This window comes from Martes martes, assembly GCF_963455335.1.
Source record: "Martes martes genome assembly, chromosome: 17".
NCBI lineage: Eukaryota > Metazoa > Chordata > Mammalia > Carnivora > Mustelidae > Martes > Martes martes.
In genome coordinates this window covers 48,381,298-48,440,665 of record NC_137905.1, presented here as the reverse complement: position 1 = coordinate 48,440,665, position 59,368 = coordinate 48,381,298, and the positions used below count along the sequence as shown (strand labels likewise).

General features: G+C 55.3%; 2 protein-coding genes across 2 annotated transcripts; both read right to left on the bottom strand.

Annotated features, from left to right (window-relative positions):
* Positions 1-7,228: 7,228 nt before the first annotated feature.
* BCL3 (BCL3 transcription coactivator) lies at positions 7,229-16,954 on the bottom strand. Its single transcript, XM_080829607.1, has 9 exons — positions 16,610-16,954; positions 14,703-14,856; positions 10,041-10,149; positions 9,614-9,818; positions 9,433-9,521; positions 9,140-9,217; positions 8,337-8,504; positions 8,002-8,119; positions 7,229-7,846 (listed from the first exon to the last, which is right to left on the bottom strand). Exons 1-9 carry the CDS (start codon positions 16,863-16,865, stop codon positions 7,659-7,661), a joined length of 1,365 nt encoding a protein of 454 aa, XP_080685733.1. The 5' UTR covers positions 16,866-16,954; the 3' UTR covers positions 7,229-7,658.
* A 25,364-nt stretch (positions 16,955-42,318) lies between these two features.
* Positions 42,319-48,399, bottom strand: CEACAM16 (CEA cell adhesion molecule 16, tectorial membrane component; the record flags this gene model as incomplete). Its single annotated transcript, XM_080829529.1, has 5 exons — positions 42,319-42,653; positions 44,832-45,110; positions 46,086-46,361; positions 46,889-47,233; positions 48,363-48,399. 5 exons carry the CDS (start codon positions 48,397-48,399, stop codon positions 42,319-42,321), a joined length of 1,272 nt encoding a protein of 423 aa, XP_080685655.1.
* Between the last annotated feature and the right edge of the window lie 10,969 nt (positions 48,400-59,368).

Sequence of the window (59,368 nt, the reverse complement as noted above, 5' to 3'; positions counted from 1 at the left end):
AGCAGCATTGGGCTCCATGCTGGATGTGGACGCTACTTTAAAAAAAAAAAAAATTAAGGGGCACCTGGATGGCTCAGTGGGTTAAATAAAGCCTCTGCCTTCAGCTCAGGTCATGATCGCAGGGTCCTGGGATTGAGCCCTGCATTGGGCTCTCTGCTCCACAGGGAGCCTGCTTCCCTTCCTCTCTCTCTGCCTGCCTCTCTGCCTACTTGTGATCTCTGTCTGTCAAATAAATAAATAAAATCTTAAAAAAATTAAAACACCCAGACTCCCCTGTATGATCAGATTCATATAGTGTTTGGAATAGGCAAATCTATGCAGACAGAAAGTATGTTAAGGATTGCCTGAGCTGAAGGGGGTTGGGAAGAAGTAGAGAGTGGCTACCAAATGGGCATGGGGTTTGTTTTTAGGGTGAAGACATGGTTTTAAATTCATTTTAATGATGATTGCACAGCCCTTTGAATTTACTAAAACCATTGAATTGCACACTTCAAATAGTAGAATTGTATGGTGTATACATTGTATCTCAATAAAGCTGTTTTTATATTTTTATTTTATTTATTTAAAAATTTTTAAAGATTTTATTTATTTATTTGACAGAGAGACACAGAGAGAGGGAACACAAGCAGGGCGAGTGGGAGAGGGAGAAGCAGGCATCCCGCTGAGCAGGGAGTCCGATGTGGGGCTCGACCCAGGACGCTGCGATTATGACCTGCGCCAAAGGCACACGCTTAACAACTGAGCCACCCAGGAGCCCCTATATTTTTATTTTTTTAAATTTTGTAAAAAAAAATAAAGCCGTTCTTTAAAAAGTGGAGGTAAGACTCCCCACGATAGCCACAAGAGGGCGCTCCAAGTACAGACTCGCCTCCTTCGGGTACGAGCTTCTCAGACCACGCCCCCCAGGTCTGGCCACGCCTCTGGGCTCTGGCCACGCCTCTGGGCTCTGGCCACGCCCCAAGGTTCAGGCGGTGGCCTGCCCCTGGTCCCAGCCAGGCCTCTGAGTTTGGCCACATCCCTTAGCCACGCCCTAAGGCCCCGGTCCCGCCCCAAGGCCGCGTCTGCAGCAGCGAATTCACCCTCCCAATTCCCCAAACTCTGACCACAGATACCTGCACAGGCTTAGATACTGGTAGAAACACAGAGCCTTAACCCCCCCTTTCAAGCCTTGACTTTTTAATTCTCATTTTTTCTCTACGGAAATCATTTTAGGCTTACAGGAAAGTAGGGGCGCCTGGGAGACTCAGTCGTTAAGCGTCTGCCTTCGGCTCAGGTCATGATCCTAGCTAGGGTCCTGGAATCGAGCCCCTCATCTGGCTCCCTGCTCAGCAGGAAGCCTGCTTCTCCCTCTCCCACTCCCCCTGCTTGTGTTCCCTCTCTCGCTGTGTCTCTAGAGCTCTGTCAAATAAATAAATTTAAAAAAATAAAATAAACATGAAGATAAACTTATAGGAAAGTAGCAACGCTAGGACAAAGACTTCTCATGTGCCCTTCACCCGGATTCACCAGTGCAGCCTAGACTGGCTGCACCAGTTGTCCCCAAACTATCCTTCAGAGCAAAACCGTTTTTTCCAGTCCAGTGTCCAAACCAAGGTCATAAGCTGTATTCGGTTTCCTGTGTTCTGGATGCCTCCAATCTGGTACAACGCCTTGGGCTTTCTTTGTGTTCCATGAAGTCGAAAATTTTTTTTTTTAAAGATTTTATTTATCAGATAGAGATCACAACTAGGCAGACAGGCAGGCAGAGAGAGAGAGGAGGAAGCAGGCTCCCTGCTGAGCAGAGAGCCCAATGCGGGGCTTGATCCCAGGACCCTGAGATCATGACCCGAGCCGAAGGCAGAGGCTTTAACCCACTGAGCCACCCAGGCGCCCCAAGTCGACATTTTTTAACAGGCCAGGCCAGATCTTTTGTTCCCCTGGGTTTGAGTTTGTCTAATATTTCGTTTCTGGTGGCAGGAATATTCTAGAAGAGGTGCTGTGTCCGTGGGTGGGGGTGGGGGTGGGGGGTACAGACCCGGACGGCGTCTCAGAAGGCACAGGGTGTTGGTCATTCCATGACTGGTGATGGGTTCCATCCCTTGGTTACGGTGAATCCTGGAACCCTGGACTCATGAGGCTCGCTAAGTCAGTTTTTTACCCTCTCCAGGACTCAGTTTCCCTTTCTGTAAAGTGGATGTTTGGCTTCCATGAGGGTCTGCAAACATACCTAGCCAGCAGATGTGTTCAGGTTCCTGTGCATGCTCTTAAAATTTGTTTTTTGGGAATGGCACTGGCATTTAACATTGGGCAGACTTCTCGCATGCACCTGGAAGAGACGGTCTCTGACTGTCTGGATTTACCCACGGTGGTGATAACAAGTGAAACTTGCAGCAGGGGCTGGGGCCCCGAGAAATGCGTTTGAAATGTGACTTTGGCTTGAGAATGTTAGGACTGTCAGAGACAAGGAGAGCTGTCTTCATGGTAGTGGTTGAGGGATAGATGTGTGCTTCATTCTGTGAGATCTGGGGGGCTGGAGACCCTGCTTATGGACCCCCTCCCCATTTCTAAGAGTCTGTCCTTCTGCAGAGGATGGGGGGGATGGGTGTGTAAGAGGGATGGGTGTGTAAGGACACGCGCCCAGTCCCAAGGTCAGGAGGCTGAGAGGGGATTTCCAAGTGTGGAGAAGCCAGATTCTTTGTTTTAGAGAAGTGACTTACCAAGGTCAGGGCTGGGTTCAGCTCTTGAACCCAGGGATAGTTTCTCACACACAAAGACCCGCAGCCTGCACTCAAACGACGAGGAGATTCCCAACACACGCACTCCAGGCTGATAATGGGCCTTGTTACATCCTGAACAAGGATTAAATCCTTAACCCTTGTTAAATCCTCATCAGCTTGGGGCATCTGGGTGGCTCAGTCGGTTGGGTACCCAGCTCTTGATTTCAGCTCCGGTCATGCTCTCAGGGTCCTGAGACTAGCCCCTCGTCACACTCCCTGCTCAGTGGGGAATCTGCTTCTCCCTCTCCTTCCACTTGCGCTTTCTCTCTTAAAAAAAAAAAAAAAATCCTCAACTCATCCACCCTGAGAAGCCAGTGTTAATCCCATTTGCCAACAAGGAAGCTGAGGCTCAGGATGGTAAACTCATTTCACCCACGGTCACATAGCCATTTGGTAGCAGAGTCCCAGTGTGACAGATAATGCTTGTCCCTCAATTACCCTTCTCCCCTCTTCCTTTTTTTTTTTTTTAAGATTTTATTTATTTATTTGACAGACAGAGATCACAAGTAGGCAGAGAGGGGGCGCCTGGGTGGCTCAGTGGGTTGGGCCTCTGCCTTCGGCTCGGGTCGTGGTCCCGGGGTCCTGGGATCGAGCCCCGCATCGGGCTCTCTGCTCAGCGGGGAGCCTGCTTCTCCCTTCCTATCTGCCTGCCTCTCTGCCTACTTGTGATTTCTCTCTCTCTGTCAAATAAAAAAAAAAATTAAATAATTTTTAAAAAAAACAAAAACAAAAAAACACAAGTAGGCAGAGAGGCAGGCAGAGAGAGAGGAGAAAGCAGGCTCTCCACAGAGTGGAGAGCCCGATGCAGGGCTTGATCCCAGGACCCTGGGATCATGACCAGAGCCGAAGGCAGAGGCTTTAACCCACTGAGCCATCCAGGCGCCCCTCCCCTCTTCTTTTTAAACAGAGCCTCGGAATTTTAGTTGGGTATATGCTGCCCAGATAAAAATGACATTTCCTGGTCTCCCTTGGGATAGGTATGGCCATATGACTAAATTCTAGGCAAAAGAATGAGATATGTGTAACTTCTTGGTTGTGGTTTAAAGGGCAGGGACATACACCTGACTTTCTTTTTTCTTCTCAATGGTTGGACTGTGGATGTGATGGTGGGTGCTGGAGCAGCCATCTTGGACCATGGGGTACGTATGTTAGGTGAAGGCAGCCGAGCAGCAAAGTAGGAGTCTGTATTTCTGACATTCTCAAGATTTTAAAATCTTTAAAAAAAAAAATCCTTTGACAAACTGGCAGGGTGGACCCATTATTATGCCTTCCTTCCACAGATGAGGAAACAGGCTCAGGTCCGTGATGTTGCTGGAGGTCACACAGCCTAGAAATGGAAGGGCAGGACTCGAACTCAGGTCTGACTCCAGGGCCTATACTCTCAATGACACATGCACTTTTTATCCTTTCTGGTAGCAATGTGTGCATGAGCACATGCCTAGTGTGCACAGTTAAAATAATAGACGCACGACTTTCCTGCCTGGAAGAGGGCCCCATGATTATGAGCATGGGCTTTGGAGGCACAGACCTGGGCTTGGATGGGAAGTTTGCTCTCTCGGGCTCTCAGTTTTCTCATCTGGAATATGGGTGCCGTCAAGGGCAATAAATGACTATTAATATTTACACTCCTCTTTTTTTTTTAAGGTTGTATTTATTTATTTGACAGAGAGAGCAAGCGTGGGCAGGGGAGAGGGGCAGAGGGAGAGGGAGAAACAGCCTCCCACCTGAACAGGGAGCCTCATGTTTAGGGCACGATCCTAGGACCCCGGGATCATAACCCTTAACCGACTGAGCCACCCAGGTACCCCTACGTTTCTTTTTATACCCTCCAACAGTCACATACGGTGACACGGGACCAGATGCAGCCACAGAGAATCACGGATGCCATGACGTGGGGGGTATGGGCAAGGGTGGGGGTGTCCCATTCACTCGGCCATCACTTCTCAAGGGTCTGCTCTGTGCCAGGCGATGTGCTGGCTGCCGTGGTGGGGGGGGCAGAGGGAAGGAGGCCCAGCGCTGCCCTCCCAGAGCTCATGGCCTGCTGGAGAGACGGTCATCGTGCGTGGTCTTACACGGGTGGGGGGATTATCACAGGGGAAGTTCTCACACACAGCTGTTTGCATGGGGGGAGGCTCAACATTCACTCTCTGTAGGGGGTTGAATGGTGGGTCCCTCCCCCCATAAAAGTATGGCCCTATCCTAACCCCTGGAACTTGTGAACATGACCTTATTTGGGGAAGAAGGTGTTTGTAGGTGCAGTTAAGGGAAGGATCTCGAGATTAGATCATCTTGGATTATCTGGGTGGGCCCTAAATCCGCTAACATGTGTCCTTCCAGGAGATGGAAGAGGAGACACAGACACTCAGAGGAGAGGCCACAAGAAGACCGAGGCAGGGAGCCAAGGGAGGCGGTCACAGCCCCGCAGTGCGGGGGCCAGGAGCCGCTGGAAGGGGCGCGGGGCCTTTGGAGAGAGCACTGCCCTGCCGATCACGACCACTTGATTTCAGACCCCTGGCCTCTAGAACTACAAGAGGATAACTTTCCTTTGTTTTAAACCCCCTGGGTTGTGGCCATTTGTGACAGCAGACCTTAGGAAACCAATGGAACTTCTAAGGTCAGGCCCCGGGGGGGACGCTGTGGTCCAGAAGTGGGTTCAGAAACAGCGGCACGTGGTCACAAACACACCCCAAGACGTATAGCCAGCTAAGTCGGGGGGACCCAACATTGTCTCCCAGGAAGACATTAAGGCGACTGGCCCCAAAGATACAATGTGTCATGGAGTGGTGGCAGCAGACATGTCACAGTGGCCCAGACAGATGAAGAGCCAGAGGTTCAGTGAGGCCCCCATTAAAAAAAAAAAAGAAAGACAGTCGGCATCACTGAGAAGCACTCACCAATAGAATGGGACCACCGTTGCCGGCTTCTCCCACAGGACACCCTTTTCATCAAGGTTGGGGGCAGTGGGGACCAACGTGGGTTCGAGTCCTTCCTTGGGGTTTCCAGCTTGTCCTTGGTCTCCCCCACCATCCATTCATCTTCATTCCCCAATGCTCAGATTCCCGTAGCAAGTCTCTTACCCTATACCCACCTCCTAGTAATGTTGCTTCTCATATTGAAGCCTGGGGTGGGCTGAATAAAGGCTCTCAGCAATACTGATGTGCGAATCCCTGCAATCTATGAAGTGACTTTAAACAGCAAAAGGGCCTTTGCACATGATGAAATTAAGGCTCTTGAGATGAGGAGAGAAACTTGGATTCTTTGGGTGAGTCCAGTATAATCACAGGGTAATCCGGGTAGGAATGGAGTAGAGAGGCACCTGGGTGTTTCATGGGGTTGAGCATCTGATTCTTGAATTTGGCTCAGGTCACGATCCCAGGGTCGTGAGACTGAGCCCCGCATCTGGCTCTGTGCTCAGCACAGAGTCCCGCTTGAGATTCTCTCCCTCCCTCCGCCCCTCCTCCCATGCGCTCTCTCTGCCAAATCAATAAAATCTTTAAAAAACCGAAGAAGAGGGGCGCCTGGGTGGCTCAGTGGGTTAAAGCCTCTGCCTTCGGCTCAGGTCGTGACCCCAGGGTCCTGGGATCAAGCCCCGCATCGGGCTCTGCTTAGTGGGGAGCCTGCTTCCTCCTAGCTCTCTGCCTGCCTCTCTGCCTACTTGTGATCTGTGTCAAGTAAATAAATAAAATCTTAAAAAAAATAAAAAACTGAAGGAGAAATGCAGATGGAAGCAAGAGGTCCAAGTGATAGTAGGGACCATGAGACAAGGCAGGCAAGCACCTCTAGAGGCTGGAAAAGGAAAGGGGACAGATCGTCCCCTAGAGCTTCTGGAAGGACCAGCCCTGCTGACACCTTGACATTGGGCCAGTCAAACTGATTTTGGACTTATGACCTCTAGAACTATAAGGGAATCTATCAGTTGTTTTAAGCTGCTAAATGGGGTGCTTTGGGACAGGGGTGACAGGAGATGAAGGCAAACCCTGAGTGACCTAGAAGTGACACACCCACAGAGTCAAAACCCAAACCTCGTATGTCAGGGGGGCTCTGACATACAAAACGTGCCAAGCGAGGCAGTCGCATACCACTATCACAGGATGACCACAGGTTTCAACCCTGGGAACACTCACCCAACTGCTGAGCACAAGGTCACGTGACAACTGTGACACCACAGGGACCCACAAACCTCAGAAACACACACAGACACACACGCATGCAGACAGCCAGGGTCTCTATGGAATCCAAAAGGGTCCCCTGGAAAGATCTCACACTGTGTCATCCCCACAAATGATGGCACAGTGACATGACACAAGGAACACACTAGAAGTCCCAGAGTCACCCACACGTGTCACCCTCAGTGGGAGACTCACAAGGTCACTCCTGGAGGCAGCTGGAGAGGATGCCCAGCCCAGCTGTGTGCACACACAAACACACTTCCTCCAGGCCTCCCCATGAAAGAGGCCCAGCCCAGCCAGAGTATGGTACAAAAATAGTTTATTACAAAAGAAATCCAACCAAAATGCCTAATAATTTACATTGTTATCAGTGCCTGGCTACAGCCCATCTCCTCCACTCATCCATCTTGGTGGAGTGGGGGGGCGCAAGAGGAGTGACTATTCCCTGGTTCCAAACCAGCTCTGGGGGAGGAGAAGGAATCTGGGCGGAATTCCAGACAGGGGACTGGTGCCTGAGAATAACAGGGGTAAGAGTCCTGGGTGGGCCACAGGGCGGGAGAATATCTGCTCAGAAGAGGGGGCTTATGGGTAGATGCTTGTGCCTCTGTGCAAATCCTGGTCCTGGAGCCGGGGGGGAGGCAGAGTGAGGTCTTCACAGTTTCTAGGAGGGTTGGCCCCACGGGGCAGGGAGGCACCCCCCGCATGAGTCTGAGATCTGCCCCCCCCATCCCTCTCAGCTGCCTCCTGGAGCTGGGGAGGGGGGCATCGGCCGGCCAGGGGCTCGGAGGACCCCAGCGAAGGGCAGGAAGCCAGGCGGAGATGAGGGAGGAAGGAAGAAACTGGGGGGAGCCATGGGGAATCCAGGTGGATCCTTGGGGGGAGACTGGGAGGGTGACGAGGAGGGTGACGTAGAAAGGAGACCTGTGGGAAGAAGAGGGGGGTGGGAGTCATGAGCCACAGGACCCAGACCCACCGGGGCAGGCGCTCTGGGGGCCTGGGGGAGGAGCAGCTGGGGTCCTGGACGGCTCTGGGGGAGGAGGGGCTGGGCAGTTGGTGGCCGGGAGCTAGGTTCTCACCGTTAGAGCTGAGGAGGCTGCTGCTCTCAGGGGAGGTGGTGGCACTGCGCTCTGGCGAGGGCTCTGGCTGTGATGCCGGAGCAGGCCGGGTCGCCTTCCCCCTCAGGATGTCGATGACCTGCAGAAGGATGGAAAATGGGGGTCAGCACCAGGTTCCTCCAGCCCACACTGCTCTCGCTCTCTCCGTTCTCTTCGTGCACGGGGTCGGCTTTTGTCCCCGTGTCCGGCGTCAGAGCTCGCTGGGACCCACGGGCCGCCCCCTCCCCCGCGCGCACCGAGATGTCACATTCACGCGGGCCGGCCTCGGGCAAGGCCCCCCCAGAGCGCACACTCACCCGGCGGCTGCGCGCCACCATGAGCGGCGTGTCGTTGTGGCAGTTCTTGAGGCCGCTGTCGGCGCCGCTGCGGACCAGCGTGCGCACGAGCGGGAGGAGCCCGCGGCCGGACGCCGAGTGCAGCGCGGAGCTGCCCGAGTACATCTGAGCGTTCACGTTGGCGCCGTGCTGCGGGGCGGGAGGGACCGGTCAGGACCCCCACCGCCGGGCGGGACGCGCGGCGGATGGGGCGGGGCCAGAGGAGGGGCGGGGCCGGGGTGAGGTCCGAGCAAAGGGCGGGGGACCGAGGCTGGGGTCCCCGGACGGAGGCCAGGATCCGGGCAGGACTAGATCCGGGATGGGTGACAGAAGGACGAAAGCCAGAACCCAAGGTGGGCCGGAGCGGGACTGAGCAGGCAGGGGGATCAACCCGGGCTAGACACCGGCGGATCCGCCCGCGGTCCCGGCCCGCCGAGGTAGGGGCGGAGTCAGAGAAAGGAAAGGTCCAGAGTCTAGGCGGGGCGGAAGGAAAGCACGCGGAAAGGGCCAAAGCGGGAAGGCAGGGTGCGCGAGGCAGGCGTTGCGCCCGCCCGGCTCACTTTGGGGGCGGGGAAAGAAAGGGAGAAGGTCCCGGACAAGAGGGGGTGGGTGGTGAAGCACAGGGTTGACATAACGAGGCGTAGAAGCAAGGGACAGATCTGGAAGTGTAGCAAGAGCGGGAGCCAGAGCAGGAAAGCAGGGTCGGTGCCAGGGACAGGGGTGACTGCTGGGCCAATGCTGGAGGAAAGGGTGGGTGAGAGGCCAGGGGCAGGGGCTGTACCCACCTGCAGCAGCAGCTGCACCATACTAAGGCTGTTGTTTTCCACTGCGTGGATGAGCGGGGAGCGGCCGCTTTTAATGTCCTGCAGAAGGGAGGGAAGGTCTTTGAGCCTTTCTAAGCTCTGCCCAATCGGCCCGCCAATATCCCAGCTGCTTGGTCCAGCATCCCAATCGGGCCAGACACTGGAAGCCCCACCCCACCCACTAGCACGGGCTCTACGTAAGTCCCGCCCCCTTGGGGTCCCGCCCCGCCCCCCAGCTCCTCTCGGCCCCACCCCCTTGGCCCGGGCCTGCTCACCACCGCATCGATGTCCGCACCCCGCTCCAGCAAGAGCAGAACGGCTTCGGGGCACTCCATGTTCACGGCCACGTGCAGGGCGGTGAGCCCTGCGGTACAGGAAGACTCAGTTAACCTGGGTCTGGGGCTGGACCTCAAGTCTTGCCAGACAGCCCCACCCGGCGCCGGGGTATGTGCTCACCATCGTAATTGCGGGCCTCCAGATCCACGGTGCCCGGGGCCGCGCTGTCCAGCAGGGCCCGCAAGCAGGTCGGGCTTCGGTGCTCACACGCCAGGTGGGCCGCCGTCTGGCCATGGCGGTCCAGTGCCATTGGGCTGGCACCAGCCATCACTAGCAGCCGGACCACAGATGGCAATGTGGTGATCACAGCCAGGTGTAGTGGTGTCTGGGGGGCACAGAGACTGTGAGGGACCTGGGCCTTGCCCTGTGTCCCCGTCCTGACCGCCCCTCCCCCCCCCCCAGCTCCAGTTTTATTCAGGGGACCAGAAATCTGGAGTCAGTCCTCTGTCAGATTCAAGAGTCAGCACCCCACCACCCCGAGCTCCTAGGACTCAGGAATCCAGACCCTCAAGCCTCTCTTCCATCAGATCCAGGCCCCCAGGCTCACCTGCCGCAGGTTGTTGTAGATATCCAGCTCCCGGCCCCCATGCTGGAAGAGGCTGACCAGGCGGTGCACGGCTGCCAGATTGCCCTGGACCACGGCGATGTGGAGTGGCCTGGGGTGGGGAAATCACAGGCGTCAGGGGCCGGTCACCTCTCACCGCCACACACTTTGCTAAGTCCAACACGCGCCGGCTACTTTGGAGTGTATACAGAATCCAACCACTCTTCTGAAGGCTCACTCCCTTCATCCCCGTTCAGCCACCATCGCCCTCCCTCCTGGACTGTTCCCTCCTCACTGGCCTCCCTGCTGCCTCCCACCTCTGCCCCACTGTCTTGTCGCCCACCTAGCAGCCAGAGAGACCCTTCTGCAACCTCAATCTGGTCAAGTCCCCTCCCCTGCTCAGAACCCTCGGCATCAAGGCCGAACAAGCCCTCTGTGATCCTGCCTCCCCCTTTTCAATCCATTTGGACTTCTCCACCTGCTCCCTTCACCCTTCTCAGCGTCCCTGCTGTGCCTCAAACGGGACAAGCGCACTTGCTCGCCTCCTAGAGCCTTTGCGCTGGCTGTTCCTCTGCCTGGAAGAGTCACTCCCACCCCCACGACCGCGCCTGCCCCCGCCCCCTCCTCTGCACAACCTGCTCTCATTTGGGCCTCTGCACAAATGAAATGAAATGAAGTGGTGTGGCCACGGCTCACTCCCCTTCCCCCCCCCCTGCTTAATTTTCCTCCACATCATCACCTGACATTGTACAGTTTTACTTGTTTCCTGTCTGAATCTCCCCTTCTAGAATGTCAGCGCCACCCAGGGCTGGGCGTTTTGTCTGCTTGGGTCCCTGCGCGGTGCCTAGGAGCGCAGCTGGGGCTGGGTAGGTGCCCCACAAGCATGCCCTGAATGAACGAACCCATCACGGTGATCCCTGGCCATCCTTGAAGCTGGCGAGTGTACCCCCCCTTCTCTCCCTGCCCCTGCTGCTCATCTGTGACCTGAGTGCCACGTTCTCTCCAGCAGTTGGGATTGCAACGCTCAGCCTCCAGCCCCTGAGCATTCACTTATTTGGAGGGATTTTTGCCCAAAGGGGAGGTGGGATATACTGGGACGGGGGGGGGGTCACTGCTCTGGACACCTGGGGCTGCACGACCCAGATTCTCCCCCCTCTTTCCGGACTGAAGGACTCACTCCGCCAGCTTCTGGGAAGCTTGTCGGCTCTCAGCTCTCTCTGGGAATTACCCTCTGCTGAAAAGCACTGCTTGTCCGGGTCATGAGCGGGGGACAGCTGCCATCCCATGGCATCCAGCGGCTGGTCAGTGCTGGCACAAAGGGCCTAGCTTTTTGGCCCCATCTCTAAATGCCACTACAGCTGCTGCATTCCCTGGGGGGAGGGGGTCAGCTAAGGCCCTGCTGCGACCCCCAGCAGTCCGATTTCTGCCTAATCCTGCTTCCTCCCCACCAGCCTTGATCTGGAGAAGTTTCGCAATACACTCTGGGCTCCTGCCCACAGCTGCCAACCTGTAAGAGCCAGGGAAGTCTGTGATGACTGTGTGTGTGTCTGGGGGCGCGGGAAGGGGCACGTGAACACTGAGCTTACAGGGGTGACTGCATACACACGGGCTGCACAACATTCTCCTGCATAACGTCTCCATTTACTAGAGCAACGACTTTCTCATCCACCACTACCGCTTACTAACCAGAGTCTTGCTAGGTAAAGCAGGTGAACAGTGGTCCTCCCCACAGTGGAACGTGCTTCCAGAATTCGCACGGTAAACCAGCTCCCTAAGTGCTTTGGTGGCGGGGGAGAGATCCTGCCACAGCTTCAACACCCCCCCCCGGCCCCCACCCCACTCCCCCGGAGGCTTTGAGGGGGTTAAGCAGGCCTGGGTGCAGACTGGCCTGCAACCCTCCCTAGCTGTGGGAGCGCCAGAGCAAAGTCACGTGGCCCTCCGCTTTTCTCCCCCAGACGGCATCGCCCACCAAGGGCTCTGCGGGTGAAATGGGGAACCTGGAGATCCTGATCCGTGAAAGCCAAATTTAAAAGGAAAATGTTGGGGGAGGGGCCGGACCTGGGCCGGGGGAGGGGGTGAGGGTGGGGAGGGGCCCGGAGAACGGCTCCCTTCCCTCCCTCCATCTCCCAGGAAGCCCAGCCTGGGTCCCTCTTGGGGCGGGCGGGGTTAAGTGAGGGCAGAGAGAGCGAATGATTTCAGAGAAACCGTCCAGGCCTGAGTTCCCATAAACGCGCGGGCTGCAGGGGGTGGGGCGGGGCTGGAGGAAGTGGGGACGGGAGGGGCGGCCCAGCCCTCGGACTTCCAGTAACAGGTCTGCTGGGCGGGGCTCCGCTTCCTGCTCCCGGGGGAGGGAAGCCTCCCGCCGGGGATCTACCCCGGCCACCCCCGGCACCCCCACTTCCATCCTCGCGTGGGGTGGAGGAGGGAGGCCAGTCAGAGACCCAAGCTTCCCCGGGGGGGAAGAACCCCAAGTTTTCCAGCCTAGGGGCCCCTCTGGGACTCCACCCTTCAGGGCTCAGAATCCAGCTGGCTCCTTATCCCCCATATCCTGGCATCCACCCCTGAGATCTCTTAGGGTCCGGTTATACGGTGCCCCAACTCCTGGCGGATACCAACTTCCCCAGTCCCTGTGAGTTACAAACCCCCAAGCTGTTCTGTACCCTGTTCCTTAACTTCCCCAGGGGTCAAGGAATACAGTACCCGGACCTCTGCTCTCTGGGACTCGGAACACCTCCCCTCTCTCTTGGAGGGAGACCCAGATCTCCAGCTTCCCGGTGCGGTACCGAATACGGTACCCGGACCTCTTGAGGGTCCAGATGCCCCGAGATTCTTGCTCTCTTGAGTCCCTAGAAGTCCAGGCTCCCAACTAAGCTTTGCTGCTTTGGGGACCCAGACTTAGCCTGTCCCCCTCCCCCACTCCCAGGCTAGCCAGCTGTCCATTCCGGTAAAGTCTTGGCCCCAGCGGAAGGGGTTAAGGTTAGACTGAACGCCGGGAGGGGGAGGCTGCGAGTGAGTGACGGCTGCTGACGTGGGGGAGGCAGAGCAGCTGGGCTGCGGTCAAGTTCTGCGGGAAGGGATTTCCCCCAACAGGCAGCTGAGGCTGAAGTGTTTGCTTTGGAGGGAAGGAGGGGGGCGGAGAGAGGGGGAGAGGGGGAGAGAGGGGGAGGGCGGGTGGGGCGCAGGATTTGAGATTGGTGTGCCAAGGTCGCCTTCTGCGCCCCGCGTTCACAGGCTGCAAACAAATCATCCCCCGGATGATTTTTTTTTGCAGATACAAAATCTATTTCGCTGATGACCCCAGAGGTACCCAGAGTGGGAGGAACTAGTTTTATTCAGCCTTTTAGATAGCTCAGACACTTTCTCCTGCTTAGACTCACGGAATGGCCCAGAAGCACCTGGGGAGCTCTCTGAGAACAACCTCTCCCCCCCACCAATCCCCTGTATGGGGGACCTACTGTGTGCCCGGCCGTTCTACGTTCTCCGCGCCTGTACATCGTTGCACTGAATCCTAATTTTGATAGTTCGGGTATGAGCCCCGATTTCCAGAAAGGGGCGCTGAGGCTCCGGGATATGAAGTCACCAAGTTGGCCAGTGATGGAGGACCCCCCTCCGGCCCCCCACTTTCTGCAGCAGTGAGCTTGTCCTCTCCATCCCTACCAATTCCCAGATAGGTGCTTTATAGAAGCTATTCCTTGTCTGCCTCACACACTTTCACACGCTGATGGTTCTTGTTTTCACGGGGGGGGGGTACTCTGGCAGAGAGGGGCTAGAAAGCGGCCAGCTGGAATTCAAACCCGGGTGGATAAAATAATAACGGGCACGGTCAAGGGTGTCGAGCGCTTACTGTGTGTCAGGCACAGAGCAGACCCTTTCCCTGCAGGGGTTCTCAGCAGCCTCAAGGGCATGTTCTCCAAACTGCCGGCGATCTATGGCATTTGTGAAATCAGTTTACAGGGACGGTCAACTTAATTGACTGACCTCTATGACCATGAAACAGTGGAAGAGACTAGAAGAGAAAATACAGAGTAGATTCCATCTAGGAAGGTGACTCTTGTTCTGGGCAATTTTTATTTCAAGCTTCTATGTGTGGATGTGTCCTGGGTATAACGTAAAGTAATGATGACAACAGTATTAAGTAATACTTATTGAGCACTTATAACTCAGCAGGCTCAGTGCTAAGAGCTTAACATGCGTAATTCACGTAACAAATCAATTGCTTAAAGATCTTTTGCATGTCTGGATTTCTTTAAAAATAATTTTTGGGTATCACTGGGTATATTTTATTATTTTATTTTTTAAAAGCGATCCCTGTACCCAACGTGGAGCTTGAACTCACGACCCCGAGATCAAGAGCTTGTATGCTCTACCAACTGAGCCCGCCAGGCGCCCCTTTCAGGTCTGGATTCTGATAAACATTTTGAAGCCCCCTGCTTCAGAAACAGTCCTGGGTGGTAAGGGCTCTTAGAGTGCCCATTTTCCAAAAGAGGATACTGAGGCACAGAGTGGGGGAGGGGAGACCTCACTCCAAGTCACAGCCAGCAGTGCAGAGGGGACTCTAACTCAGGCTAAGGGAACTTGAAAGCCCAAGCTGAGTGTCCCTGTGTTGTGGTGGGTGAGGTGGGGGGAGGGCTGGCTCCCCCATTTATGGGGGGGTGCTTTACTCACGTGTCTCCATCCTCATCTGCACGGGTGGCCACGGCGATGTCAGCCGACAAGGGGTGTTCCATGGAGCATACCATGGGGTACAGGGGTGTAGGCAGGTTCAGGAGAGGAAAGAGTGAGCCCATAGTCGGGGTGGGGTATATGGGCAGTAAATGTCCTGGACAGAGAAAGGACATGGGTGAGGCCAAGCCCGCAGACCCCCAACCCACCCCTACATCCAGGCCTTCGCGCCGGCTGTGTCACCGGCCCCTTTTTTAGGTCCCGTTGTCATTTCATACTGGGCCCCAAATGTCCAAGACAGACTGGTCTTCCACATCCTTCTGGGCTCAGGTGGCTTCCCCACTTCACTATCTCCCCCTAAGCCCTGGTCACTGTCTTTGTCACTTATCTCTTCACTAGTCTGCCTCCCCGTGCCCTACTAGGCAGAATCCCTTAAGGACAGGCCTGAACCCCATCATCACCCATCAGGGGGACCCCAGGGCCCGTTTACTGAGTAAATTTGTGACTGAAGGAGGTTAGGAATGGCTGAAGCACTGGGTGTAGGGTGTGGGGTGACTGTGGGGAGAAGGGTGGGTCAGAAGGAGAGAGGAGTGGAGTCAGACGCCAGACACCACGGCAGCAGTCAAATTCATTTCCACCCATCACACAGATGGGGAAAACTGAGGCCAGGGTTCTCATCCAGGGAATGGGAAAGGGTAGGGGGCAGTGGCAGGCTTCCTGACGCACACCCTGAGGCTTTCTAACTGCTGTACTCTGATGGGGTGGAAGGTGCAGACACTGGGCCAAAGTCTGGAAGCACTAGTCATGGGCTCTCTGCAGCTTTGGGGTCACTCAGCAGTGGGTGATGTGGGCACAGCTGTGGAAGGGGATCCCCCTCCCTTGAGACAGAATGGGGAGAATGGTGCTTGGCCTTCTGTCATCTCCTGATTCTTGAGGGCCCCCATCTGTGCACCCCCAAGTTTGCAGATCCTCATATCTCCAGTACCAGGCCTTTGTGCCCTGCAGCCTTTTGCCTGAATATCCCCCAAATTCTTCATCTTGGCCCTAAATCCTTCAGTCCCAGAATTCCCCCGTCCTGTCCCTGGTTCCTAGAACCCTCAACTCCAAGCCTTGACTTTGTGACCGCCTGACTTCCTGACCTCAGATGACACCTTGAGCCTGTGTTATGATCATACATAACTGGGTGCCCAGAACCCCAGATCTCTGTCCTGCTGGATCCTCAGGACCCCCAATGCCTGGGTCTGTTTCCTTGGATCCTCGTGATCCCAGATATTGGGGTGCTTAAAACTCCAACTCTGTTCTCCTGATCCCCACTGTTCCCTGATATCCTGGTTCCCGAGATTCTGATCCACTGGCTGACATCCCTAGTATGTCCTCTTAGAACCCGAGTCGCTGTTTCCCTAACTCCCTTTGACACCGCATATTTGGATGCCAAGAACCCCAATTTCTTCGGCCAGACTGCCAAGCACTAAGTCCTCATAATCCTAGATATCTGGGTTCTAAAAAGCATATGACTCAGTGTTCTTGGGACTACAGGCTCTGCCCTCTAGACTTCTAGAGACTTTCATACCTGTACTGCTAGGCACTGTCCCCTGGGTCTGCATATCTGTGGCTCTCAGACTTTGGGCTCTGTCCCTCAGGGCTCCCTGGCACCCAGCGTCCTGGGACCCCCATATCTGTGTCCCAAGGCACTGCTCCCGGATGTTCCCATAACTGTGTCCCTGGGACCTCAGGCTCTGCCCCCTCCCAGCTCCTCAGGAATCCCATATCTGTGTCCTTGGGATTCTGTCCCCCAGCTTCTCGGCTCCCTGGGAGCCCCTGTATTTGCGTCCTGAACTCAGTTCCCTGGCTCTGGTGACCCTATGTCCTGTCTGACCCCCACCTGGCCAGGATCCTTGGGAGCCACTCACCCTGGTAGTAAAGCGCCTCTGGCCGGGCCAGTCCGTGGGGGGCCGCAGGGACCGCCGGTGAGTCGGAGCTGCAGCCTAGGGGATCCGGGGGGACCACGGGGCCCGCGGCACCGCGGGGGGCGGCGGGTTCCGGGGAGGGTGCGCGCAGCGGGCGCTTGCGGAGGGGCAGCGCGGCGCCGGGGGGCCCGGCGGCCTTGGGCCGGGTGCGCAGGTCCACGGGCCCCTCGTCCATGGCCCCCGCGGGGCATCGGGGCATGGGGCCGCCGGAGACGGCGGCCGAGCAGGCGGCCGGAGCGCGGCTCGGCTCGGCGGCACGGGAGGGTGGCTGCGCCGGGCGCCGGGACTTCCCCTGCCGCCGGCTGAACTGAAGGGACTTTTGTCGGCCGGGGCGGTGCCGGTCGCCCGCCTCCCCGCCCCCGGCCCCCCCGGGGCCACCCGTCCGCCCCAGGGGTTTCCTGGACCCGCCGCCGCTCCCGTCGCCTCGCCGTGCTGCTCGCCGAGCGTCCCGCCCGCGCCGCGCCCCGCGCCCGCCCCCTTCCGACCCCGCGGCGCCCCCGGCGGCTGGGCCCGGGCGGGGGGCGGGGGTGTGGGGGACAGGAGGCGGGGTCAGGCGCTGGGGGTCCCCACCCCTGCGGCTGCGGGCCTCTCTCAGTCGCCGCCTCAGTGTTTCGGTGTTTCTGGCTATTTGTCTCCCTCTCTGTGCCTCCGAGTCTGTGACACTGTCTCTGACTCTCCCGTTTGGATGGGTGTCTTCCTGGGTCTCGGTCTGTCTCTCTCTCCATGTGTCTCTGTCTCTGTGTCTCTCTCTGGTCTCCCTGCCTCTGTCTCTCTTGTGTCTGTGTCTCTCACTATCCCTCTTTTCTCGAGTGGTTGTCTGCCCTCAGCCTCTCCCCTAGGGTGGGATTCCAGGAGGCCCTGGGCTCACTAGGGCGCGGGTTCGAGTCCCGACTCCCACTTCCTCGCCGGGTGACCTTGACCAGGCACTTCCCTTCGCTGAGCCGTTTCCTCTGCGGGAGGAGAAAAGACGCACCTAGGTCAGGGACTGCTCTCGGCAGGCGCCCAGGCACTCTCCCTCTGCCTGCCCTCTCGCCATCTCTGCCTCCTCCAGGTGTCCCCACGGTGGATCTGAACTTCGCTGGGGTGTGGGGTACGGTGGGGAAGTGCACAGAGAAACACTGAATGTACCTCCCTCTGAGGGATCCCTGCACCCAGCCCGAGCTTCTGGGCGAAGAGATCGTGAGAGACGAAGGGAAAGAGAGACAGAGAGATAGCAAGAGAAGCGGAGACACACGACCAGAGTCAGGGCGACCACAGCCCCGGCCGGGGTGGGGGTAGGGGTGGGGATGGCCGTCTGGCTACCCCTTCTCCCCCACTTTCCCTTCCCCTCCGGGTGGGGTTGGTGGGTGGGGAACAGGCCTGGCGGGTTGGGGGCATGAGTCAGAGGCAGGCTGGTGCTGGTGGGCGGGGAGGGGCAGAGGCGGGCCTTTCCCGGGTCCCCTCCCCTATCGCCCTTCTCTCCGCCCCGGGGCGGGACCCTAGCGGCGCGGGGCTTTCCCGGATTTCCCTTGAGGCGGGGCCGTCGCTGGGGTTGCGTCCGGGTCAACGAGTTACTGGAGGCCAAGGGGGAGGCTTTGGGACGTGGGGAGGGGGGAGCAGAGGAATGGGGGCTGCACCACGGATCTGTCCAGGAGGCACGCAGGTCCCCCTGGTTCTCTTTGTGTCTCCCCCGTCTCTGCAACTCTGTCCCTCCATCCATCCCTGGCCTCTCTCTCCCCGTCTCCGGCCCCGCCCCCTAGCTCTTTTTGTCTCCCAATCTCTGTGTCTCTGTCTCCCTAGCAGCGTCTCTCTGGGACCCTGAAAGTCGGTGTGGGGCCCCGGTCCCCAGGAAAGGACTTTGCCCAGGACTCCAGCTCCACCCCGGTGGATCTTTAACCAGCGATGTGAGGAGCAGCTGTTGGCAGAGAGAGGCCTCACCCCTTCCCCCTTCTCTCCTTTCTGCCTCTTTCTGGGTACCCCCCCACTCCTCCTTAGCCCCTGTAATGGGGAAACATCTAGGGGCAAGGCCTGGGCCCAAATCCACCTCCACCTCTTGCTCCCCGTGGGAACTTAGACGAGTCCTTTGTCTCGAGACTCAGTTTGGTCTTCTCTCAGATGGGGCCAATGTCATCCCCTGCCTCCCCATGTTGGGGTCGCTTCAAGTGAAGGAATTAGGTTGGATAGTTTCGGGGCTGCTGTTCTCATCTACTCAGACCTCGCCTGTGGGGACTCTCAGATGGCAGACAGGTCCTGTACCGAGCCCCGCCCCGCTGCACAAAAGGGGAAGCTGAGCCTCAGAGGGGTGGGGCTTGTCAAGGTGGTGACCCTAAGCGGTCGGGTTGGAAGGACACCCAACTTCCTCCTACTCCCTGTCTCCCTGTAGCAGGTAGAGCAGTGGCTTTGGGCCTAGGCAGGACTGGTGGGGGTGGTGTCTGCACTTGGCCCAGAGAGGGGTTGGAAGGGCTGAGAGAGAGAGTGCTGGGGGTTCCTAGACTGAGGATGATGAGGAATAAAAGTCTGATGGAGGAGGCTCTAAAGGAAAAGAGAGGTCTGAGAGAAGTAAATGGTCTAAGGGAGCGGGGGGGGGGGCAGGGAGAGAGAAAAGGTCTGAAGGAGGAAGTGAAGGGATGAGGGAGAGGAGGAATGTCTGAGGGAGGAGGGTCTGAGAGAGGAGAAGGAGGTCTGAAGGAGGGGGCACTGTCTGAGAAAGTGTTAGAAGGACCAAGTGAGGAGAGCAGCTCTGAGGGAGGAGGAGAGAGTTGGTGATGGTGTGTGTGTGTGTGGGGGGGGAGTTCTGAGGGAAGAGGAGACTTGAGCGTGAAGACCTGAGGGTCTGAGGATGGAAAGCAAGGTCTGAGGGAGGAGGAGCATTTTGAAGAAGGAGCCTCCCTGGGGGCAGAGGGAAGAGAGGCGAGTTTGGGACCAAGCAGGGACTGAAGCAAGGGAACAGAAGGGAGGCCTGGAGTCAGCCCCGCCCCGCAGCTGTCTAATTTCCCAGAATCTTCTACCGCTCAGGAAAGTCCCAGCTCCCACAACCGCCTCCCTCCAGTGTCGGGAATGGAGGATGCGGAACCAGGATGGCTGCCCCCTCCTTTCCCCCCTGGCTCCCTGTGCCCCAGGCGGGGAGAACTAGGGTCTCCCCTCTCTGGGCTTGAGCTCTGGAGGCCCCCTGCTGGCAGGGGCAGTCCCTGGACGAGTCCCAGGAGCTTCCCAGAGAGAGCTCGGAAGTCCTACAGCGTGTCTAACCACTTTCCCTCATGCAGGCCGCCCTTTGCGTCCGTCTGTCCCAATCTTTCCCAGCTTCCTACTGCTTCTTCCTTTCTCCTCCCCACCACCCCACATCCTTCTGGGGACGGAAGAACCTAGGCTGTACCTGTTCAAGGCCCAGCTGGAAGGCTGTGCACCTGGGGCAGCTTCCTAGCTCTTGGGGGCTTTCTGGAGGGGAGGATGGTACTTGTCAGACCCTAGGTTCCCATGGGCTTAATTCCTGGGCCCTTTTCTGCCCCAGTTTTTGCTCCCAGCTGAGGTCTGGCTGCAAGTCCTGTGTTCTGTCCTCATTAGCTGTGAGACATCCACGCATTTGCTTAATGAACCCCATGGAACCACAGCTTCCTCATTCACAGAACAGACTGGATCAGGAAACTGATGCTTCCACGCCTCAGGGCCTGATGCATAGGAAGGACTGGGCGCCAGGGGGCTTCAATTATTATTATTAGTCTTATTATAGCCATAGGAACCATGATCGTTATTATTATTATCAATTAATCACAGAGTCTCAACAGCAGGACCCGTTTCATTGAGGAAATTAGGATTTCCCTATGCTAGGCTTGGAGACAGGCGTTTGAGGCCCGGCTCTGCCATGTGTTCGCTGTGTGACCTTGGATAGGTGGCTTTCCCTCTCTGTGCCTTCGTGGTGGCTTTATAGTTAGGGTAATGAGAGCTCCTGCCTCACAGGATTGCTGCTGAAGCTGGCTGACCCCAGGTGTGCAGAAGGAATGAAGGAATGCGTGATGTCTGTTCTTGTCTCCATAGTGCCTGCCCTTCCTTATCACCCCTCTCCATCCAGAGGTGAGACAAGATGGGCTCATTCACTCTGGGCTGAGCTCCCACTAGGAACTGGCCCATTCAATCCTCGTGCGGTCTCGTGAGGAAATCCAGCAAAAAGCCCCATTTTACAGAGAAAGAAACAAACACCAAGGAGGGAAGTCACTGCCCTAGAGTCTTATGACAAGGGACGTTGGAGTGGAGGGAGGATCGAGATTTTCTGCCAGGTCTCTGTGTCCCCAGCACCCTGATGGCTGCACCTGCTGACCTGGGAGGGGCAGCCGGCCCCTGGAGACCGGTTAGAGACCTCTCCTCTCTAACTCCAGACCCTTCCCTGGGTGGGGAGGATGTAGAAGGGGAAACTCAGACACAAAAAGGCAAAGCTGTGGTCAGAGATTTGCCGGGATTATGGTCTGTCTGCAGGCTCCTCTCCTGCCTCCAGGCACAGGGAGGGAGGGAGTGAAGGAGGTCGAGCTGATGGAGGGAAGGTCGCCTTGTAGCAGGAAGATACAGATTCCAATTTAAGAGAGGTTTGGGGAGAGCAAGCAAAATTACAGGCAGAGGAAAACAGACCTGAGGCAGGAGCTGGAGGGCCCTGCCCCAGGTCGCACGGCTTTGGGTCTGCGGACACAGCTCTGCTCCCAGAGGCTGCCCCTACGCCACCCCAAGGGTTGGAATGCAGGCCAGCTTCCTGCAGCATGCTCCGTACCTCCTGGTTCCTCCCCACCCTGGGGCCTTGGCAGCTTCTGGAACCCCTGGCACCAGGCAGGATCAGCTCATCTGGGGCCTTGGCCAAGACTTAATCTTCCCCTCTCTCCCTCTTGCTGGGTCTGCACGCACGACGCTGAGTCAGAGGATTGCAACATCTCTCTCCAGGCTTTGGGACCAGACACCCTCTGCCCCATGCACCGCCTTGATCAGACAAAGGTGATGTGGTGGGAGAGATCTGCCCTGGGTTGGGGAGGGGGATGGTTGGGGAAGGTCCCAGAGAGGTGATGGCAGACAGATGGTAGACAGTGCCATGCGGGGCCTCAGCATCCTCATCTGTCAATGGGGGGGGGGTCACTGTGTAATTGGGTTCGAATCCCAGCTCTGCCACTTACCAGCTCTGTGACCCTGGGCACGTGATTTACCCTCTCTGAACCTCAGTTTCCTTATCTATAAAGTGGGGGCAAAGCATTGAATCCTCACAGAGTTGTGAGGGTCGCAGGAGTTCAGGCACATCAGCTCAAGCTGGCAAGGAGCTGAGTTCTCGGTAAATAGAAGGTATTGTTTTTCCGTGATTGCTATTACTAATACCGGTATGGGAGGGGCTGCCATAGAGACACGCTGCTTGGATCCCCCTTTAAGAAAAGACTTGTGGCATGGCTGCTAGGCATGCAGATGGCTGCCAGACAGCCTCCCACCGTTGGCTCCTTCAAGTTCAGCCTCGGCTTGCCAGTCAGGGACACCATCTTCTGGGCAGCCTCCGGACATTGAGGGAGCCGGGCGAGGTAGGGGTTTCCGGCCATTTCTGCCTACTGTGGGGTCCCTTCAACGGGCAGTCTTTGCTGCGGGGGCTCCCCCTTGGGCTGATGTGGTGGCCTGATGATTCCTTCCCCTCTACCCAATCCCGCCTCCCCCCTTCCCTTCCTCGTGGATGGCCCTCCGTAACTTTATGCCCCCCTGCCTCTAAGCCTCCGCTTTCTGGAGGATTGGGTCGGTGAGGACGGTCTCTGGGGATCAGGCAATCCGAGGGCAAGTATTTTCTCTGCCTGGGTGGCTTCGCAGGAGCTGATCTCCCTGAGCCTCAGTTTCCTCCCCCAACCCTGAGTCAGGAGAAGAGTCACGTGATGGCCGAGAGGCTCCCCAGGAGTCGGCAGGGAAGCTTTCGGCACACTTACCTGACACACATACATCACACTCATCCTTCGGGAGCCGGTTTCCGGCTAGGTGGCCTCTAGCAAGTCTCTGCCCTCTGAGCCTGGAAGGTGGAGATGGACCTCGTCCTTCCCAGGGTAGGGCACTGGGGGGGATCAGGTGTGGAAAGCCCCGGGGAAGGTTGGCACACAGGAAGTTCAAGAGCTAGCTGGTGTCATTCCTGTGATCCCCCTGAGGGGCCGAGCCAGGGGTGGTGGTGGGTGAGCTGTAGGGCAAGCACGTCTGACCCCCGGGGGGGGGCCCCTGATCTTGGGCTGACCCATGCAGGGAAATCCCAGGGCTGGGAAACCGTGGTGTCCTCCTGGAGAAGCTCCCCGATTCTAGGATACACCACAGAGCGGGGGAGGGGGAACCCTCATTCAGTGGGCAAGGGAGGAGGAAAAATGTACAAGAAACAAGGCTGCCTCTTTCATCAAGCTTGAGCTCCCCAAGGGTGGGAGGAGGACCTCTACCTTCGGACTGGGAGGTCCGTGAGGTGGGGACATGCTCCGAATCCGTGTAGGAGTTTGTGGTGTGTTTGAGGCGTTCTTTCTCCTCCACCAGACCAGGATCTCCCTGACAAAGAGAGTGTGACATCTGTATGGATTAGGGATCTTGAAGAGTGAGTGATGCCTCTCCTATCAGACCCAGAACTCTCCCTGGGTGGGGGGCTGGGGGGGGGTGCCTCTCAGAAGACTGGGAGTTCCCCCGAGATAAGGAGGCACGTTTCCCTCACCTGTCTGGGACGGTGGTTCTCAATTGAGGGGAGCTTTTTTGTCCCCTTCCAGGGGACATTCAGCTAAATATTAGACTAGACCAGAGCTTCCTGAAGATAGTAGGCATGCCTCTACCATCAAACTGAAGTTCCCTGAGACTGAGTGTGGTTCCTGCTTCCTCCATCAGACCATCTCACTAAGCTGCACAGCTTGACTCAGCCATTGTACCGGGAGCACAGTGAGAGTGAGATGAATCTTGTCCCCAGTATTAAATATGAGCTGTGAATTACCCTGGAGGGAGCTGTTGCCTGCCTCCTCCATCAGATTAGTGCTTGTTTCCAGAGATTTGAATTGGGGAAGTATCTCTCTCCCACCAACCTAGCTGCTCCCTGAGATGGGGCAAGCCCCCCCCCCAATGAACTTGGAGCCCCCACCCCTTTCCACTCCCACTCCCCAGGGCAGAGCATGGAGCCCATACCCGAGGAAGGGACAGCACCCTCCCTGAAAAGCCAGACTTTTTCCTGGAAGTTGGCATCTCCCCAGTGTGAGGCCACAACCGCCCCTGCAGCCACCGGCCTAAAAATACAGATGCAAAAGTTCCCTGGGCTCCTGGGAAAGCCAAGGTCACGCCAGCCTCTTCCTCATTTGAGCCAGGGACACGAAAGACTCACCTCCCCTGTCCCCCCAACCATCGTCTGTCCCAGTGGGGGACCCCCCAACCCTCCAACACCTTCCCGGGAGGGTGAGGACCAGGGGTGTGGGTCTCCAGCACCCCACTTAGTGGAAGGGGGTCACCAGCTGGAAGAAACCTTCACACCCCGCCTCCCAGCCCCGCACCCCAGGGCAGGCTGTTTGCTCATCTGCGAAGCGTGGGGCTGGCACCAGCCGCTGGTGCAGCTGTACCCGCAGGGCACCTAGCTCTGGGCTGGCTGGTGAAGGATGGAATAAACGGGGGCCCCTCCAGCCATGCACTGCTGGTGTTGGGGGGGGGTGGATGTTGGCTTGTGGCGTCTACTTTGGACATCACCCACCGCGGAACTTGTCACTTTGGCCTCCTGCGGTAACACATTGTCACAGTACAGTTGCTCACTTCTGGGAAAATCAAATCGTATTGTGTGTTTCACATCCCAGTTCTCCTCTTGTGGCTTCTCACTGCCCCCCTCCCGCCTCCCGGCTCAGGAATTTTGTGTCCCTGCCGCCTGGAGAACAAAGTCCTCGGAGGACCAGAGAGATGCGCAATTGTGGGATTAAAAAATATATGTATTTTCAAAAAAATATATATGTATTTTCAAATGATGAAATATAAAGGGGGGCTTTGCATAAAATAAGAATGTTCCATTTCACGACCCGTTATAAAGGGAACAGTTCGCTGCGGTCAGAAATGGTTTTGCCCTTTCCTTAGAAGCCCCTTCATGCCTCTTCCAAATCACAGCACTTGTGCCCCCCACCGCCCCCGCGCTCAAAGCAACCCATAAGTTCTTTCATGGTTTTATGGCTTTCTTTGCTACGTTTTCTGCCTATGAATACGCCCGTGACCACTACAGTCTTGTGTTTTTAATAAGGGGATCTTACAGTGCAGGTGACTTCTTGTGTTCGGCTGTATCCCTGTGAGCTGTGGGCATATGCTCGTGTCCGTGGGAGTGCCTTCGTGGGCGTGGCTGTGTACTATTTTTTTTGCACGATACACCAGTTTGTCAATGCAATCTCCTGTTGACAGGCACGTGCATGATTTTGACGTGTGAGTGGCTCTTCTGACAAAGCTGTGTGCCTCTCCTGGTGCCCGTGAGCACCCCTTTTACTGCATTCCCCAAGAGCGGGGTTGTCGTAGGACGGGGCCGGTGATGGGTCTAGTCCAGGGGTGCAAGATATGGCCAGACAGTTTTTCCCTGTGGTTGCACCAATTTTTAAAGAAAGATTTTATTTATTTATTTGTCAGAGAGAGAGAGAGAGAGAGAGCGCACAAGCAGGGGGAGGGGCAGAGGCAGAAGCAGACTCCCCGCTGAGCAAGGAATCCCCCACAGGGAACTCGATCCCAGGACCCTGGGACCCTGACCTGAGCCAAAGGCAGACGCTTAACCAACTAAACCACCCAGGCATCCTGACTGCACAAATTTTGACTCCCATCTCCGATGTCTGCTGTGGGTTCTACTTGGCTTCTCTCCTTGCCAGCACTAGTTTTGGCCAGACTTTTAAAGTATGAGTCACCCTGCATGCCTGTGTGTGTGTGTGTGTGTGTGTGTGTGTGTGTGTGTGTATGTGTGTGTAAGAATCTCAGGGTGGTTCTAATTTGTAATTCCTGCCTCTATAACAAGGTTGAGTACCTTTTCCTGTGTCCATTGTCTACTTGAATCCAAGCGCAACAGAATCTTCATGACAAAAAATTCTAGAACCCCGGGCACCCGGGTGGCTCAGTCGGTTAAGCGTCTGCCTTTGGCTCAGGTCATGGCCCTGGGGTCCTGGGATCGAGCCCCGCATCAGGCTCCCTGCTCGGCGGGGGGCCTGCTTCTCCCTCTCCCACTGCCCCTGCTCATGATCTCTCTTTCAAATAAATAGACGAAGTCTTTTAAAAAAATCTAGAACCCTAAAATCTTAAGGGTAAAGAATTCTGGAGTCCCGGGCTTTTTGGAACAAGGCATTCCAGAGTGCTGTGGCTGGTTTCCTCATGCACGTCATGGGGGTGATAGGGGTCTCTCACTCACAGGGTTGGCTGAAGGATTACTTCAGCCACAGGGTTGGCTAGAATGGGGCCTGGCACACGGCAAGCTCAGTAAGTGTGGTTTCCCTTAAGGCAGGAATGTCACCCATTTCATTCTTTTCTGTATCCTCAGTCCCTACAACAGGAGAGAGGCTCAGTAAACAGTTGCGAAGAGAATGAATGAATCCTAGACTCAAACGATCAAAGGCTCTGAAGAACTTGCTGTCATGGACCGCGAGGAGCAAAGACGGATGGAGATTCAGAAGGGAGAAGGGTCAGATCAGAGAGGCGTAGGAACTAAGGAATGATAGAAATGCATTCTTGGCAAATCTCAGGGGCGCTGTCTTAAAGTCTCAGAAACGAGGACGCTCCAGGGGCAAAGGCCCCCTGACTCAGGATGGGAAGGGTCTGGGGGAGGCCTGAGGACGAGGCCTTACTTGCTCTCATTCTTTATGGGGGCGGTTCCCACCGCTTCTTATTCCCACTGCCTCCCCTCGCTGGTCCTCCCCGCACCTGTGGATGGCTCCTGACCAAGCCGCTCCCACCTGGGCCTCAGGCTTCTGCCACGGAGGGCCCCTCTGCACCAGGCACCACCTTCCCCAACTCCCCTCGCCTGATCTCCCCCTCTGTCCCCACCTACACCCCTGCTTTCAATAGCAGCCTCTCCCCGCCACCCTCCTGCCCACACACACCCTTTCTACGGCAGCCTCAAAAATACGCCTCTTCCTCTGAGATCCGAAAAAGGGCACATGGTAGGGGTTCCATAGCGGGGCCTCAACTCCAGCAGCCTCTCCTCCAGGAAGCTCTCCCTGACTTCTCTCCCTAGGCTGGGTGGGGTGCCTTTCCTGGGTTCTCCCACTGGAGCCCTAACTGTGCTGGGATGTCACGTCCCTCTCTGGGGCGCAACCCAGTCTCCCCTATGTCTCCCCATATCCCTTGTGAGGATAGGTTTGTATACCCACAAACACGGCTCCAAGCAGCTGAGACCTCAGGGAACTGGTGTGTCAGTCTCATCTGCCCCTTGAAAAAGGCTTTCTCACAATGCTCTGAATTGTACCTCTTGATCCCATCCCTCTGGGACACACGGATGGCTCCATTGGCTTTTCTAGGTCAACCAAGGAGTGCCCAGTGGTTCAAAGGGACCCAGGTAAAACCTGACAGATCTCAGTCCAGGACCCGCCCTCCTGAGACACAGGAACCCGTCCTGGTCACCAGCTCAGGTCTGTGTTCTGCCCTAAAGGCTCACAAAGACCTTCTGTTTCATTTATAAATATTTCTTGCGCGTACCTGTGTACCCATAGGTGAGATCTGAGACCTCAACACCCACCCTGAATTCGATCCCTTCCCCACTTCCACCTCCCCCCTCCTTCACTTGAGGCACAGAGAGGTTAAGGCTTTGGCTAAGCTCACACAGCCAGGGAAAGGCAAGGGAGATAAGCTTTCAAAAATCAACTTTAAGGGTGTCTGGGTGGCTCAGTTGGTTCAGCGCCTGCCTTCAGCTCAGGTCATGATCCCAGAGTCCTGGGATCGAGTCCCGCATCAGGCTCCCTGCTCCGTGGGGAGTCTGCTTCTCCCTCTGACCTTCTCCCCTCTCATGCTCTCTCTCACTGTCTCTCTCTCAAATAAATAAAATCTTAAAAAAAAATCAACTTAAAAAAAAAAACAACTTTATTGAAGTATCATTTACAGACAATAAAGCGCACCCATTTTAAATGTGTACGTTGGATGAGTTCTGATAAAAGTTGATAGTCCTCTCATCATATCCCAAGCCAGATATAGAACATTTCCATCACCCCAAACCTCCCCCCCTGTGCTCCTTTGCAGTCACCCACTCCCCAGATCTCCAGTCTCTGGCAGCCACTGATCTGGTTCTTAGTTTGTGTTTGTTTGTTTTATCTCTATAGTTTTGCTTTTCTAGAATGTCACAGGAATGTGATCATACAGTGTGTGGTCTTTAAAAAATTATTTAAAAAAATTGGGGATGCCTGGGTGGCTCAGTGGGTTAAGCGTCTGCCTTTGGCTCAGGTCATGATCTCAGGGTCCCGGAATTGAGTCATGCCTTGGGCTCCTTGATCAGCAGGAAGCCTGCTTCTTCCTCTACCTCTGCCCGCTGCTCCCCCTGCTTGTGCTCTCTCTCGCTCTCGCTTTTGCTCTGACAAATAAAAAAATTATTTAAAAATTGGCATGCAGTGGGGCGCCTGGGTGGCTCAGTGGGTTAAAGCCTCTGCCTTCGGCTCGGGTCATGATCCCAGGGTCCTGGGATTGAGCCCAGCATCGCATCGGGCTCTCTGCTCAGCGGGGAGCCTGCTTCCTCCTCTCTCTCTCTCTGCCTGCCTCTCTGCCTGCTTGTGATCTCTGTCTGTCAAATAAATAAATAAAATCTTAAAAAAAAAAAAAAAACCTGGCGTGCAGTAAAATTCACTCTTTCTGGTGGATTGTTCTATCAACCTTGCTCTCTGCACGCCTTTGCGTAGCCACCACCAGAATCACTTTACAGATGATTTCCAACACCCCCCAAAATCCCCGCATGCTGGTCATCTGTGGTCGCACCTTTCCCTTGTCCCACTTCTAGCAACCACCCAGCGATCTGCTCTCTGTCCCTATCCTCTGGCCTTTTTCTGAATGTCCGGTAACAGGGAAAAACGTTGTGTTTGGAGCCTGGCTTCTTCGACTCTGTTCCGTGAACCCGAGATCACGCATGTGGTCGTGTGCGTGGGTAACTTGCTCAGTGTCGGCGTCCCGCAGTGTTCCGCTGCGTGGGCGGACCGCAGTTTGCTTACTTACCCGCCAGTTGAAGGACACCTGGGTTGTTTCCAGTTATTGGTGATTATGAATAGAGCTGCTGTAGACATGTGCACACAGGTTTTTGTATGACCATAGGTTTTTATTTCTCTTGTGTAAATACCCGGGGAATTAAAGTGCTGGGTCTCATGGGAAGTGTATGTTGAACCTTTGGGGAAATTGGCAAACCGTTTTCCAAGGCGGCTCCTCTGGTCGGACGTCCTGCCAGCAGCGTGCCAGGGCGCCGGTGACCGGGCAGCGACCAGAGTCGGGGTCTTTGAGATGGATCTGAGCTCCTGACCGCCAAGCTGCACCAGTCTCTAAGATTTTATTTATTATTTATTTGAGAGAGAATGCGCGTGAGAGCACAAGCAGGGGGAGCAGCAGAGGAAGAAGCAGGCTCCCCTAGGACCCCGGGATCATCACCCCAGCAGAAGGCAGACACTTAACCGCCCGTGCCACCCAGGCGCACTGCTTCGATAAATAATAATTGTGATAAAAACTGTGTCCACTGTGGTCACCGTCCATGCAGCTGCTAGCCAAAAAATAAGATAAAATAAATAAATTAGGAAGAAAAAAAAGGTGCTTCCTGGGCTGAGCAGCAAGATCTTCCAGAAGCTGGAGAAAAAAAAAAATGCGGTGCAGGCTCCAAGTATGTGCCATTGGCATACACGGGGGAGGGGAACGAAATGTAAGCCTCGATGTTCTTGTTGGTGCACAATCTTTGGAAAGAAACACAGGAGACTGGGGTGCCTGGGTGGCTCAGTGGGTTAAAGCCTCTGCCTTTGGCTCAGGTCATGATCTCAGGGTCCTAGGATCAAGCCCCGCATCAGGCTCTCTGCTCAGCAGGGAGCCTGCTTCCTCCTCTCTCTCTGCCTGCCTCTCTGCCTATTTGTGATCTCTGTTTGTCAAATAAATAAATAAAATCTTAAAAAAAAAAAAAAAGAAACACAGGAGACTGGAAAAGGTGCAGACACGGAGAGGGAGCAGGGCTGGGGCGGGACAGGCCCCCAGAACATGGTGGAGAGGTGACTTCTCACTTCCATTTTGTACTTTTTGGATTTTGAAACTTGTGAGCGTCTTACCTTTCCAGAATAAACACATATGATCCACTGGCTGTGCCAACAAATAGTTTAGGCCCCATTCTGGTAGCAAACAAGTCGCCTTCCAGCCCTCTAGGAGTCCCAGTCCAGTCCCCGAGACGGACTGTCAATAAGACAGGAGAGTATGGACAATGTCAGCTAGTTGCTGTGCAGGAAAATAGAGCTGGTGGGGGGCTGGGGTGAGGAGTGGTTTAGAGCGTGTTTTGTGTTTTGGGGGCACCCTAGCGACTCAGTAGGTTAAACCTGTGACTCTTGATTTTGGCTCAGGTCACGACCTCAGGGTCGTGAGATCGAGCCCAGAGCCCAACAAGGGGTTCTGGGCTCAGCGGGGAGTCTGCTTGAGATTCTCTCTCCCTTTCTGTTTGACCCTGCCCCCCCTTAAAAAAAAGTGATTTTTAAATTGAGTGGCCAGAGGAGGCCCCTATTAGGAGTGATATTTGGGCAGAAAGGCGAAGGAGGTGGGAGGAGCCTCGGGCATCTGGGGGAAGAGTGTCCAGACCATGGGAACGGCAACTTCGGAGGCCTTGAGGCGGTTCCCATTGGCTGCCTGAGGGCAGTGTGGGGGGAGCAGGTGAGCCGTGGGGGAGTGGACGTGAGCTTGGGGAGATGAGCGGGGGCGGGGGGGGGGTTGTTGAGCAGATTGGGCGGGCCACTTTGAGGACTTGAGCTTTTGCTCAGAGGGAGATGGGAGCCATGGAGGGTTCTGAGCAGGGGAGGGATGTGGTGTGACCTCGGCTATAACAGGGTCCCTCTGGCTGCCTGTGGGGGGCAAGGACGGAGGCGGCAACCCAGTGAGGGGACTGTAACAGTCCAGACTATAGGTGAGGGTAGGCTGGGCCAGGACAGGGTGCGGGGGCGGGTGTGTGGGGCAGCTGAGATGGGGAGAAGTGGCAGGATTCAGAGGCTAGTTTGAAGGTGGCATTCCAATACATGTTCTGGCTACCGTGGTGGGAGCTGCGTGGAGGCACACAGAGAAGGAGGGTGGGGTGGGGGGCGGGAAGCAGGCCTGGTTTGTGGAGATGAGGGAAGGCATTCCTGGAGCCCGTGATGTTTTAGCAGGGACCTGAAGTGAGTGGGGAAATGTTGGAAAGAGGAGGGAGCTGAGAAAGACAGCAAGGAGGGTGGGGGGGAACAGTGGTCAGGTCACACAGTGCCTACTCGGCCTCTGGCCTTGGTACAGCATCAGTGTTCTGAGGGCACTGGGGAGCCACAGCAGGTCTTGAACTGGGATCGGGTTGAATTTTGGGAAGACCTCTCTGGCTCTGTCGGGAGACTAGCTATGCAGGTGGCTTGGGTTGGGGGTAAAGAAGGTCAATTCCAGAGGTTTAGGAGGAAACCATGTAGAGAAGGGGGGGACAGAGGGGCCACAATCGGCCACTGTTTCTAGGATTTCCTTCCCATAAACTCAGAGTCTTCACAACCACCCAGAGAAGTATCACACCCATTTCACAGCGGGGGAAACTGAGGCTGGGAGAGCTGCGAAGTTCCTGGTCCAAGGCCACACAGTCAGCAATCCGGGTGGGGAGTTTCAAACCCCACCCACTCCTGCAGGAACATGGGTGCTGCCTCGCCCTACCCCTACCCTCCCAGCCCATCCCCTTGTCCTTCTGGGGAGTCCCCACTGCCAGTTAGGCCACTGCCCCTCCCTCCCTCCCTCCCTGCTCTGAGCCCCAAGCCTAGCTCTGGGGGGACTTTAACCCCGGGGGCCACTGGGCGCCACTGAGGCGAGTTAAGCACGGAGGCCAGCGCAAAATTCCCCTAGTCCCAGTGCCAGGGGAGTTACCCAGGGCGCAGGGAGGGTGGAGGGCAGGTGTAGGGAAGAGGGGAAAGGGAGAACGAGAGCATCTGCAGCTCCGGGGGTCCGAGCTGCTTTGCCACTTTGTGCCTCAATTTCCCTCTCCCTAAATCCCACACGGTTCCTTCCATGGACAGAGGAAGGACCCGCAAAGCTTTGCAAGAGCGGAAGAATCGTCCCTTTTGGTCTAACCAGGAGACAAAGGTTTCCTGTGTCGGGATAGGGGAAACAAGGAGACCCAACTGGCTGGGGGCATAAGGAGCCCTCAGCAAGTCTGATGAGGGAGGCAAAATTTCCCAAATCGGATAGAGAAGATAAATCCCGGTTCTAGTCCGTTGAGGGGAAGTAAGGAGGCCCCATTCTGATGTGTGAGATGACGAGCTTCTAATCAGGTGGAGGAGACAGGTCCACCCCAGTCTTATGGGAAGAGGTCAAAATCCTCCCGTTCGGAAGGGGAGGCAAGGTGCTCGGGTCTCGGCTTTCCGGGGGGATGACCAAAAGCGCTTGCGGCTCAGCTACCTCAACCCTGGAGCCCCAGGGTCCGAGCAGCCTCGGGGTGCTTGCAATCTCACTGTTTGCAAGCTCCGGCTCAGGAGGGAGCCAGGACCCCCACACGGAGGGGCCGGGGGCGTGTGAGATTTGCTCCCCTGACCTGGGGCAGTGGTGCCGGACTCCGGGCCGGAGGGCCTTCTGCGGGCTCAGACCTGGCGTAGTGGTGTGCTGGCGCCACCTGGTGGTGGCTATGGGCCAGGCTTCCCATCCCCAGTTGCGGGACGGCTGGGCCCCCAACTCCTGGATCCCCTCCCTCAGACCCCGGTGCAAGTCTCCTCCTTGCGGCAAAACCCCACCTGTGATTCTGTGGCTTTCCTTTGTTCACCTTCCGCGTGGACGATGGGGAGATCTTTCTGACATACCAGTCTACTTTTCTGTCCGTCCCTCTGCTCACAAGGTTTCCAGGGCTCCCCAGGGGCTTGGAAGGAACCCCCCTCGCCCCCCCACAGGCCACGGGGTTGGCCTCTCTAGCCTCTCCCAAACCACCCTGTGCTTCAGCTGAACCACCAGTCGCTTGTTCTACTCGGAACTTGCTGTCAGGCCTTTGCACGGGCTGTTCCTTCTGCCGGCAACACCCTTCCCTGCCTCTTTCTCAGCATCGCTCCTGTTACCTCTTCAGGTCGTGAAGTAGATGCCTCCTTCTGCAGGAGCCCCTCCCTGATGCCCCAGGTCAGGATCGCAGTCTGGAGGGGCCGTTGGAGTCACTGCTGTGTTCCCATGGGGCATGATACTAACTATTCCCCCCAGGAAATGTTTGTTTTAATGAATGAACGCAGGCCAGGCTAAATAGTTTGCCTGCATGGTCAGAGTAGAGTTAAGGGACATGGTCACTGAGAAGCCCCCAAGGTTCCTTCTCAGTGCTGGGCCTTTGCCTGTGCTATTCCCTCTCCTTGGAACATTGTTAACTTCTGCTCAACTCTCTAGGTCACCTCCTCCTGGAAGCCCTCCATGACCCCTGGCTGGGTCAGGTGTTCCCCCACCTAATCTCCTGGGTGTCCCCCACCTCAGCCCTGACCAATGCTTCTTTGTCATCGTCTGTACCCCAGCTGCGTCCTGGCAGGACAGGGCTGGGTTCTGTTTACCCTTGCCTTCTCCTCAGAGCTCAGAACAGAGCCGTTCTGCTGTCGGGAGCTGGGTTTCAATTCTGACTCCCCTGCTCGCAGAGTGTCTTGGGTGAGCTCAGGCCCCCCCCCGGGAGCCCCAGTTTTCCCATGTAAAATGTGGAAAGAATTGCTGGTTCCTCTCCGCCGCTTCCCAGGGCTGTGCTGGGGCACTGGGGAGATGCAACCCCGAAGTCCAGAGTTGACCACATGCTGGGTGACTAGGGGTGACCCACTTCCCCTTTCGGGTCCCATCTGGCTGGATGAACGGGTGGCAGGGGTCCTATCCTGCAGGGACATTTCAGGAGGCCGGCGCGGGGCTTCCCGAGGCGGGAGGGCCGGGGCCAGGCAGAGGGAAGAGGTGTCTGCTGGGTTAGGGGAAAACCAGCCTTCCCCATCATAAAACGGATGACGGAGAGGGAAACAAACAAGGCCAGCTCCACCCGCGGCCAGAGGGGAAGTTGGGGGCGAGGATAAGGGGCCCCTCGAGGTGGGTGAAAACCACAGTCCACAGCCAGTGCCAATTTCCCTCCTGGAGCCTGGGCGCCTTGGGGTCGGGGCCGTTTCCCGGTTCCCTGGCCTCTCAAACACCCCAAGCCTTCCTTCCAGGCTCCATCCTGTGCCGGCTCAGGCCCAAAGCTTCGAGACCCCTTGACTCCTTTCTTCCCTCCATGGCATCCTGTCTATCCACAAATGTTGTCGGTTCCACCTTTAAAAATCAATTCTATCCCCATCTCCATGGCCCCCCCGCTTCCCCTGCCCAGCTGCCATCACCTCCTGTCTCCACTGCTGTGGCCTTCTCACCGGGCTCCCTGCTCTTATGTCTCCTCCGACGTGTGGCCAGAGGGATCGTGTTAGAACCTGAGACAGAGCCTGTCAGCCCTGCCCACCCCTCCCACCCTGTGGCTCCCACTCAAGGGGATACCCAAAGTCCTCATGGTGGCCCACGACCACTCTAGCCATATTGGCCTTGAACCTGGTTCCCTGCCTCCTGGGCTTTGCACATTCTGTGCCCTCTGTCTGAAATGCTTTTCCCTGCCTACTTTCTGCCCGGCTCCTCTGAGCTTTCAGGTCCCACCTTGTAGGAGGCTGAGAGAGCCAATGGGCTCTCTTGACACTAATTTAGGTGATTAAACACACTGCAGTGAACAAAAGGCGAGAAAATCCCTGCCTTGTGGAGCTCGCTGTCCAGTGGGTAAGACAGTGTACAAGTGAAGAAAGGGGTATCAACTATAAAGTTGGGGGTGTGTGTCATAAAGGCTGTGAAGGACAAAGCTAGACAACACTGGGTGTTCAGGGGGCCCCTGTGAGGAGGTGACATTTGAGCAGAGACCTCAATAGAATGATTCGGGTATCTAGGTCAAGAACATTATTGGCAGAAGGCAAGGCCAGTGCAAAGGCCCTGGGGCAGGAGTTGCGTGGTTTGTTCAAACAATAGCCGGGAGGCCAGTGTGGCCAGATTGGAGTGAGATAAGAGGAGAAGGGTATGGACTGTGATCCAAACAGGAAATGATTCCAGAAATGTGACCTTAAGTCTGGGGGCCTCTGTTTCCTCCTCTGAGGAATGGGAGGGTTGACACCTGTGGGAACTCAGGGAGCTCCTGCCTGTAGTTAGCAGCAAAGGTGAACCCTTTTGGGTGCCCCGGTCCTGTGCAACCTCAGGGTGCTGGGATGTCCTCTCTGGGCTCTGCACTGTGTGTCAGGCTGGGCTGGAGCTGAGCAGACTCCCTGATTGGTTCCTAAAGTCTGGCCTAGGCACCCTGGTGCCAGGACCCCTCTGCCCCGCCCCTTCTCCTCTCCCTTTTCATCCCTCTTTTTCTTCATCTCTCCTCCCTCCCCTCCTGCTCCTTTCTCCTTCCTCCTCCCTCCTCTTCCCTCCTCTTCTTCTGCTCACCCTCCCCTCTCTCCATCCTGAATCAACATTCCAGCCCAGGGGAGAAAAAACGGGGCAGATTTCCTTCCTCTCCCTGGCGGGGCTCCAGACAGCCACTGGGCCATTGTGTGTTCTGGCCTCAAGGTCATTCCTGCCCCTGCCCCACCCTCCCCTCCCCACTGCTGAAGGTTACTTGAGAAAAGACCTCTTAGGTGAGGGGGGAGGCATGGGGGCAGAGACACGGCAGAGTCTGGCCCTCACCCACAGCTAGTGGAATCCAGGGACCCAAACCCCAACTGGCACCATCCTGGCTTTGTGGCTTTGTTGGGGGAAGTGGGGCAGAGGAGAACCCCAGCCTCAGCCTGAAACCTTCTGTGTGATCCTAATTCCTGTCCCCCCCTCTTCTGTGTGATCCTGGGCTCGTTCCTGCCACCTCTGGGCCAATTTGTGGCCCTGCCCCTTCCTGGCTGAGTAGCCTTGGGCATGTTGCCTCCTCCTCTTTGTGCGCCCCCACCCCTCCGCTCCCCCAACCCCCAACACTCCCTGCATCTAGGTCCTTTAACTTCCCAGTTAACAAAAACCACCCAGGCTCTTTATTTGAAAAATTCAGTTTCCACATCTCTTCTCTGGAGACACAGATTTCCTGGAGCCAGGCAGGGACCTGGGATGTGTATTTTTAATAAATATCCCCACTGTAATGTGTCCCCATTTCAAAGGAGCAGGTGGTAAAGTCTGTGCTAAGGGCATGTTATCCTTGAACCACTGATGATTAGCGTCATGATTCTAAAAGCTCACATGTGTTCATTACTATTTTTTTGGGAGCCATTTTCAGTGATTACAATTTTTTTTAAATTTATAAACATTTTTTTTAAGATTTTATTTATTTATTTGACAGACAGAGATCACAAGTAGGCAGAGAGGCAGGCAGAGAGAGAGGAGGAAGCAGGCTCCCCGCTGAGCAGAGAGCCCGATGCGGGGCTTGATCCCAGGACCCTGGGATCATGACCTGAGCCGAAGGCAGAGGCTTTAACCGGCTGAGCCACCCAGGCGCCCCAGTGATTACAATTTTTTAAAAAAGATTTTATTTATTTGAGAGAGAGACACAGCGAGAGAGGGAACACAAGCACGGGGAGTGGGAGAAGGAGAAGCAGGTTTCCTGCTGAGCAGAGAGCCTGATGCGGGGCTCTATCCCAGGACCCTGGGATCACGACCTGAGCCAAAGGCGGACGCTTAACCGAGCCACCCAGGCTCCCCGAAAAATCATTATTTTTGACATTGCCATTTGCCTGCCCCAGAACCTTTACTTGTAGTGACTCTTCAGTGACTCTAGGATTGGGCACTGTTTGTCTTTTCTGTTTTACGGGTGAGAAAAAGCAACGTGTCCCAAGCCCCACAGCGAAAAGTGGCCAACTCAGCTCCGTCTGGGCTCCGGAGCCTGGTCCCTTGACCGGCCAGCCCTGCTGAGGAATGAAGGGGACTTACCAGCCAGCAGCTGTGGGGATCTGTGGGACCCAGAGCAAGGTTTTTAAGCCGTGCCTCAGTTTCCTCCTTTTATAAAGTGGAGGAACTGGCAGTGACGACTCAAAGGGGTTGTTGTAGACATTCACTGAGAACGTGTTTGCAAAAGGACAATCCATGCTAGTCTTATTTCGTGGTTCTTGTGGTTCTTTCCTGGACTGTGAACAGAAGGGGTTGGGACCACCTGGGATTCAGTTCAGGAGCGCAGAGGTGTCTAGAGGGCCCGGAGCTTTGGTCCTGAGGACACTGAGCCTCCACACCCTGAGGATATAGGATCCGACTGACCTAGAAACCTGAGCTGCCTCCTTCTTGGCTCCCTCCACCTCATCCCTCCTGCTGCCCTCATTCTGCGTTGCACAAAGCAAACCCCAACTGAACACAACCACTGTCTTTTTCCCAGCCCTGGCTCCTGTGGCTGTGGTGATCTCCCTTTGGGCTTAGATGAGAAAGGCCATTTTGTCCAGCTGGGGAAGTGGGAGTTCCAAGGTCCGGCATGGGGGAGGCCGCCAGCTGCCCACTTGGGATCCACTCTTCCTCTCTTCCTTGATATCAGGACCCTGAGGTTGTTTGGGGGCAGCGATTGACCCAGGCAAAAGACTACATGTCCCAGCCTCCCTTGCAGCTTGGATGACCATGTGACTAAGCACTGGCCAATCAGATGTAAGTAGAAGTTGTAGGGTGGGACTTTGGGGAAGCTTCCTTAAAAGGGGCATAGTCTATAACCTGTGTGGGGTTGTGTTGGCCTTTTGTCCGTTTCTTTCCACTTCCTTCTTGGAGCACTGACCCAGCAGCTCCAGCAGCCATCTTGGACCACGAGGAGGCCAAAAGAATGGAGACCCCCAAGCTAGGAATGGTGGGGCAGAAACACGGGAGGAGCCGTGTCTGTAATGACAGACACCACGGAGCCCTGATTTCAGTTCTGAACAATCTGCTTCTGGGCACTTTTCATGTGAGAGAGAAACAGTCTTCTATCCACGTAAGCTCCTCTTACCCATCCCAGTTTCTCCTTCATCTCGTATTTTAGTCCTCCTCTCTCTGTCTTGAGTTGTGTCCAGTCTTTGACTTGCTACTGAAGAGACGTTCTAACTATATACCTAGGCTCTGGTCCCATGTATGTCGCTGACTCTTATGTGAACTTGGTGGAGGGGGTAGAATGTGGGCGCCATTTCCCATTTGGGGACCTGGATGATGTTGGGGTTAAGAGTTGGGGCTCAAATCCATCTCCGCCTCCTGGAACTCATATTAGGGACCACTGATTCTGGGAATAGCTTTCAAACTCCGTGGAGCTCTCCTAGTGCCTCCCTCAGGTGGGCAGAAGCAGTGGGTGGGACTTCCGGCTTTCTCCTTCTTTCCTTGGCCAGAGTTTGGTCACACGGCCACTTGGATCTGCAAAGCCTTCTGGGAAAGTGAGTACCTGCCAATTTCAGGGGCTTTTACCTGAGGCCGTGCCTGGCTATCCCGAAAGAGGGAGGTTGAGTAGCTGCTGGGAAGATAGCTATTCACAGGTATCCCGGACTCTCTTCCCTTGAGGTGTATGTTGATTGTGTATCTAACCAGGAACCAACCTTCTACTACAACCAGGCCAGTGTTTCTTTTTCTTTTCTTTTCTTTTTTTTTAAAGTTTTTTATTTTTAAATAATCTCTATACCCAATGTGGAGCTTGAACTTACAAACCTGAGATCAAGAGCCCCACGCTTTCCCCACTGAGCCAGCCAGGTGCCCCTGTTTTATCTTAGATATTCGATATTTTAAAAAAAATTTTTTTTCATTTATTTATTTGAAAGAGAGAGAGAGATCACAAATAGGCAGAGAGGCAGGCAGAGAGAGAGGAGGAAGCAGGCTCCCTACTGAGCAGAGAGCCCGATGTGGGGCTCGATCCCAGGACCCTGAGATCATGACCTGAGCTGAAGGCAGAGACTTTAACCCACTGAGCCACCAGGCGCCCTGATATTCGATATTTTTAAATATTAGTCTTCTCTGTCTCTCTTGCAAAAAGTGTGTCTAGTCCATCAGCAGTTTCAAAGAAGCAGGTTTAGGTTTTATTGACTAACTCTATGTTTTGTTTTCTATTTCATCCATATCTGCTTTTACCTTTTTACATTCCTTACCTTTTTTTCTTTGGTATATTTTGTGAACGTTTTCTGGTTTCTTGAGTGGAAAGCTTATTTTCTTCATCTACAAGCTCTTTTCTTTTTAGTATTCTCATTACATATAAACCTTTTAGGCTATCATTCCGCCTCCAAGTGTGGCTTTGGCCATATCCCACAGGTTTCTTTTCTTTTCTTTTTTAAAGATTTTATTTATTCATTTTGAGAGAGAGAGAGAAACAGAATGAGAGAGAGCATGAGAGGGTAGGTCAGAGGGAGAAGCAGACTCCCCATGGAGCTGGGAGGCCAATGCGGGACTTGATTCCAGGATTCCAGGACCATGACCTGAACCAAAGGCAGTCGCCCAACCAACTGAGCCACCCAGGTGCCCTTCCCACAGGTTTCTATATCTACTGTTTTCACTGGTATTTGATTCTGGTTGCTATTTTGCATTGTAATTGCCTCTGTAATCCAAGGTTTATTTAATTTACATTTGGGGAATTTTTTCAACTGTGTATAAACTTTGGGGGAGAGAGGGCTGTAGCTGCTGATTTGATAGCTACTTTCATTGCATTACTATTTCAAATAATATATTGACCTACCATGTAAGCTGGCATTTCAAGGGCTCTGAGGATAATAAAATGGTTTGAAAAATTCTTGTCTACCCTAAGCCCACACCTTTTAGCTGATATTCAAACTGAGGGTCTGTTGAATCCATGGCAAATGGTGGATCATAATCCATATCTCATAGCCCTCATTCTGGGGCACTTTCACCACCCACTGTCTTATCTCAACATGGTCATCCTTAGAAAGACTCAGTCTTGAAAGTTTCTGGAAAATCTCTCTATTAGGCCCTTCTATCCCTGTCCAAACATCTCTTCCTACCCCCAATGGAGTCTATGATCACTACTTCTGACCAACACCAAGAGTCTGTCTCTAGTGGGACATCTTGGCTGAGTAGGGCCTGTGGGTCAGGTCCTAGTAGTGACAGGAGTTAGAAGACACCATTTCTCTGGCTCCCATTCCCCTGATCTCCTTTCCTCACCCCCACAATACCCCATTTGCATTTTTAAGAAGAGGGAGATATTTTTAGGGTTGTGCAGGTTTGAGAGGGAAATGAGGTGGGGGGGGTAATCTCAGGACAGTGGAGGACACAAAGGAGCATCTTTGGTTAGATAGAAGGTACACTTCATGGGAAATGTGGTCACTTCCTGTTGTGGCATGAGCGATCTTGCTTCAGGGCCCAGGTGGAGTGAGGTGCAATATAGGGGAGGGCCATGTCCTACAGAACCCAGCTCTGTTGGTGTCCCAGGGAGGGGCAGTCTTTGGCCCCTTGGGAAGCAGGACCATCAGATATAACCTGGGGAGGTGTGGGAGGAGCCTGAGGCCCTGACACTGAGCAGTAGGGACTCACCTCACTGTCATTTAGGCATCCCTGTGCACACATGCACCTAAACTGAGAGTCACCCCGGGTAGGGAAGGAGGCGAGTGTGGGCACTGGGAAATGGCAGGGCTGACGATCATGAAGGAGAGGCTGACACGTGCGTGTGTTAACCAGGACCTTTATGGCCTCTGTGGCTCTCCGACAACTCAGCGAGGCAGTAGGGCCCTGTCTGTTCTAACTCTAGTGTGGAAGCAGGAGAACGGCTGGCCACGGTCAGTCTGGCATCCTCACTGGGAGCAAGTGGTCCTCCACCCAGGGGGAGGAGACGGGGAGGATGGGTGGCATGAAGAGCTCTTCTCTCCGAGGTTCCCACCGCCACAGCTGTGCTGCTACTCCAGGGCTGAGGGGGGGATGGGGGAAAAGGGTGGAAGAGGCTGTCAGGGAGGTAGAGGACCAGGTCCCAGGACCCTCACCCCTCTTGCTCCCCTGTCCACCCCCAGCCTCCCACGCGCCCCCTCAACACGCTCAGCCTGTGCCAGGTTCAGGTTCAGGAAGGTGGCGTTGGTCCTCATGCAGGGGAGGGAGGTTGACTGTGAGAAGAGAGACAGGGTGAAAAGGAATCCCGAGCCTTCATGGAGGTGGGGGGTGGATGGCTGCCATCGAAGAGCATTCTACCTCCAGCACTGACCTGGGACCAGGGTTTGATGAAGGAGGGTATCTAGAGGGTACCTGGCAGTGATTGATTTCCTGATCCTGGAAGCTTCACGTCTGAGCTGGGTGACGCCATGCCTGACTCAGGGCTTCCAAAAGTACCTGGTCTGATGGGGGAGGTGAGACTCCAGACTGGAGAATGACCTAGTTCCCAGTGTCTGAGAGCTTCTAGTCTAATGGGATGAAACCTGCCTCAGGGACATGGCTCTTGGACCTCCAGGGATACTTAGTCTGATGGGGGTTGACCTGGTCCCTGACTCTGGAAGCTCCCAGTCTGATGTGGGAGATATGGTCCCTAACTCTGGGAGCTCCCAGTCTGATGGAGGAGACCAGGCCCCTGACTCTGGGAGCCCCCAGTCTGATGGCAGAGACCTGGTCCCTGACTCTGGGAGCTCCCAGTCTGATGGAGGAGACATGGTCCTTGACTCTGGGAGCTCCCAGTCTGATGGAGGAGACATGGTCCCTGACTCTGGGAGCTCCCAGTCTGATGGAGGAGACATGGTCCTTGACTCTGGGAGCTCCCAGTCTGATGGAGGAGACATGGTCTTTAACTCTGGGAGGTTCCAGTCTGATAGAGGAGGCCTGGTCCCTGATTCTGGGAGCTCCCAGTCTGATGGAGGAGACATGTTTCCTGCGTCTGGGAGCTCCCAGACTGATGGAGGAGACATGGCCCCTGGGAGTCCCTACTCTGATGGAAAGACATGGTCTTCAACATCTGGGAATTGTCAGGCTGATGGAAGAGACATTGTTCCTGACCGCTGGAAACTCCTAGTCTGAGGGAAGAGACACAATTCCTACCATCTAGAAGCCTCTATCCTAATGGGAGATTTCACTTCCTCCATTATGAGAAAAATTCTACTCTCTGATGGTAGAAATTCTGTCCTCACTCTTACTATAATGCAAAGGATGAGACACAATCCTAATTATCTAGGATCTCCCAGGCTGAAGGGGGAGGTAGGATCCACCCTCATACTATACATCTATTCTGATGGGGGAGGTAAACTCCCTTCATTAACCCATTTTCCCAATATAGTAGCAGAGGCAATATCTCCTATGTTTTGGAGTCTATGCATCTGCTGGGAAAAGGATGCCCTACTCTCAGACTATGTCTCCTCTTTGAAAACCTTGAGTCTGGTGAACCTCTTGTGTGAGAGAGAAGGCACAGAAGTCCCCCGTAGTAGCCTTCAGTCTAATGGAGGAGGCCTGTCTACCCCTAGTCTAGGTCATCAGTTGGACGGAAGAGGAAAGAGCTCTATTTAGAGATCTTCGAGTCAGATGGAGGAGACAAAGTCCCTTCTTTCAGTCTGATGGGGAGGCATAACCACCCTCAATCTGTGTTTGGCAGACTATGGAGGAGGCAGAGCCCCCCTTTGGGAGCCTGTGTCTGAAAAGATTCACCCTCTGCCCTCTCTGGTTCACTCACGGGCCACCTGAAGCTCCACTTCCAGCGTCTCAGTCTTGCCCTGCAACGTGACGGTCTTGAGCATGTAGCGGCCGGCGTCTGTGAGGTTCAGCTTCTGCACCAGCAGCGAGCAGTTGGCAAAGCCCACTTCCCGGCCTGTGTGCGCGGGGCCTGCGATCCAGTTCCCAGACGGCAGTTGGCTGAGCAGCCGATTGGGCTCTGAGGCAGACCCGCGGTACCAGGCATAGACCAGTAGGTCCTTGGGGTAGCCCTGGACAGTCAGGGTCACATCCTGGCCCTCCATCGGCTTGGTTGGCACAGGTACGATTGTCATGGCAACTGCTGCGGCTGGGGAAAGAGTGAGGGGAGGCTGGGTCAGCTGGGCCTGCACGGGGCAGAGTGTCCCCCTCCCCGCCTCGGCCAGCTCATCCGTGCCTCCCCACAACTGGCAGGTGCTCCCCTGGAGGGGTGCCGGGAAGGAGACAGAGGAAGGAGCTGACTTTTGTGGTAGTGGAGGGGGGTTTTGTGTCCTGACAATGCCTGCCAGGGAGCTGTGTCTTCTCCCACAAGACCAGGAGACCCCAGAGGGTGGGGGCTGTCTCTCCCCCATCAGACTAGGAATTTCCAGCCCTTGGGGGATATTTCTCCCATTTAACTATAAGACCCTAGAGGGTCAAGCCATGTCTCCTCCATCAGATTGAAAATTCCCAAAATATAGGGCCCACGTCTCCCCTATCAGATTGGAAATTCTAGAGTATGGGGGGCATATCTCCCCTATCAGACTGGAAATTCTCAGAATATGGGGGCCCTGCCTTCCTTACCAGATAGTTAGGAGTTATGTAACCCAGGCTGTATCTCTTCTGTCAAACCAAGAGACCTCAGAATGTGGGGGCAATAGTTTCTTATCAAATAGAAAGATTCCAAAGGGTGGGAGGCCATGTCTCTTCCATCAGATTTGAAATTCCAGACTATAGATCTTTCCAATCAGCCTGGGGATTCCAGAAGTTGGACTGGGGGCATGTCTATCCCATCAGACAGGAAATTCCTAGAAAATGGGGGGCTTATACTCCCCCATCAGATTGGGAGTAACCCAGAGGTGGGAACTATGTCTCCCCCATCAGACTAGGAATTCTTAAAAAAAAAAAAAAGAGAGAGGACCATGTCTCCTCAAGACCACATCTCTCCCATCAGACTACGAAATGTCCCCAAGTGTGATTGTCTCCTCCATCTGACTGGAGCTTCACTGCAGTTGGGTGTCATGTCTCCTCCATCACTGCTTAAAAACCCATGGAGTGTGAGGCATTGCCTCTTCTCTCTGACTGGCAGCTCCCTGAATAAGGAAGTCATGCTTCCCTATTCCAGGATCATCTCTCCAAGAGCAGAGACCATGTCTCCTCCATCAGATCAGAGTCTCCCCAACATGGGGGTGGGGGTGTTTCCTTTTCCTCTGTCTCTCCCTGGCACCTGCCACAGGGTTGCTGACTGTTCAGGAGGCCCTTGGGGGTGCTGTACCCACTCCCTGCACATACCTGCACACTTGGACACCCCCCATCTTGGCCCGAACGAGCAGGGCTAGGGGCAGCACCTGGGGTCATCTGGTATACCCCCCCGTCTCTTGCCGAGACCAGCTGCCAAGTCCCCAGGTGGGGGTGGGGCAGGAGGTACACTTACCTCTGGGGACGCCATTTCTGCTTTGGGTGAAAGAGTATCCACCCTTTGGATGAGACCCAGCCTGTTAGTAGGAGGGAAGGGGGAGGAAGGGAGGGAAGGACTGTTCCCACTGTCCCTGGGGGATGGTGGCCACTTGGGAAGGAACCAAGGCAGAATTAATGAGGCCTCAAAGCCACCATCCCCAGGGGATGAGAAAGTGTCCCTCGAGGATGCTGATAGCTCTCAAAACACCAGCTGTGTCTGCGCTACCTCCAGCCCCCCAGGTTGTTTGAGGACAGAGGCAAGACAGCGCCTCCCTGGCTGGGTTTTTCCACTTGCCAGCAACTGACTGTGATTTTCCGTGTGTGTGTTGTGTGTGTGTATGTGTGTGCGTGCATGCACGCGCACACAGTCACAGGGGCCAGATAACCGCATCATCTAGTTGGCTGCACAGCTGTTCAGCTGTCTGCACGGAGGGAATGGGGTGGGATCCTCTGCGGCTGCGGCAGGCTGAGTTCAGAACCGGGGGTGGGGGGTGCACGCATGTGAAGGGACAGCTGAATGTGTCCCCACTCTACCCCGTGTGTGAGACAGACATGTGCCCCCTTTCTCACTTCGCCACCCCTCACGGAAGAGTCTGATTCCTTGTTCGTTTTCCAGGTGACAAAGTACAGGCTGTCTCCTTCTGTCACCCAAACGAAGAGGGATCCCCCTGCCACTTTGTCACTTGGCCAAAGAATGGGTTGAGACTCTCTTACTTTCCAATTATCTTCTGGGCAAAGGGTACCCTTAACTGTTGGAGCCGCAGCCAAACCTTTCACGGTCCACCTGGGCCTCCGTGGGGAGGGGGTGGCGGTCAGGCGGGGGGCGACTCACCAGAGAGCTTGACCACCACGGAGGCGGATCCGGAAAGCAGGGTCTTGGGGTTCTTAGCAATACACGTGTACGTGCCCTCCTGGGCCGCGGTCATGCTACTGATGTTGAGGTGGTCTCGCCCGTTCTTGAGGGCCCGCCCGTTGAACGCCCACATGTACTCGGGCTCTGGGCAGGACTGGGACACACACCACAGGGTGAGGGACGTGTTGAAGTCAAGTTTGATGGTGCAGCCCGTGCGGGTGGTAGAGTCCTGGAGGATGGCCACGCGTTCTGGGCCATCTGTGGGGGCAGGAGGGAGAGAGACGGGGCAGTGGAGGGACAGGGGCATAGAGGTGGGCACCCCTGGGAACGTGTGGGCCTAGCGGAGGGAGAAAGCTCTGGTCTTTTCAGATCCCACACAGATCTCTAATTTGCTCTGGGATCTTGAGAATCACTTTCCCCTTTCCGGGGATTTGTTTTCTCTTCTGTAAAAAGAGGACGTGGGGCCAGACAAAATTTCAAGATCTTTTCGAAATCTATGGCCCCATTAAAAAGAAGAAGAAGAAGAAGAAGAAGAAGAAGAAGAAGACGACGACGACAACGATGACGACGACGACTAGACTATTGGTTTCTCATAAGGCATTCTAAGAGTCTAGAATTCTAGGGCTCCAAGAGTCAATGCTTCTAGTCAATGCTTCTAGGCTCTAGGGCTCTAAGATTCTAGAAATCTAGGTTTCTAAAATTCTAGGATTGGGTGGCTCTAAGATTTTAGAATTCGACTCTAAGATTCTAAGAATCTCTGCTTCTAGAGTTTCTAGGATTCTCAGAGTCTAGAATTCAGGGCTTCTTAAATCCAGCATTCCCTGGTTGTAGGATTCTAGGCTCCAAGTTTTTCTACATCAGCAGCCCCTGCGTACCTCCGAGATTTACTTGCCCCGGTTTCCACACTGCGGATCTGCTGCCCCTGGGAATGACTCCATGCTTTGGTTACATTTTTTTTGTTTGATCTCCCCTCCCACCCACCACTCACTTCCCGCCTCCCTTTCAGAACCCACCAGCCCTAGGTCCCTTCCTCCGGGTGTTGGTTCCATTTCTCGGGTGGTTTTTAGTCCTTAGGAAGATGGGTCAAGTGCATTTTAAGAGGGATCCCTAGCTCCTAACCCCAGTTCACCTCCTGACTCACTGTGTGCCCTCGGGCGCCCTCTCCTGGCCTCAGTTTACCTATCTATGAGGTTTGGGCACTGGGTATTTCTAGGTGGGGCCAGGAGGACTCACAGTACACGGTTAGGTTGATGGGCTCGCTGCGGCTGACACTGACTGGGTTCCAGACCTCACACTGGTAGGCTCCAGCCTCCTCCCTGCGGACGCCGTGCCGGGTCAGCACCCGGCCATCGGCGGACTGGCCAAGGCGGATGGCGATGGGCAGGGCTTCGCCATTGAAGAACCAGCGGACCTCAGCGGGGCTGGGGCTGCTGCACATCAGGCGCAGGGTGTCTCGGCGCTCCACCAGTGCCGTGTCGTTGGCCATGACCACAGGTTGGGCCAGGATCTCTGTGGGGGCAAGAGACAGAGGGGGAGGGGGCCGGGCACTGCCTGCTCCCCCCTCCATCCCCCTCCCCTGTCCAGGGGCTTGGCTGGATCCTGATGGTGTCCTAGGACCCCCAGCTGGAGGGACAACAAATGGGATAGGAGGCAGGTGTAGTCCTGGAAGCCATCCTGAAGGAGGTGAGCATTTTATTTTATTTTAAAAGATTTTATTTGTTTATTTGACAGAGAGAGATCACCAGTAGGCAGAGAGGCAGGCAGAGAGAGAGGAGGAAGCAGGCTCCCTGCTGAGCAGAGAGCCTGATGCGGGGCTTGATCCTAGGACCCTGAGATCATGACCTGAGCCAAAGGCAGCAGCTTAACCCACTGAGCCACCCAGGCACCCTGAGGTGAGCATTTTAATGTTATTTTGTCTTTTTTTTTTAATGGTTTTAAGTTTTTACTTTTTTTTTTTTGAAGAGGGACTGGGAAGGAGGTGGGAAGGCTGACTGGGGCAGAGGGGAGTCTGGGGTGGGGCGGGAGGGGTGTCTCACCATAGACCTGCAAGTGTCCGTAGCCCACCTCCGTCTGTAGCTGCCTGTTGAGAGTCTGCAGGATGTAGGTGCCCGAGTGCCCGGGCAGGACGCCGTGGATGTCCAGGCTGCCGTCGGGGCGTACGGCCTCCCGCCCTGTGTGGGCTGGGCCAGGGGTCTCGTCGCCCGTGCTCACGATGTAGCTGGCCACCAGGTAATTCAGACTGAGACTGGGCCCCGCATACCAGCTGTAGGCAAGCAGCTCCCCGAGAAGCCCGTGGACAGTCAGTGTGACGTTGTCCCCCTCGGCTGGCTGGGCAGGCTCGGGGGTAATAGAGATCTCAGCCCCCACACTCAGGAAAGCGGCTGAGGAAAAGGAGCCAGAGGGATGGGATGAAGCCAGCTTGACCGTGGCCCCCCTTCGACGGAGGAGGAGACGCGGGCTCCTGGCCCATGGGTTCATGGTATACAGTAAGTGCTCACTATCTTGGTCCTGGAGTAGGCCTGAGGGTTGAATTGGACGGGCTGTGCCAAGGATCTGGCATGTAGCACGTGCTCAGCCCGCGAGAGGGTTTTCCTGGGGCAAGAGTCACCAAACCAAGGCTTACACAATCAGGCAGGCCTGTCTAGCCTCTGGGCCGGGACTCTTAGTCCAGTGCTTTTCCTCTGCCTCTCCAGGTCTGACCACAGCAGCTGGTAGGGGTGTGATGAGTTCACTCTGCCCTTCTCCTTTCAACCCCGGGAGATAAGCCCCAAACCCGACCGGCTGGTCAGGGCAGCTTGGGTTTGAACTGTGTGCGATTGGTTGCCCGGAATGGGTGGCCATGCAGGTTCTTGGGGAAGAAATGCTGGCGTGGCTGGCCTAGTTTCTGGTACTTTCCAGGCTGATAAAGCATGGCTAGGGGTGAGGGCTATGGGTCTAGCACTCAGCCCTGCTACTACTGGCTGTGCGACCCCAGCCAGTGGCCTCCCCTCTCTGAGCCTCAGGTCTCTCATTGATGGAGTGGGGGTAGTGAGCGGGCCTCCTCCCTAAGGTGGTTGTTCCCATAGGGAGAACATTTAGAACAGCTCCAAGGGCACGGCCAGTGCTAGCCAATGCTGCTTATTCTGACCTTCAAACGACCCTGTGAGTTTAGCCCATTTCACAGATGAAGAAACAGGCAGAGAAGGGGAAGGCGACTGGCTGCCCCAAGCCACGTCCTCAGGGAGAGAGGCCAAACTGCCGGCTGGAGTGCACCCCAGCCAAGCTTCCAAGGAGGCTCGGCGGCTCCCCTGCCCTAGTTCAGGGCCTGATCTTAGAAATCTGTGAGGTTCACTCTGCAAGCCTCCCTGACCAGCCCCACGCCAGTGCCTCCCGGAGGAGCCAACGATGCCCTCCCGACCTAGTCTGCTGGACTTCTGGCTCCCACCTGCCCTCTCCCGGGCTGCAGGGATCCCCACCCTTCCCCGGGGCTGATGGGGGGCTGAGGTTGTGGGGGACACCGTTCTTGCTCACCACTGAGGAAGAGCCAGCTGTGGCTAGTCAGTGCCATCTTTCGCCCCCAACCTGGTCTGGAAGGCAGCGGTGTTGGCGTCCCGGTGCTCTGAGGCCCTTCCCGGTGGGGACCTGGCTCCGTCTGGCTTGGGACCTGGGAGGGTTCGGTGATTTGGAGCCGGGGGAGATCACCTGAATTTGGAGGGATCGAGTCACCGAGGATCTGGGGCCCCGTGTGGGTACCAGAGTGGGTGTGGCAGGCCCAGGCCAGGGGCCATGACCTGGCCAGGCCTCCTGGGGCACTGCCTAACCTTCTTTGTGCCGAGGGCCTGGGTTTGGTACCAGGAGAAGAACCAGGTCGCCAGGGAGGTGGGGGGACGTGCGGGGGAAGATTTTAGGGCAATTCTTACACGGGGCCCAGGCCTCGGCCTCCCGAGGGGAGTTACAGAGGGATAAAACCAGTCAGCAGCGACTGTTCGTTCCCGGCCTCAGGGAACGTGGGTGACCTTCAGCTGCTCTCAGGGGATGTCCTGCGAGGTGGGCACTGTTAGAAACCCTGTTCGCAGATAGGGAAGGTGAGGCGCCGGACAGGGGCTCTGACTCGCCCAAGTTCCTGCAGGGAGAGGGAATTTGAAGCCTGCTGTCTCCAAAGCCACACAGAGGGAGGGAGGCGGGGTGGCTACACGCTTTCTTTGGGGCTGAGAAACCCACATTCTCTCTTCCCTTCTTCGGCCTTGTCTTCCCTGCCTGTCAAGTGTGCGTGTGGAGAGCTTGGGGCCAGGGAGGGTCCGGTTTTGACCTTGGCCCTTCTCTTTCCCCAAGTGGGGCTAGAGGCAGCCCCTTGCTGAGTCTCTATTTGCTGCTCCAAAAAGCGGGCTGGGTGTAGACCCTGCTTACGTTTGTTGCCAGTAGTTAGTGAGATGGACAGCCCCTGGCAGGCTGGGGCCACACACACGGGGTCTGGTTGGTGTGACTGCTGTTACAGGGGCAGTGGCCCTGGGCTCAGTCCATGGACCCCTACCTCCATGACCCTGGGCAAGTTGTGCAGCCTGCTGGGCCTCAGTGTCCTCACCTGTGAAATGGGAACAATGACAAACAATGAGAAATACCTCATGGGGCTCTTTTTTTTTTTTTTTTTTTTTTAAGATTCTGTTTATTTATTTGAGAGAGAGCGCATCAGCAGGGGGAAGGGCAGGAGGAGGCAGAGGGAGAAGCAGGCTTCCCGGTGGAGCAGGGAGCCCGATGTGGGGCTCGATCCCAGGACCCCGGGATAACGACCTGAGCTGAAGGCAGACGCTTAATGATTGAGCCACCCAGGCGCCCCACCTCATGGGGCTCTTTTATTCAACAAATATTGAATGGGCATCTCCTGTCTGCCAGGCCATGTTCTAGGTGCTAGTAGATAAAATCCCTGGCCTCGCGGGGCTGACATGCTGACATGCGTGGGGTAAACAAATAAAATAGAAACTCTAGGGTGTCTGGGGGGCTCAGTCATTAAGCCTCTGCCTTCGGCTCAGGTCATGATCTCAGGGTCCTGAGATTGAGCCCCGCATCGCATCGCATCGGGCTCTCTGCTCAGCGGGGAGCCTGCTTCCTCCTCTCTCTCTGCCTGCCTCTCAGCCTACTTGTGGTCTCTGTCAAATAAATAAATAAAATCTTAAAAGAAATAAAAAAAATATAAACTCTATTCCATGTCAGATGGACCTAAGTGTTGTTGGGGAAAAATAAAGCCAAGAAGGGGGTTTGTGATTTTTAAATTGGAGGTGGGGGAGGGGATCAGGGACAGCGTCTCTGGAAGGGTGAGGTTGGCAGGGCCATGGGGGGAGCTAGGGGAAGTGTTTTTGACGATGAGTTCCTGTTGAAGCCTTGAGGGCTTCTGGGTCCTGGTCCTTGTCAGGCCCCAGCGGCCTGCGCCTGGCAGGAGCCTTACCTGTGGCTCACCCGTCCTGCTTTGCTCCTAATTTGCCCAGTGTCCTGAGCTACCCTTGCCGGGTGGGGCTCTGTTCGGTTGCGGGGGGGCCGGGGCTTGGCAGGAGGTGTGGGTGCCCTGGGACCTCCAGTTCTCCCCACCCTGCCTGCAACCTCACCTCATCCTTTTCTGTCCTGACCCAGGCCTCTCCCTGGAGCCCTGGGGCGCGTCCCAGAGTCATTCAGGACGCCTCCCCCTTGATGTCCCTGGGCACTGCTCGCTCACCTTGTCCCAAACTGACCTTGGCATCTTCCCCCAGACCTGCTCCTCCTCCTCTTATCAGGGATGGCGCCACCATCCACCTGTCATTGGGACACACAGACCGAGGACTGTGTCCGTGATGCTTCCGCCTCCCCCTCCCCCGGCACACCACACCCTGTGGCACCTGCTCTTAAACTCTCTTCCGGGGGCGCCTGGGTGGCTCAGTGGGTTAAAGCCTCTGCCTTCGGCTCAGGTCATGATCCCGGAGTCCTGGGATCGAGCCCCACATCAGGCTCTCTGCTTAGCAGGGAGCCTGCTTCCTCTTCTCTCTCTCTGCCTGCCTCTCTGCCTACTTGTGATCTCTGTCAAATAAATAAATAAAATCTTAAAAAAAAAACAACTCTCTTCCGTATGTGCCTTTCTCTCCCTCCCTGTACCCCTTCCCTGGTCCAGGCATCCCCCCCACCTCCCATCTGGCTCCCCCCTGCGCAAGTTCTCCCAGGTCCCTGGTCCTGGCTCACCCTCCTCCTTCCACGATGCTCAGAACCTGCCAGGACTCCCCAGCACCCTTAGGAAAAAGCCCAGCTCCTTGGTGCGGCCCATGAGGCCCTGCATGGCCGAGCCCCGCCAGCTTGACCAGCCTCATGGACACCCCCTCCTGCCGGGAACTCTAGATCCCTGCTTCCCTCTGCTCTATTCCATTACCTGCCCGACTCCTCCTCCTCCAGGAAGTCCCCCTGGACTCTCAGGCTGGGTTAAGGACACCCTGGGGTCCTCAGGCCCAGCCCTGACCACCATGGGTCCTCACAGTCAGGGGGTGGGCCCCCCATCTAGACTAGGAGTCCTGGGAGGGCAGAACCTGGGCTGTTGAGGTCACTACTGTGTCCCCATTGCTGCCCAGCCGAGGGTCAGGCACAGAGCAGGGGCTCAAAGCATGTTTGTGGAAGTGGACACCGGCTGTGGATGACAGAAACAGGAGTCTCCAGGGAGGCCCGGGTTTCTGGTGATTTGCTATCTGGTTGAGGAGCGTGATGAGGCCGTGTCTCTGGGAGGCCTGAGACACATCCAGGCTTTTGTCCAGACTCTGCATGGCTCCCTACCCCTCATGGGGCCATGCTGACTGCTCTCTACTGTCCTTGCCCTTCTGGGTCCGCTGCCAGCCCCCACCCCCACTGCCTCTCCTCTGGTGCTCCTGGACATGAGCCTGGATCCTTGGTTCATTTGAGAGCTGGAGTTTCTTGAGCACCTAGTCCAGGCCTTAGATCACAGTCATGAATAGGACAGAAATCCCTGCCTCACAGAACTGACCATTTGTTTAGGGAGGCAGTCAATAGGCAAATAAACACAAACACATCTAACTTTCAGGTGGGGATAATGCCATGGGGAAAAAGAAAGCGGGGGGAGGCATTAGAGGTGGCCTGGGCACTGGTTTATGTCCGGCAGTGAGAAGATGTTGTAGGAGGCAACACTTAACTGAGGAAGCCATGCTGAATCTGGGGGAAGAACATTCCAGGAAGAGGACATAGCAAGTGCAAAGGTCCTGAGGCAGGAGCGTTTGGGTGAGTGTGAGGAAGAATGAAGGGGCTGGGGGTGGGGGCAGATCCTGCAGGGTCTCATGGGCCATGGGAGGACTTTTGCTTTTACTCTGAGACCAGACCCATGACAGCCACTTTGAGCAGAGGACGGGGGCTGACTTAGGTGTTAATAGAAACTTGTGGCTGCCTTGTGGGGAACAGACGGGGGTGGGGAGTGAGGGTCCAAGCTGGGAGGCCCTGAGGGCGTATTTGCAATAGTCTAGCTGTGTCCAGTATGGTAGCCACCGGAGATGAGTGCTGAGTAAAATGACGATGCCAAATACTGAGGACCTATTGCTGGCAAAAACACAACAAAAAAGTAAAATGAAATAGACCACTAATTATCTTTTGAAATATTTTGTTTATTTGACAGAGAGAGAGACAGTGAGAGAGGGAACACAAGCAGGGGGAGTGGGAGAGGGAGAAGCAGGCTTCCTGCTGAGTGGGAAGCCTGATGCGGGGATCGATCCGAGGACCCCAGGGTCAAGACCTGAGCGGAAGGCAGACCCTTAACGACCGAGCCACCCAGGTGCCCCAGATCACTCATTTTTTATATTGATTCCCTGTGGCGATGATAACATGGGCTAAATCAACTCATTTCACCTGGTTTTTGTTTTTTGTTGTTTTTGCTTTGCTTCATGTGATAGCAGAACCTCCTCTCCTGTGTATGGGGCTTGCAACCCTTCTGTTGGAAGGCACTGGAACAGGCAGGGGGTGATGGTGGCTGGATTGGGGACAGGGAGATGGACGGATCGCGTGGACCTAGTTTACACTAACGCTATCATGCATTTTGAAATTGTTGGCTTTACCTCTTACCTCATTGGGCACCCTGTCTCCCTTCTTCCCCGAGGATCCATTTTGCAGCCCGGGAAACTGAGGCTCGGGGCCATTGCCTCCAGAGTTTGGAGTGGGCAAGTCTTATCTTCTCCATGCTGCACAGCAGACTGGGGACAAGGTTCCCTGATCGTGTTTCGTCAGCTCTTCCGGCCCCCACCTTTTTATCTGACCAGCCATGTCAATAGCTCCCTGGGAAGAAGGCCTAGGGCCGGGTGCTTCTGATCCCATCCGCTGCGGGACTTAAATCAGTATTTGTTAGATGGAAAGAGGCCTGGGCTCCTGTGGCAGGACCCCTGTCCCATCCTCCAGGGCAGAGACCTTGGAGCTGAGGGGTTGGCTGGGGCTAATCCCTCAGTGAGGCCAGAGAAGGTTTCTGAACTCCCCACACCCCCTTATCTGCTGAGAGGAGGCCTGGGTGCTGCAATATTTACTCATGAACCTGACCTCTAGGTGTGGCTTCCTGCACCCGTCTGGCAGGCAAGGTCTGGGCTTGGTCCTGGGGAGGCTGTCCTTGGGGAGAAGGGACCCCCAGATCCCCTGAAGGACCCCAGATCCCTCATCCCGGGAAGAGGACCTGGGGTACCATGCAGGCGGGGACGGGTGGATCGGAGGAGCGAGACTCACGCCTTAGCATAGGCTCTTTCCCTGTATCTGGATTCTCATCTACCCCCCTCACCGCACGCCCCCCCCCCGCCCTGTCTCTCCCTCTCACCTCGTTCAGCCAGGGAGGGGGAGGAGGGTGGTTTCCAAGTCCTTCAATCATTAGACAAATATTTATTGAGTGCCAACTATCAGCCGGGCTGTGCTGGGGTACAGACAACATCCCTTTCCTTGTGGGGCGTAATCCTATTGGAGGGAGAGGAACACTAATCAAAAAATGGATACGGCATATCTTGTCAAGGAGAGATAACTGCTATAAAAAAATAAAGTAGGGCCAGAGGATAGGAGGGATGGGGGTTGCCGCTCTTTTAGCCAGGGAGGTCAGGGAGGTCCTTTCTGAAGGTGTGAGCTGAGACCTGAAGGAGGTGACACATCTGGGGGAAGGGTGTTTTGGGGTAGCAGGCACAGCAAGTGCAAAGGCCCTGAGGCAGGAGGGTCTTTGGTGACTGTGAGGACAGCAAGGCAGCTGGTGTGGCTGGAGCTGAGTGAGGGAGGGGGCTGTGGGGAAGAGATAGTTAAGAGGGTGCAGGGGACCTAGGGAGTAGGATTTGGGATGCAAGGGATGGCCCATTAGAGCTGAATGGGGTGATGGTAAGGTGCAGCTTGGGGTAAGAGAGCCAATGAGGACAGAAGAGAAGGATCTAGGCCTGGAATGAGGGGCTGCAGGGGGCTGGGTTGGTAAGTGTGAGAAATTGGGCTTTTCTGGAGTTAGGGAGGTGGAGGGGAGTAGAGAGAGAGTACCAGCATTCTCAGGGGGTCCCCAAGGGTCCAGAAGGGTCTGGTTGGGAACCTAGCTAGATGTCCTTTCTTTGAGCCTCATTTTATCCGTCAGAAATATGGGAAGGGGGTGGATTTGGACTTAGAGTTAGGTATAAACAATTTAATACCTTTTTAAATTTTTAATAACTTTTTATTCTGGAAAATTTCAAAATTCCACACATTCATCAAAAGTAGAGGGGACAGTAATGCCTCCGGCCCATCCCCCAGCTTCTAACCTTCCTTCCCTTCCCGCACCCACCCCTGACCTATAGTATTTGAAAGCAATTTCCAGGCGTTTTATCATCTTATTCATAGCTACCTCAGCCTGAATCCCTCGAAGATATAGGGACTCATTAAAACACACACACACACACACACACACACACACACACAATGTCATATTTTCACCTAACGTGTGAAAATAAGGTGAACAAAAAATACTTCCTTAATATCCTCAAATACCTAGTCAGTATTCAGATTTCCAGTCTCAAAAACATCTCTTTCTTAGCTTCGCTGGGGCATACTTTTTTCTTTTTCCTTTTTTTAGGATTTCTTTTTTAAGTCCCACGTGGGGCTCAAACTCACAACCCTGAGATCAAGAGTTGCACACTCCACCCACTAAGCCAGGTGGGCACCCCCCGCCACACGTGTGATTTTCTTTTTTTTTTTTTCTTTCTTTTTTAAAAAAGATTTTATTTATTTATTTGATAGACAGAGATCACAAGGAGGTGGGGCATTTGTGGGGGAAGCAGGCTCCCTGATAAGCAGAGACCGGGACCCTGGGATCATGACCTGGGCCCACGGCACAGGCTTGGGTGGGGGGGAAGCCGAGCATCAGGGGCTCCACCCCTGCGGGCCACACCCCTCCGCCCGCACCCGCAGCTCCAGACGGACTCTCAGAGGGCAATGCCCTCTGCCTGCAAAGGGGTCGAGTTCGGGAGGGAAGGGTTTTCCCCATGAATCATAATCAGTCTTGGTCATGGGTTAGCCGTTTCCTTCCCCAGACAGCCACTTCTTCATTTGTAGAACGAGGAGCCACAGTCCTGAGAATCTGGTGGTGACCAGGGCTCAGAGGAAGGGGGTGGGGGTCCGCACTGAGCCTTGAGGGGCAGAGCTTGGGTGGAGACAGTGAAGGACTGGGTGGGGGTGGGGGTGCTCCTAGTCCCAGCTGAGGACACTGGTCTCTTCCAAATCGGACCAAACACTTCACCCAGTGCCTCCAGCTCCCCCCCTCAGCGATGCCTCTCTCCTCTGCATGAACAGTGCCTTCTCCGTGGGCCCTCGTGTGGAAGGCAGACCCCTCTGCTAGGACACGCGGACCCCAACATGGTAGTGGCCGTGGGTTATGTTTGGTCCTTCTTTCCGGACTAGAATGAGTAGAGGAGAAAGCCAGGTGTTAGAGGGATTTTGCTCTATTCCCCGGTGTGTCCGTTTTCTAGGCCGGGCGACCTGAATTTTCTGTGCCTCAGTTTTCTTATCTGTGAGATGGGGATGGTCCTAGCATTTCTCTCGCAGAACCGTGGTGAGGATCAAATAAGTGTGTAAATGGGAGACACTCAGCAGAGTGCCTGGCGGGTCCCGTTGCCCACGCACCCACACCCCCCCCCCACGACCAACTTCCCAAGAGTAGGGGCTCCTCCGCTTTCTCTTCACGTCTCTGGAGCCTGGGAGTCGGGCTCATTCAACAGAGCTGGGTGGCCGGCAGTTGCTCAGCGAGTGGAGACTGCCAGGTACAGGAAGGGAAGGCTATATAATGAGAATATGCACACATTCACTTATCCCACATGAGTCCCCCCACCCCCACCCCGAGCCCTTGCCCTTGCCCTGTGCCTGCCACGCCGGGAGGTGCTGGGACCCGTCCCTGACCCTGGCTGCCTTGGTTGGCCCTGTGCTTTCAGGGTTTACGGTCCAGTGACGAGACAAAACTCTAGATGGGGACCACCCAGAGTGGGCAGGGCTGAGGTAGAGGAACTCAGGAGAAGGACCCAGCCCAGCCTGAGGGTCAGGGAGGGCTTCCTGGGGGAAGAGGTGTCTGAGCTGAGACCTGGGAGATGAATGGGGGTGGGGCCAGTGGGGCGGAGCACTGTGCCAGTGGGGATGCTCCCCGCGCAGGGGGGCAGAATGTGAAAGGCCCGGAGCAGTTCGGTGTGGTGGGCGAAAGACTGCAGACCACAGGGTGGGGGTCAGGGTCAGGGGAGCCTGAGGGGCCTCCAGGGGCCAGACCTCCCAGGGATTTGCAGGCTAAGGTGAGAAGCCTGGACTTTGAGGCACTGGGGAGCCGTGGATTGTTCCGAGCAGGGAGGGGCAGGGCTGAGTTTGGGATTTAGAAAGATCCGTTGGGCTGTCTTGGGGTAGGAGGCTGGGAGGGGGCAGGAGACTAGGTAGGAGGCTGGGGAGACAAGTCCTGGTCCAGGCTTGGGCTGTAGAGACCCCACGTTCAGGAGGCCCAGGAGGTAGGTTCCCGTGTTTGCCCCTCCCTGAGGGAAGGAGGCACCCAGGTTTTGGGCCTGGGCAGTTGGGTGCATTCTCTGGGCTCTCAGAAGGGTAAATGAAAGGGCAGAAGCTGGAGACAGGTGCCCGGAGGTGGGGTGGGGAGCTCCTCCAAGCCACCAGAGGAACTGTCTATGGGTCTATGTGGTCCTCTGCTGCCCCCTGCTGGCTCTGCATTGACACGGGTCCTGCCTGCAAGTCTGGCGGAAAGGACAGACCCAATCAACTTCAATCCTAACCAGTGATAAAAGATGACATTTCTGGGGCGACTATGCGGCAGGGTGCACCCATGTTCACTGTCCACCCCCCGCCACTGTGCCCCCGGGTCTCCAGCTGCCTTCTGCAGCACACCGAAACAAATTCAAAACCGACCTCCCAAACCTGCCCAGTTCCTTCCCTCCTTCCCTCTCTCCCTTCCTTCCTTCTCTTTCTTCGTTTTATTGAGATATAATTTACATACCAGACCATTCACCCATTTAAAGTGTACAGTTCGGTGTTTTTAATATGTCCATAGGGTTGTGCAACCATCTGCATGATCAATTCTAGAACATTCCCATCACCCCCAAAAGAAACCCTGTACCCCTTATTAGTCACTCCCCATCCTCCGCCCCTCCCCCCCAGCCCCGTGTCCCTGTCTCTCCAGCTGCTGGCAACCACTCAGCGGCTTCCTGTCTCTATGGATTTGGCTATTCTGGACATTTCCCATCAATGAAATCAGACAATATGTAACTTTCTGTGTCTTGCTGCTTTCACTCAGCATCACGTTCTTTTTTTTTTTTTAAGATTTTATTTATTTATTTGACAGAGAGAGATCACAAATAGGCAGAGAGACAGGCAGAGAGAGAGGGGGGGGAAGCAGGCTCCCTGCTGAGCAGAGAGCCGGATGCTGCTGCGGGGCTTGATGTGGGGCTCGATGTGGGGCTCGATCCCAGGACCCTGGGATCATGACCTGAGCTGAAGGCAGAGGCTTTAACCCACTGAGCTACCCAGGCGCCCCTCAGCATCACGTTCTTAAGGTTCATCCATATTGTGCCATGGCTCAGTACTTCTGCCCTTATTTTTGGCCAATTACATCCCCTTGTCTGGGTACACCGCGTTTTGTTTCTCCATTCATCCACGGATGGACATTTGAGTTGTTTTCACTTTCTGGCTATTAGGAGCAGTGCTGTGAACATTTGCCTATGAGTTTTCGCATGGACACGTTTTCCCTCCTTGCATACCTGGCCCTCTTGCACTGTGAATGCCGCCACTACACCTGCTTCTGGGCAGCAAGCCAGATACCGGGCGAGGGGGTGGTTCCCCACTCCAGCACCCCCTCCCCTGGCTTTCCCGGCACCTGCTCATTCTCCTCCATAACATCACTCCCCTGGAAATTATATCTGATGCCATTTGTGTCAGTTTTCTGAGGGCGGGGATCTCTGTTTTGTCCTTGGCTATCTCCTCAGAGCCTACACCAACTGCACATAGCAGGCGATCAATAAATGTTTTTGAGCTAATGAGCGAACATGTTTGTGACACACCCTTCTCCCTCATCCCCCCACATCCAACCCAGGACCAAATCCTGTCAGTGCTTTGTTCTAAACATCTTTTGTCTCTGTGCATTTCTTCCCCGGCCATGCCTGCCACCCTAGTCCAGCACCTGCTGAATGAATGAATGAGTCATTGAGGAGGTGGAGGAGAGCAGGTCCTCCAGGGAAGTTCTCTAAGGGAGATGTGGTGGTTGAGAACATGGACTCTGGTGTGCATTATGGTGGTGTATTGATTAGGCCGCTCATACATATTGGTTTTCCCTATTCTTTTTATTTTTTTTTTTAAGATTTTATTTATTATTTGAGAGCGAGAGAGAGCACAAGCAGGGGGAAGGGCAGATGGAGAGGGAGAAGCAGACTCTCTGCTGAGCAAGGAGCCCAATGCGGGACTTGATCCCAGCACCCTGAGAGCATGACCTGAGCTGAAGGCAGATGTGTAACCGACTGAGCCCCCCAGGTGCCCCCGTTTCGCCTATTCTGCACACATGGGAGCATTGCCTCTGCCCAGCACTCTCGACATTGGATTGTATCACGTGCCTTCCTTTGTCCAAGGAGGTGTGAGTGGGACTGTCACTTCTGGGTGAAGGCCTTTAAAAGCCTGCATGCTTTGCCATGTCCCCTCCCTTTTTAAAGGTCCTATCTCCAAATAGAGTCACAGTAAGGGCTATGGCTTCAACAGACACATTTTTGGGGGATGCAATCAGGGTTGATACTAAGTGAGCAATCAGTTGGACTCAGAGAGTTTACTCTTGAAAAAATACCGTGGTCTTGAAGGTGGGGGTTGTATGAATCAAGATTTAGAAGGAGGTGGTTGCAAAGAATCCCAAAGTAATTTAGTAGCTTGAACAAGAGAGGAGTCTTTCTCTCTCAGGTAACTTATCTAACCTGGCATGGTGGCTCTGTCCCGGTTGCTGTCCCTGCCCCAGCTCTCTCTAACCCGGATCTGTGCACCCCCGTCCATGCGGTCCCAGATGGCTCTCACCACCACATCTTTAGGCTCTGGGAAGG

What these genes read in the sequence shown, in the direction of transcription:
- BCL3 (XM_080829607.1), bottom strand. Translation starts at nt 16,865, where the DNA reads ATGCCCCGATGCCCCGCGGGGGCCATGGACGAGGGGCCCGTGGACCTG. An exon ending in TCTACAACAACCTGCGGCAG is followed by an intron (nt 9,819 to 10,040) that starts GTGAGCCTGGGG and finishes TGTGCCCCCCAG; the next exon opens with ACACCACTACACCTGGCTGT. An exon ending in CAGCCTCCTCAGCTCTAACG is followed by an intron (nt 7,847 to 8,001) that starts GTGAGAACCTAG and finishes TTCTTCCCACAG; the next exon opens with GTCTCCTTTCTACGTCACCC.